The sequence below is a fragment of the Zootoca vivipara genome, chromosome 14, assembly GCF_963506605.1.
Source record: "Zootoca vivipara chromosome 14, rZooViv1.1, whole genome shotgun sequence".
In the NCBI taxonomy this organism is placed as follows: Eukaryota; Metazoa; Chordata; class Lepidosauria; order Squamata; family Lacertidae; genus Zootoca; species Zootoca vivipara.
The window spans coordinates 45,777,015-45,848,595 of record NC_083289.1 but is presented as its reverse complement, the minus strand read 5'-3'; the positions used below and the strand labels follow the sequence as shown (position 1 = coordinate 45,848,595).

The window sequence follows — 71,581 nt, the reverse complement described above, 5'->3', positions numbered from 1 at the left end:
GAATTTGTCTGAAGCCTCCTACACTTGGCCAGCTCCACCCCCAGTTTCTAAGAATACTTTGTGGTACTTTCAGCTTTTCCGTCTCTGTCTCTCCAGGAAATATTTTGGTGGCTTAATAATACACCAACATCTTTGAAGTGTGAATCTCCCATCAAAAGGTGTCTCTTCCTTGGAGGGCAAGGCCTCAAAAAATGAGAGATGAGAGATGCTGTTTCCCCTCGAGGTTACTCTTCACCCCACACCGCCTCACTCATTCCGGGATTCTCTTTCTCCTCTTTATCTGACAGCTGCGGCTTTTCCTAATGCTTTGCCCAGAGAGACAGTGTGGTGCTAGGACCTGGGAAAGGCCAGCGTTCAAATCCCCACTCCGTCATGAAGCTCACTGGGTGGCCTTGGGGACAAATCACTGCTTTTCACAGCCTAACCTACCTCACAGGGTTGTGGTGGGGATTAAATGCAGAGGGGGGAAACCATATGCAACACCTCAAGCTTCTTGGAGGAAAAGGTGAGATATAAATGCAACAAATCAAACAAAAACAACATTCTAAATCACGGTTCCTCACCCTGGTGCCCTACAGATGTTTTGACTGGGCCAGTTTTGGTTTCTCTCAGATTCCCCCCCCCATCTTAACTTTAATTCTCCACCTTTACTCACCAATTCAGCCTAATAAGCACATTTTTGCAAATCAATTTCCACTCATATAGTGCACGGTTACATGCTTATTTTACAGTGGTACCTTGGTTTATATGCCTGTTGTCTTTGTCCATGGAGTTTTATTGGCAGGGATACTGGAGTGGCTTGCCACTTCCTTCTCCAGGTAGATCACGTTTAGTCAAAACTCTCTACTATGACCTGTCCATCTTGGGTGGCCCTGCATGGCATAGCTCATAGCTTTCCTGAGTTATTCAAGCCCCTTCGTCACGACAAGGCATTGATCCATGAAGGGAAGAATTGATGCTTTTGAATTATGGTGCTGGAGGAGACTCTTGAGAGTCCCATGGACTGCAAGAAGATCAAACCTATCCATTCTTAAGGAAATCAGCCCCGAGGGCTCACTGGAAGGACGGATCGTGAAGCTGAGGCTCCAATACTTTGGCCACCTCATGAGAAGAGAAGAGTCCTTGGAAAAGACCCTGATGTTGGGAAAGATTGAGGGCACTAGGAGAAGGGGACGACAGAGGAGGAGATGGTTGGACAGTGTTCGCGAAGCTACGAACATGAGTTTGACCAAACTGCGGGAGGCAGTGCAAGACAGGAGTGTCTGGCGTGCTATGGTCCATGGGGTCACGAAGAGTCGGACACGACTAAACGACTAAAACAACAACAACACCTTGGTTTAAGTACACAATTGGTTCCGGAAGTCTGTACTTAACCTAAAGCTTACTTAACCTGAAGCGAACTTTCCCATTGAAAGTAATAGAAAGTGGATTAATCCGTTCCAGACGGGTCCGCGGAGTACTTAAACTGAAAGTACTCAAAGCGAAGTGTACTTAAACTGAGGTATGACTGTACTAATATAATATGAGCAGCTTTGTACGCATTGCTTGGCTGGAGAAGGGGACTGCAAAATTCAGAGACCCGCGAATCTTGGAGGATGGATCTCTTTTGGTTTGCTTCTTGTTTCAGAAAGTGAGACTTAGCAAAGGCTAACTGAATAAACTTTCTCCTCCCTCGCCAACTACAGCACTCATCACCCCCAGCCCCACACATCTTGCCATGTGCTTGTGTGTTATCCTGGGCACATTCTCCAGGATTTCCTCCAAGTAATCAGAGACCATGCCTGCATGCAGCCAACCTCTCCTCCGCCCTTTTCATGCCTCTTCTGATTCTGGGAGACAAGCGGGGAGGGAAGCTTGTCGCAGCAGGAGGGGGAGATACCCGTAACTCTTCACCAGCCTGACTCCTCTCTGCCTCTTGGCCTCCTTCCTCTCCTGCTTCAGAAGCTTCTGCCTCCAATTCTGGACTGCTCTCTGCCATAGACTCTGCCGGCTCACTCAGCCCTGCGACCGCTTCAGCTTCCGACTCCGACTCCTCCCAGTCTTCTCCCTCTGACCACTTGCCATTGTCTGCCGGCTCACTCAGCCCTGTGACCGCTTCAGCTTCCGACTCCGACTCCTCCCAGTCTTCTCCTTCTGACAACTTGCCATCGTCCCACCACCAATCTCTGGGCTCTGAGCCTTCTACACTTGGGGTTCTCCAGCTGGTTGCTCCCACCATTCCTCTGCATCCAATCAGTCCATGACAGAAATGTAAAGTACTACACTTGGGCAAAAAAATGAAAGGCACAAATACAGGATGGGAGACACCTGGCTTGAGAGCAGTACACGTGAAAAGGATCTAGGGGTCTTGGTAGACCACAAACTTGACATGAGTCAGCAGTGTGATGCAGCAGCTAAAAAAGGCAATGCAATTCTGGGCTGCATCAATAGGAGTATAGCATCTAGATCAAGGGAAGTAATAGTACCACTGTATTCTGCTCTGGTCAGACCTCACCTGGAGTACTGTGTCCAGTTCTGGGCACCACAGTTCAAGAAGGATACTGACAAGCTAGAATGTGTCCAGAAGAGGGCAACCAAAATGGTCAAAGGCCTGGATACAATGCCTTATGAGGAACGGCTTAGGGAGCTGGGTATGTTTAGCCTGGAGAAGAAAAGGTTAAGGGGTGATATGATAGCCATGTTCAAATATATAAAAGGATGTCATATTGAGGAGGGAGAAAGGTTGTTTTCTGCTGCTCCAGGGAAGCGGACACGGAGCAATGGATTCAAACTACAAGAAAGAAGATTCCACCTAAACATTAGGAAGAACTTCCTGACAGTAAGAGCTGTTCGGTAGTGGAATTTGCTACCAAGGAGTATGGTGGAGTCTCCTTCTTTGGAGGACTTTAAGCAGAGGCTTGACAGGCATATGTCAATAATGCTTTGATGGTATTTCCTGCTTGCCAGGGGGTTGGACTGTATGGCCCTTGTGGTCTCTTCCAACTCTACGATTCTATGATTCTATATGAGAGGTGGGCGGAGGGGATTTGAGCATTGCACCGGGCGCCACTGGAATTTGAGAAACCAAGGTCCACCTTGGCCCAATGGCCTGGGCTCAGTATAAGACAGCTTCCTATGTCCGTTCAGTGGCAGAGCATCTCTCTACAGGCAGACCTTTGCCGTGTCCAGGCACTTGTGAAGAAGGATGGAAATGACCCCCACTTTGCAGCCGGGAAGACTGAGGCGCACAGAGAACAGGTTGACCCCAGGACACGCACGGCGAGTCCATGGCAGAAGTGAGGCCAGCCCCTTCCCCAACTCCTCAGCCATCTCTGCCCATCTGCTATATATATTACAACCTCTGGAATTCACCGAAGAAGGAAGTGCGATTCTTGCTAGCCAATGAATCAGAGAAGTGAAGTTGAGTTAGTAATACTAGCCAGACAATTCATTGCAAAAGGAGAATTTGGGAGAACTGAGGTAGGGAGTTTCCACCTTTTGCTTTCTTCCCGTCTGTCAATGTGATACAACCATCCATGGTGTATTCATAAGAAAATGGATGTTTCCCCCCACTCCTATTGTTCCTTTAACAGTAAAAGAGAAATGAAATGCTGAACCAGACCCGTTTCTGGCTAAAGGGGTGTTATTTTTTTAAAAGGAAACCAATTTAGTTGAATTTTGAGATCCTCTAAGTCACTGCGACCTCAAGACGTGTGACCGTCAGCATCATGTGTCTGGGGTGGAGGGTGTTCTGACTCCCAGGCCTTTGTCTTGGGACAAGAGTGCTGCAGGCTGAGTCGTGTCAGGCCCAAAGCAAAGGCTGCTTTCTAAGTTTGGAGACAGAGCTTTCCTGTCAAGAACATGAAACGTTGTTGTTTGGGGAAGGGAAGGGCTGTGGCTCTGTGGGAGATTATCCACTTTCCCGTGTGTGTGTGTGTGTGTGTGTGTGGGTGTGTGTGTGTGGTGTGTGTGTGTGTGTGTGTGTGTGATATTTGATCTTCATTGGTTTTAAAAATACATCACAGTTATCCTTCTCCATCCAAAATATACACAACAGAAATACTGAAGTGTTGGAAATAAAGTTGTATAATAAAGTATTGAGGCTTCCCTCCACCCCAACATGGGTCCCCTGCATTTCTGTATTAACTGCATATTGAATAATACCTGGTTTATATTTATGTCACAATGCAGGAGTCATTCAAAGCCTGCCCAAGATTTCAGGCATTTACAGTGATCTTCTAGGTATTGTCTATATTTATCCCACTCTCTGTTTCCATGCTGAAAGCCCCAGGTTCAAACCCCAGTGTCTCCCAGTAGGGCTGATAGACAGCTGCCCTGGACACAGAATTGACCTGCGCCTCCATGGACAGCTGTGAGTCCAAAATGACTCCCAGGCTGCGCACCTGGTCCTTCAGGGGCACAGTTACCCCATTCAGGACCAGGGAGTCCTCCACACCTGCCTGCCTCCTGTCCCCCACAAACAGTACTTCTGTCTTGTCAGGATTCAACCTCAATCTGTTAGCCGCCATCCATCCTCCAACCGCCTACAGGCACTCACACAGGACCTTCACCGCCTTCACTGGTTCTGATTTGCAGCGCCATCTTAAGCGCCCCCGGAGCCGTGGTGCGCCGGATCCCTCCGCCGCCCTCCCGCCCCGTTCCGGCGCCCTCCCACCCCGTTTCCCAGCGCGGTGGGTGGGTGGGCGCCGCGCGCAGCACGGGTGCAATAGGCGCTGCTGCGCGGCAGGCGGGCGGGCAGGCGCAGCTGCGCGGCGGACCGGTCAGCCAGCGGGTGGGCACAACTCGCGGCACCCTCCTGGCGGGCCGGCGCCATGGTGCCCTGCGCCACCCAGCCTGCACGTAGGGCCGGCTCTGCTGATTTGAAAGAGAGGTAGAGCTGGGTATCATCTACATACAAACCATTCAGCACTGAAATGGACCCCCTCAGAAGGCGGTGGACTCTTCCTCAGTGCTAGTTACAGGTAGGTAGCCATGTTGGTCTGCCATAGTCGAAACAAAATAAAACGAAAGCTCATACCCATAACAAACTTGGTTGGTTTAAGGTGTTACTGGAAGGTGTTTTTTTTATTTTGTTTCTTCTTCCTCAGTGGATGTTTTTGGGCAGAGGTTGGATGGCCACCTGTCATTGATGTTTTCATTGAGATTCCTGCAATTCAGGGGGGTTGGACTAGATGACCCTTGGGTCCCTTCAAAACTTGACAGTTTTATGATTCTGTGTTGTCAGACCACGTCATCCCTAGCCATATGTCAAGCTGGCTGAAGCTGATAGGATTTCTAATGACATTAGGAAAGGTCGTGGGCCACCCATGAAACTCTGTGGCTTATCGTGTTGGACATTTTGGTGCAAATCTCCGCTCAGCCACAGAGTTTCGTGGGTGGCCTGGCCTATTTCACAAGGTTGTTGCAAGGATACTAATAATCATTTATTATTGATACCCTTCCCATCTGACTGGGTTTCCCCAGACACTCTGGGCAGCTCCCAACAGAATATTAAAAGCATGATAAAACATCAAAAACTTCCCTAAACAGGGCTGCCTTCGGATGTCTTCTAAAAGTCAGATAGTTGTTTATTTCCTTGACATCTGATGGGAGGGCGTTCCACAGGGTAGGCGCCACCGCCGAGAAGGCCCTCTGCCTGGTTCCTTGCAACCTCACTTCTCACAGGGAGGGAACCGCCAGAAGGCCCTTGGCGCTGGACCTCAGTGTCCGGGCAGAACAATGGGGGTGGAGATGCTCCTTCAGGTATACTGGGCCAAGGCCGTTTAGGGCTTTAAAAGTCAGCACCAACACTTTGAATTGTGCTCAGAAGCGTACTGGGAGCCAATGTAGGTCTTTCTGGACCGGTGTTATAAGACTGCAATAAGAGCCTGCTGGATCAGGTCAGTGGCCAACTGAGTCTGGCACCCTGCCCTCGCAGTGGTCAGCAAGATGCCTTTGCGAAGCCCCAAAGCAGGACTTAGCAGCCTCTTCAACTGTGATTCCTAGACATTCAGAGGCTTCTTGCCCCGGAAAGAGGATAAAATGGGAAGAGGGAGAAGGGCAGTTGGTCATGCATGTTTTCGTCTGTTGCTATTTTTTAAAAAAAACTAATACCATTTCAATGAGGTTGGGGCAGCGAGTGCTTATTCAACTTATTGCCAGTTTCCATTTTGGTGGGTGACCTCCTGTCATGAGAGGGAGAGGCGGAAACCCCTCTGTTCATGGGATTCTTCGACAAGGGAAAGTGGAAGCTCCAAGTCGGAGCAGCTTTCTCCAAAGATGAGGAAGTGACCTCAACAAGGGAAAGCCTACTTTTCCAGGAAAGTCTTGTAGCTCAGTGGTGCAGCAGATACTGAAGCTCCTGGGATCAGTCTCCAGCATCACCAGTTAAAAAGAGCAGGTAGCACAAGGCAGTGAGCATCAGGCCTGGGCAGACCCAATGCGGCCCTCCAAGTCTCCCTTTCTGGCCCTCGTGACTCTCCCCAGGCCATACCCCTCACTGGCCCTCCGCTGCTCCCTCCATAGCTGCCAAGTTTTCCCTTTTCTCGCGAGGAAGCCTATTCAGCATAAGGGGAAATCCCTGTAAAAAAGGGATAACTTGGCAGCTATGGCTCCCTCCTTGAATGTTTATGCCTAGCTGCAATGTGTCCTTGAGCTCTGATAACACCTCTTGCTTGCCTAAATGGAGCATCAGGAAAAGTGTGCGAAAAGGTCCCATTCTCGTGTTGACATACTGATGTCGGACCGTTTCCTGGACTTATTTCTGGATCATGTTTTGCAGCTCGGCTGATTCTGTGTACTTGACTTTGGGTGTCTCTGTCACTTCCCACTCTGTGGAATGAAAAGATACACCGTCATGTGATAGACAACAATCCCATGACTGCAGACACGGGGAATGAATCTCCAACTTGGAAGAGAAAGACCCAGTTTGCTTGGAGACCCTGAAGCCCTGCCACCAATCAGAAGAGACAACACTGGGATAGACAGGCCAATGGCAGCTTCCCATGCATTCTCTCCAGCTAGGCCCTATGCAGGGTAGACCCAATGAGACCAACTTAGTCATGCCTGTTAACTTCAATAGGTCTACTCTGAGTAGGGCTAACATTAGATAACAGCACTACCGTTTAGTTTCTCGACACCCCACTGTGCACAAAAGCTTCCAACCTTTCCTTGGCACGAAAATCCTTTGATCGTTTCTCTTTCTCTTTTCAGAACTTTGGCCACTTCTCTTAAATCCATATCTGAGAGCCAAATTACACAATAGTCTAAAGTGTGTGGTGGCAATTACTGTGTCCTGGTTCTTTTATTGCTTTTATTTTTATACAACAGCCCTGCTGTGCAGGTTTCTAAACTCCTCCCCACTGGCCAAAACTGCAGCCCCAACTAAAAAACAACACACACACACACACACACACACACACACACACACACACACACACACCTGCTCCTTGCAATAGGAGGGAAAATCCTAATGGCCCCACTCCCCCAACCCCAGGGAAAAAATAAGAGCAAAATACTAAGGGGCGGAGATTTAGCAGGACCAAGAAACAAAGAGTCGGAGCTAATGATTTTGGTGTCAATAAAATGTACCATATTTTTCCATGTATAGGACGATGCTTTTTGCTGGAAAAAATTAGGCAAAAATTGGGTGTTGTCTGATACATGGATAGTGAATGCAGGGGGGGGGTGCAATTAATGGCAGCAGCAAGCAGGAAATTGGCAGCGGCGATTGGGCGGGTGATTGGTGGCTGCGGAAAGGCCTGCTGGCGATTGGCTATGGCTGCGGCGATTGGGCAGGCGATTGGCGGCTACAGCAAGTGGGCGGGTAGGCTGTTGGTGGCGGGGAGCGGGCAGACAGTTGGCGGCTGTGGCGAAGTGTGTGATCGGCAGTGGCTTTGTGGCAAGTGACCGGCAGTGGCAGGCAGGCGGGTGAGCGATTGGCGGAAGTGACCTCCCCCATCACCTGAAAAAAGCTAATCAACTTAATTTCTTAATTTGGGGTTAAAAAAAATAGGGGTTGTCTTATACATGGGGGCATCTTATACACGGAAAAATATGGTAATATGCAGATTGTCTTCAAGACACTTTGAAAAGCCCTGGGTCAGAAAAAAATAGCGTCTATTGTTGATTTACGATGACAATGCAAAGTAAACAGCGGAGCTGGGTAGCAAGTGAAACCGACTGTTTTACTGGAAACCATTAAGGGTTTTTCCAGCCTTCTGGACTTTTGTGGCAAGGGAGGAGAGATAGCGCGGCCCGAAAGCCTGGCGGGGGGGGGGGGTAGGACAGCACCGCCAGGTGAGCAAATTGGGTCCAGGTTGGTTTCCACATTTTCTAAACGGGCCCAGCGATTGTCAAGATGTGACGAGGCTGGAGAAGAAGAACGAGAATTCGGGCAGAAAGCCTGCTGCGAGGAACCACATTTCTTGCAGGCCTGCTCAGGAGCTGGAAAGCTTTACACCCCAGCCAGAATGAATGGAGATTGTAGAGAGGTGCTGAAGAGAAAGGGAATTAGCAACAGACATCTATCTATCTATCTATTCAGGGTTCTTGTAAAAGCTGTCTTAATTCTACCAGTGCATTCCAGAGTGGAGAAGGGCCGTTTCCCAGGAAGAGAAAACTAAGTCAGAACAGCCTTCCCTTCCTCTGGAGTTTTGGGGGGATGTGCAACCTCAGAGGTGAAATATGTACACACACACCCCGAATGTCGAATATGTGAGGATGTTTAGGGAGGCAGGAGAGGATATATTATTTTATGATTTCCTTCCTAACTTGCGTCAGCAAGTTCTATAATTTAGCAGAGTTGTTAAGCAACCCCCCCTTTAAATTACACAGCGGTTAGCTAGTTGCAGGCTCGTCTGAGCCTCACTCTTTAGGATTCCTGCTTTCCCCTTTTTATATCCCTCCTAAAAGAATAGACACGGCCATCTGATTAAAGTTAACATAAAAGTAGTTTACTTACAATCCTCCAGTTCACAATAAGATCCCCGAAGGCTGACTTAATTTACAGAACAACATATAACTATAGTTACAGGTACCGTGTTTCCCCCTTTTTAAGGCGTAGTCATAAAATAAGCCATAGCAGCATTTCTAAGCATTTGAGAAATATAAACCGTACCCCGAAAATAAGCCATAGTGATAGGCGCTGTGCGGAAGAGAGCACTGAGCTCCCCGAGTCAGCAGCAGCAACGCCGGCCGCAGCAGTGTTTGCTGAGTCCTTTCTTGCTTTTGGGACTTGGTTACTGTGCTGGCTTGGGATGGTGTGTGTGCAATTGCTGTTGCTGCTTCGTGTTTTTCAGCTGGATTCTCTGGGTTCTAAGCACTTTCCCCCGTTTGTTTGCGAAGCAGCACTCGGCTGCAGCCCCTGCCTCTCCCAGCGGCTGCATGAATGCGAGGCTGGTCGATCCCCAGGAGGCTGTAGTTGATCGCTATCTCCTTTTCCATTTATTTTGTCTTTGAGCACCCGGCCCCGCCCCCTCTCCCCTTCGTGGAATGAAGAACGGAGTTTTAGCAGCATTTCCTCATTATAAAAAAAAGGTCAGGAACTTTTACTTTAACCTCAAAAATGGGATATTTCCTCTCTCTAAAAACAACTCTGACCTGAACACCAATAAAACGGGGGTAGATCACCTCCAGTTTATAAATCCGCAAGTAGATCGCAGTCTCCTGGAAGTTGGGCTCTATACTTTGGCTGATTGCAAGCCTTTGCATCTTTAAAAAACAAAAACCATGCGCTTCTCAGTCTTAATTTTCCTTTAATTCATCCCCCTATACCCTCCTCCAACCATTGCCTCCTTCCATTCCTTACCCCCTCCCTCTCTCCCCACTTCCCTCACTCCTGTGCGATCTCATTCAGTCATATACTTGCTTTTTCTGTTGTGTTGTCTATTTTATATTTAATATTATTACCCTTTTTGATGTTATTTTTTCCCTTGCGATAATTATTTATTTTTTATCTTTAACTAACTTTCCTTTCCATATTTTTCCATATATAACTCAACACTTTCCCATTCCTTCTTAACTCTTTGGATAGAGTGCCCCCCCCCATTATTGTTGTTAATTTTACAATTCCTGGATTTTTTATGGAACCGAACAGCTCGGGTGCTTCAGAATGTGCCTTCTGTTGCTACAGGGCTATGGGGCTTCACTATTTGACGCCCCCCCCCCCAGGTTGGGATTTTTAAAGTAGTTCTGTGGGTCCCAGGGCGCAGAATCACCCCCGATTCTTTCCTTTGTCTAAACAGACCTCTTCCCCCCTGACTTTGGAAGGCTGTGCTTCAAGGGGGATACCAGGGGTTTTTTAAGACCTGCGCCTCTTAAGGATTGTTACGGTCCATAACTTCCATTGCTTTCTACAGGGTTGGGGGTTTAAAGCACTGCCACCCCCACCCCACCCTGCAGGCGCTCGGAACTGGCAGCGCCAACAATGCGCCCAGCAGCGCGCAGAAGAGAGCACTGAGCGTCCTGAGCCAGTGGGTCCCAGTTGTACCAGCACTTTTTTTAAAAAAAGACACCCCCTGAAAATAAGCCACTGTGTGTTTTTTTGAGGGAAAAAAGTTATAAGACGGTGTCTTAAAAAAGGGGAAACACGGTAGGTAGCCGTGTTGGTCTGCCGTAGTCGAAACATGTTTCTAGGGATGCGTTCAATGCAGGAGAGGCCAAGACACTGCAAGCAGGAGCTAAGCAGGAAGACCCAAACAGTCTTTTTTGTGCATGGTGGATTTTTGATGGGTTATTTACTGGTGGTACTGGTGGATACATTGAATGCATGTGGGCACCACATTGCAAACCCCTGTTGGGCCTAGTAAACCACCTGGATTCTCCACAACAGAAGTCGAACTGCAATGCATGAAGAATTGCTTTTTTGAGTGAAACGAAAAATTCTTTGGAAAGACCCTGGGAGGGAATGTGTGAGGAGCGATTCCAGAGAAACTCCGATGCTTTCTGCCTTATTTATGCATTATGGCTTCTGTTCTCCTCTGGCCAGCGTACAAACAGGATCTGGCACCCATCATACAACTGCCTTCTTCGTCCCCCGACTTGCCAAAGGCAATGAGAGGCATTTCCTTCTACCAGAAAGGGGAAACTGTTTCAGGAACAGATTGCTGTGCAAACCTGAATGACTAAACCGCCACAGCTCAGGGGCTGGCTGGTGCCCATTGAGATGGGCAGGGCAGAAGGAGGTGGCTCTAGAACCAAGGGCAGGCCAAGCTGGGCTGAGACCAAGAAGGAGGAAGGTGACAATCAGTGAGTGGGCCAAGGCTCTACTGAGAAGTAGAGTTGCCACACCAGCAGCATCCCAGACCCTGAGATTTCAGACCCCAAACCTGAGACTCTGGGGAGGCCCCTGGTGATGTTATGGAGAAATCCCCTGGAGACGGAGGTTAATTGGGAGAAGGGAGTGTAAGAGGGCAGAACCCGCTCCGGAGGGTCTATGCTATAATTTGCAGTCAGCTCCTGCCAGGCTGAAGCATGGAAGCTGCATGCACAGTCTTCTGAATAATGCTTAAAATTAAAGGCTCCCTCGGCCACCTAGAGATTCAAGCCGTCTACCCGTCACCTGGAGGGGGCCATGCAAATCTGGAGGCCTCAGGTCAGACCTAGAGGCCTGACAGCCCTAGTGAGAAGGCAGACAGGTGGGGGCTGGCTGAGAACCAGCTGAAGCAACTCCTACTAGTTACAGTGGTACCTCGCAAGACAAATGCCTCGCGCAATGAAAAACTCGCAAGACGAAAGCGTTTTGCCATCTTTTTGTTGACTCGCAAGACGAATTTTTCTATGGCTGTGCTTCGCAAGACGAATTTTTTTGCATTTTTTGGGGGGGCTTTGATTTGTTTACATTGGAAAACCGCAATATGAAATTTTAACAATACAAATGACTCGCGGAATGAATTAATTTCGTCTTGCGAGGCACCACTGCGAGGCTAAGGCTGGGGAATCTGGTGGCCTCCAGATATTGGAAGCTTCCACCACATCAGTCCCTCCCCAGCCGATGGCCAGGGATGATGGGAGTTGTAGTCCTGTGGAGCTTTCCATCAAAATTGATAATCCAAGGTTCCCTGAACAGCAGAGGGCTTGTTTCTCTCCGAGCATACCTTCTATGGAAAAGTCACTTTGCCGAAACTGTGAGCTTTCAAATGACACATCGGTGCAAGCGAGCAATTAAGGGCCTCTCCAAATAACCGGTTTATTCCCTTATTCATTTATTTTTAAGCATAACATTTATTGGGTTTTCAAAAAAAAAAAAAAACCAGCATGCAAACAATAAAGAAGCAAGGCATGACAACTTGTGTGGGGAGCACATTATGGCAGCTGGAATAAAATGAACAAAAGGTTTGGTCCACTTCTGCAGACGTCATAATAAAACAGAGTCAGCAAGGGATGTTTTGCAAGTCAGAGCACATACCAATAAGGTAGCGTCGCCACATAGAGGCAGGTGTTGTTGGGGGCCTGTGCAGTGTGCTGTTTTTATTTATGAAGCATGCAAATGGGCGTCAAAATGGTCTTGTTATTCTAACGCCACTATGAAGGCTCCTGTGAAGCTCAGTCGAATGCTCAGCCAAGGCCATGCCCCACACTAACCCAAACCATCCAGCCCTAGAAGAGCTTGATATGTGCTAACTTGCAGAGAAGACCGGGGGGGGGCAATGGTGTTGGGGCATTGAGCACAAAAAAGCCGGTCCCCTAGGAGTTGGTGCCTTTGTTTCCATCATTAGGCAATGTTGCATCTGGCTGCAGCCAGAAGCAGAGCTAGCAGCTCCTTGTGAACCAAGTGAGGTATTTCAATTGCTTTCAATAGCCAGGAGAGCGAATCCTGGATCAGGGATTAGAGACTGCAGAAAGGTCTGTGAATATAGTCGGCCAATAAGCTGTTATTTTCCCCCTACTGTATTTATCAGAGTATTCCTCTACCACCTTGTCATAAACCTGTCAAGGTGGCGCAGAATGTCAAACATAGCTGCCAAGTTTTCCCTTTTCTCGCGAGGAAGCCTATTCAGCATAAGGGAATTTCCCTTTAAAAAAGGGGAGAACTTGGCAGCTATGATGTCAAAACACAATTCTGCCTTAAAAAAACAGAAATACAGATCGTCATTAAGGTCACTGGGTAATCAAAAATGCCAATTAAAACAGACACAAAGGCTCGTCAGCATAGAAGGGTTTCCAAGAGACGCCTGGAGGTCAAAAGTGACAATGCTTATCTGTTGCGGAGTCCTCCTCGTGTGCTCACACAAAATCCTGCAGAGCTGGGATTGTAGCCAGTCTAGCTGAGCAGATTGTTCTGATTTGTTTGTGGGGAAGGTTATACAAGGATAAAATCCTGCATTCGTCCTGGTTTCCCGACAGGATGTTTATATTGTACACTGCCCCATTAATCATTCATTCATTGCTCACTTTCCTAACCGCAAACACACCCTGTTTCTTTGTTTAAGTACAGTCATATCTCAGTTTAAGTACGCTTCGGTTTGAGTACTTTCAGTTTAAGTACTCCGCGGAACCGTTTGGAATGGATTAATCCACTTTCCATTACTTTCAATGGGAAAGTTCGCTTCAGGTTAAGTACGCTTCAGTTTAAGTACTCCGCGGACTGTCTGGAACGGATTAATCAACTTTCCATTACTTTCACGTTAAGTACACTTCAGGTTAAGTACAGACTTCCAGAACCAATTGTGTACTTAAACCGAGGTACCACTATAGATTTGTTGCAACGAGGTGTCTGGCCGCTTTAATTGCACAAACCTAAATTTTGTGATATGTGCTTGAATCCCTCCCGCAAAATGCAGACAGGCCACGTCGTTTCCAAAAAGCATACAATGCAGCAGTGTTTCCTTTGTGGCACAGAGAAGAAGGCGCGGAAATCAAGTGTGCCAGCCGCGTTGTAAGAAAGGGATTGACTCAGCAAGGGCCAGCCCTACCGTTGGGCAAAGGGAGGCAACAGCTTCAGGCAGCCAACTATTTGTGGCAGGGAGAGTTGGCGAAACCTTGGAGGACAGAGCTGTTCTGCACTTCCTAAGCTAGCCTGCTGGCTTGAGGTGTGGCTGAAGCCATCAGGGTGGAAGTAAAGCTCCGTCTGTAACAGAAAGCCCTATCTATAACTTCAAACCAGTATGGCTTCCCCCAAGGAATGCTGGGAACTGTATTTTCTAAAGGGTGCTGAGGCTTGTTAGGAAACCTCTACAGTATTCCTCTCATGGGAATAGGAGTCTCCTTACAGCTCTCAGCACTCTTAACAAACAACAGTTCCCAGAATCCTTTGGCAGAAGCCATCGCTGTTTAAAGTGGTGTGACTCTGCTTTAAATCTAGAGCGCAGATGGGGCCTTGGATTCGACAGCCAATCTGGCTGGCTTTTGTACACAGAACTGGGGATTGGAGGGGGGGGGCGACTTCTTGTCCTTTGCCTCAGGCAGCAAAATGTCTTGAGCGGCTGCTAGTCAGTGTCACCAATACTAAGGTAGATTCCTTTGCCAGATCCGGCCCATTATGCAGGCATGACTGAATCAGAGACCCAGCATTCACCTTCTTGGCCATTTTCCCGTTTGTTGCTGGCAGGATGTCTCCCCTTGGAAAGCTCAGAAGCTAGTCTGGAGGTTTATTAATCGAAGAACTGGGTCAAACTCCAGATTTATCTGGATCACTCTCTGAAAGGGGCTATGAGGTAAAATCTATCTGAAAGCATAAAAAGGAAGGAAATAATTGCCTTCTTAAAACAGCCTGAGCCCTTTCACTCTCCTCGCATCTGGGCTCGCCGTTAAAGAAATGATTTCTTGTTACAGCTGAAATAACCCGTCCCAGATTTCATTTGTCAGAGAAGTTCTTTGGGGTTATCCCCCCCCCCCCGGCGCCCCACTGCCAATGCAGAGCAACAGTGAGAGTGAAGCAACGTGATTTCAAGAGCAGGAACCGTGTCATCAATGGACCGTGGACCTTGGTGCACAGGGCCTGATCCTGCTAACGTTCAGCACTTCTAAGGCTCGCTGTGGTCGCAGCCACACAACACCTTTTGAAACACTCTTATACCATTCTAGAACTTTACGCAGTCATGGATTCCTCCAAGGAATGGCTAGCAGTGGGGAATCATTAGATTCAGGGTCAGTGCACAGTGACATTCGCACCACCCCCCTCAACAGCATGATGGTGCCACCTTAAACAGCCATAGTTCCCCCAAAAGAATTCTGGGAGCTGCAAAGTTTGCTGTCGTGGAATGGCTGGACGCAGGGAAATGGTGTTAGGAAGCAGGTGGAGAAGCAGCAAGGGAAGAAGGCTCAGAGCCCAGGGATTGGTGGTGGGACAATGATGAGTGGTCAGAGGGAGAAGACTAGGAGGAGGAGGAGGTGTCGGAAACAGAAGAGGTAACAGGGCTTAGTGAGCAGGGGGAGTCTGTGGCAGAGAGCAGTCCAGAATCAGAGGCAGAAGCTGAAGCAGGAGAGGAAGGAGGTCAAGAGGCAGAGATGAGTCTGGCGGTGAAGAGTCACGGGTGTTTCCACCTCCTGCTGCAACCATCTCCCCTACCTGCTGGTCTCCCAGAACCAGAAGAGGGCTGAAACAGGTGGAGCCAGGGTCGTCATTACCCGGGGGCGCAAGGGGTGCGGGGCACCCAGGCGCCGAATTCGGGTGTGTGTGCAAATGTATACCTACTTTATACTGGTCCCTCTCAATAGGCGGCAGTGAAAAGCAATGGAGCAAAAGTCCCCGCCCCCCTCCTCCGTCGTTCTGTTACTTCCCCCCTCCCCAAAAAAGCTCAATAAAAGTTAATTTGGAGACATCTAAATTTGTGGGTGCTGGGCGGATCTTTGCACCCCAGCGGCGCATATGCTAAAGACAGCCCTGGGTGGAGCAGAGGGGGAAAGGGGTCTCCTGGCAACTCTCAGAACCCTTAATGAACTACAGTTCCCAGGGTTCTTTGCGGTGGAACCCAAGCCTCCTGAAAGTGGTATAATGCTGCCGTTAGATGTATAGTGGAGATGGGACTTGCATGTCTCCTCTTTTTAGCACACTCAGTGTAAAAAAGTGCATTTCTAGTAAAAGAAACATAGTGCCCCTAGGTTGCACTTTTGACATAGATTCGCTTCCAGACCTGTTTATTGAACCTTTGCCCAGATCTGTTTGCACAAAGTTAGCTGGGAGGTGAGCTGGTACCTATTACATGAAGCCAATGTTGTCCTGCACTTCCCAGTGCAATCTTCCTGTCACTTTCCTTACTGCAAGAAGTCTATTGCTGCTGTCGGTTCGGAGTCGTAGTGGAATGGGTTTGCTGCACGAGATCGCCACATCAATTTGAATTGCGCAACCTGAATTTCCTGGCAATTAATTGAATTCTACCGAAAATAGCAACTGTCCGGGGAGGCCTCATAATCATACTGTCATTTCCTGTCTGACCAATTGCAGCATTCTGTTGTTGTTGGAGAAAGACAGTTGCTGACATGCCGCCTGTTCCCCTGCCCCGCCTGTGGGCACTGCCCTTGGCGCTGGGTGAAAGGTGATTGGCTTAGGATAGCCTTCGTCCAGAGGAGCCTGAGGACAATGACTTGCATCAGTCTCAGGCAGAACAACCATCAAGGCTTTGAGGGGCATGTTTCTCAGCCCCCTTCCTAAGTGCCACTTGGTAAAACTCTTGAAAACTGTAGGCATTTATATATACTTTACCTTCTTGGGCTCCCTGATTACTGCAGATGGTGACAGCAGTCACGAAATTAAAAGACGCCTGCTTCTTGGGAGAAAAGCAATGACAAACCTAGACAGCATCTTAAAAAGCAGAGACATCACCTTGCCTACAAAGGTCCGTATAGTTAAAGCTATGGTTTTCCCAGTAGTGATGTATGGAAGTGAGAGCTGGACCATAAAGAAGGCTGATCGCCGAAGAATTGATGCTTTTGAATTATGGTGCTGGAGGAGACTCTTGAGAGTCCCATGGACTGCAAAAAGATCAAACCTCTCCATTCTTAAGATAATCAGCATTGAGTGCTCATTGGAAGGACAGATCCTGAAGCTGCGTCTCCAATACTCTAGCCACATCAGAGAAGAGAAGACTCTCTGGAAAAGACCCTGATGTTGGAAAAGATGGAGGGCACAAGGAGAAGGGGACGACAGAGGACGAGATGGTTGGACAGTGTTCTCAAAGCTACCAATATGAGTCTGACCAAACTGCGGGAGGCAATGGAAGACAGGAGTGCCTGGCCTGCTCTGGTCCATGGGGTCACGAAGAGTTGGACATGACTAAATGACTAAACAACAACAACAACAACATTTTATTAATATATTTGTAGGTTTGTGTCCACCTCGCTTCCATGTTTCCTCACTGGAGGAGCCTTGCTTGATCACGCGAAGCAGATGCCTCAAAGGGAAGCCTGAAAATAGGATCTGAGCACAAAAGCACACTCCCCATTTGTGATTCCCAGTGCCTGGTACTCAGACAGAGACACACCGCCGCAGAGAGAATCAGGGTGCCGGCCCCTCAGTTCTCAATACTTTTCTCTTGTTTTGAATCATAGAGTTGGAATCTTTTTGTCCAATGTGGGGCTCGAACCCATGACCCTGAGATTGAGAGCCTCATACTGTCAGGGACTGGCCCCCAAGGTCACCCAGCGAGCTTCATGGCCAAGTGAGGACCTCCCAGGTCCTGGACCAACACTCTAACCACCACACAATGCTGCCTCTCCATTAGAATACTCCACTGTGAGAAACCCAGAGCTCCCCCAGATGACCTATTTATTCACCATTTCTCCTTCCAAAAAGCTTACACGGAGGTTAGACTACGTCAAGTTTGCATTGAGCGATTGTTCTGCTTTGTTGGCAGAGTCTGAAGTTATATGACAAAACAAGCATTCATCTTAATTTGCTAGCGGTACATGTGTACATCTTCCCATAAATCATTTGCCTGTCCCACGCCTTTCGATGCATTTCCTCATTCCTATTCTAATCACGAAAGATACATTTCTTCCTTTAAAAGTGGATTTGTAGCGATCAGAGACAGAACATTTCAATACTGTTTAATTGTGCAAACCAAATTTTCCTGTGTTCCTGTATCCCTCTGGCAAAAGGACAACAATCTGGAGAAACGCCCCCACCCACCCAATCGTCATAAAATTTTGTAGTTGCGATGGAGAGCTTTGGTGTGTGTGTGTGTGTGTGTGTGTGTGTGTGTGTGTGTGTGTGTGTTCTTTAAAAAGCTCTAGAAATCCAACAATTGCTCCTCTGAGATAAGATTACTGCCTTTGACCTTAGACCCATTTATCAAGGAATTGCATAATCTGTTCTTAGAAAATTGCTTCCTGCAGCCAAGAGTGAACATCGAATGTTGGCTATTGTAAACAGAAGTTACCTAAGAAAGCAGGAAGTAAAAAATAAATAAATAAATGTACCAATGGTTCATCACTTCTTATAAAACACGACGTTATCGATTCATTTCCTATTCTCTGGTTCAGGGGAAATTGCAATTTTGCAATTTCCTTGGGAATAACTGTACCAGAGATTCCTGCTTGTTTTGGGTTAATCCATACGTCTGCAACAGTTCCCGTTAATAGTGATGAAGCTGTCAATTTTCAAGGCCAGGGGTTCAACATGACAGCCCTCACACCAACCGGCTTTAGCCAGCTAAGTTGTACTCAGAGTAGACCCATTGAACGACCATCCGAAAGTGAGCAGAAATTGCCACAGTTTAATTCACACCAACTGGTACGAGCAGCAATTCCTATCATTCACTATCGTGCCATTGAGATGGTCTTACACCACAGATGCCAACTCAACCACTCGGATATACAGAACCAGCAATCCTACAGATGTCACATAATATCTGTTTCATGTTTATAGTAAACCAATTTTTGTGTTTGGCAGAATCTGGATCTTGCTGACTGTTGATAAGACAGGTAGACAGGTGCCTCCCCTGACATTTTTTCAGCATCTGCTAAAAACATTTTTGCTTAGGGAAGTCTACCCAAATATCTAGAATGTTGCTGGATGTTAAGCATATCATTTTGTTTTCGTATGTTTAGTTTTGTTTTTAAGGTTGTTTTTTTACCAATCATTTCATTGTTTTATTCTTTTTGGAAAAGAAGGGTTTTAATATGTTTTTAGTTTGCAGCTGCTTTTAATTCTCTTTAAAAAGTTTTAAATAGTTGTTTGTTTTTACAGAACGTTTTATTGCTTCATTCTTTTTGCAAGCATCTCTCTCTCTCTCTCTCTCTCTCTCTCTGTGTGTGTGTGTGTGTGTGTGTGTGTGTGTGTGTTTACAATCAAGTTTAATGAAAAAGAATGAAATACTATCCGGCTTCTTAAAGTCTGCAAATGTTACATAAATTATGACATTATTTTCTGCATTGTCTTTGACTTTCCTTGCACTGAAATTAATTCTGTCATTAACTGCGTTTGCGATCAGGCATAAAGCAGAGAGCCAGACAAGTAGCATGGGGTTTAGCAGAAGCCAAACTGCAGCTGAATGGAAACAGCGCCAGCTGTGATTAGGGTTGCCAGACTCAATAGTGGACAGGACTTCTGTACCTTTAATTGCCCTGCTCTCTTTTGAGTCTGGAAACCTTAAAGAGAAACCAGCAGACCCTTTGCTTGGAAATTAAACATAGGGTCTGCTGGTTTCTCTTTAAGGTTTCCAGACTCAAAAGAGAGCAGGGCAATTAAAGGCACAGAAGTCCTGTCCACTATTGAGTCTGGCAACCCTAGCTGTGATAGAGAGCGGGACTGAAATTGCTGCCTTCTAAAAAAGCCACGAAGCTCTGTCCCATGAGACTACAGGGCCCTGCGGGACTTGATCTCCTTCTGCAGGGCCTGTAAGCAGGGCAGTCTGGAGCAGGTCGGCCGCCCTGGCACTGAGGGGCGGGGATCGCTCCGGCGCCCCCGCCCTCGCAGGGCGCAGCATGGCTTTCGTGCGGCTTTGCTGCGCAGTGCCCTGCCTACCAGCCCGGCGCCCTGGCACCCCACGCCACCGGGACTCTACCTAGAGCCGGCACTGCCTGTAAGACAGAGTTATTCCACCTGGCCTTCAATTTAGCCTGCCCCACCATTCCTTTATCCCTTCCCTTTTTTATGAAGAACCCCTTCTGGGTCCCCGCATTAAAATTCTTCCCAATGGGTCCGGTAGCAAGCCAAGGCCTGAAATTTCCTTAATTTCAGTCCCAAGAGAGGCCCACGTTAGGCTAAGCTAGTTTGATCACCCATGTTGGCAGGGGTGTGTTTGCATGTGTGCAAATGTGTCTTGAACGCCATGTGCTTGGGGCAAAGCCTGTTGCCCCAAGAGAACCCATTGTTCCACCCCAGTGCCAAACAGACAGACGCTTCCTCCATTTACATACCACACCAGGAAGACTTGTCATAACCCTTTTAGAAATAGATTTTTTTTTTGTAAATGCAAACAGCTGGGGGGTTGCTAATGAGGATTCACATTCAGCAGCAGTTCTGACTAAGCAGCAGGTGGTTTTAGATTAACTGAACCGTGCAGCTCCGGGAAACCGAAAGTGCACAGCAGGGAGAGGAGATCTGGGCAGCGTTCAGACAGCACTTAATTTTCCTGACATTTCAGGACCTGATGATTCCTGTGTTTTGCACGACCCTTTTTCACGGTGACGCAAAAAAACCACTTCTGGAAACTCAGCGGAATGTCGTTGAAATTTGGCACTCCTTTCCATGCTGTTTGCTTGCAGGGAAAGAAATCCGTTTGTGATGCTGTCAATCCCGAAAAACCACAGGGAGGTTTGTGTTGCAATTTCACGTCGTGCAATTTTGGACCGGTATCCTAGCAGACGGTCCTTTCCTGCCATTTTTATTTCAGTGTGATGTGGGTGGTGTATCGATCCAAAAGCCACAGCTCCGTAATGCAACTGGTAAAGCCATATTCCCGGTTTTCATTTGGGATAGAAGAGCTAGCATTATACTCAGGAAATCTTGTGCAGTAATCCTCAGCCTCTTCCCTCCTTGCAACATGGCTTCTAGCCAGGATGGCTGTGGTCTGCCCCGATGATCGGAGGCAGCTATGCTTCTGAATACTGCTTGCTAGAAACCATGGGAGTGGAGAGAGCTCTTGTGGTCAGATCCTGCTTGCATGTTCCTCATGGGCATCTGGTTGGCCACTGTGACATCAGGATGCTGGACCAGATGGGCCACTGGCCTGATCCAGAAGGGCTACTCTTGTGTTCTGAGGACCCTAGTTTCTTTTCCCATCCGAACGGTGCAGCAACAGCTCAAATTATGTTCAAGCGTTTTGGAAGAATCCAGCTCTTCCATTTCACACGGGATCTCAGTGGTCTAGAGAAAGCTGTACACAGCACTGTGCAGATGGTTTTGTAATTACAGTATCGGAAAGACCAGGCAATGCTTCCCCCCTTATTTACTGGGATGGCTTGTGGTCAGAGGGAGGAAAACACACATTTTTTTTACGAGACGGTTCTCTGCTGCCAGCGAAGCTCTGAGAAAGATCTGAATTCTAACATTGGTGGAACAATAGGTGTGTGTGTGTGTGTGCGCGCGCGCACACACACACACGCACGCATGCAAGCACATGCAGAATTGTTCTGGAGCTTCTCTCTCTCTCTCTCTCTCTCTCACACACACACACTGCATCAAGCTTCCCGGTTTACAACAATTCAGATAATACGCATTATGTTTGGGCTGAAAGACAGGGTAAGGATGTCAGCACAGGGACAAAGAATGCTGCCGTCTCCTGAGTCAGAGCATTGGTCAGCTAGCTCAGTATTAGTCCACATTGCCTGTCCCCGGATCTTTGGAATTTCAGGCACAGAACATTTCCAGCCCGGAGAAACCAGGGATTGAACCGGGGTTTTTCTCTATGCGAGGCAGATGCTGCACCACTGAGTTACAGGGCATGCTTCAAAATCCAAGTTACATGTAGCAAGATGGGACGGAAGGTTGTATCTAATGCTAGCCCTCCTACTCAGGGAAGGCCCATTGAAATGAATGGACATGGCTAACTTATCTCCATTAATTTCAGTGTAGGATTAGCACTGGATGCAACCCAGAGTCGTCTTCTCTGTAGGGTAAATGTGAGATGGAGTTGAAGGCTTGAAATAATAATAATAATAATAATAATAATAATAATAATAATAATAATATTTATACCCTGCCCTTCCCAGTCAAGACTGGGCTCAGGGCGGCTAACAACAAAAATATCAAAACAAGCATAAAAGAAACAATTCAATTAAAATACAGATTAAATACAATGTTAAAATTCAATTTTAAAATGGGAATCTACAAGTGGAACCTCATTTAAATATCTGTAGGATAAAACCTTAGGGGAGGGTAACACCGGGGTCAGACTGAGTCAGTCCAAAGGCCAAGCGGAACAAGTGGAATTGGGGTTCCAAGACGCCAGGTTCTGACCTCCTGTGTGCCATGTGCCATGTTTCTGCTGCAAGCCGACCAGACTGAACTCTAAGGTTGGGGGGAGGGGCACCACCTAGGCTTCAATGCTTGAACATTCTGTCAGCTGATTCCCAAGAGCCAATCCCTGCCCACTAGACTAGGCCCTATAAAACCCCAACCTCATTCCTTGCTCTTCAGTTTGAGGAACTCATCTCTGGTGTGAGGGCACTGCCTAAACTCTTGCAATGCTGATGTGGCACCTCTGGTGGCCATGGTGCTGTTGGCATTTCCCACAAAGCCTTTTTTATATATATTAAAAAAAACCAAAACTTGCCAACACACATGCACCACCTGCTTGGTCACGAGTTGGTGAGGGCGATGGTATTTCACCTCCTCTCTTAAAAACTACATAGAGTTGAAGGAGGAAGTTGGAAGTGTGACTCTCTTTCCCACTTCCTCTTCCAGCTCTATGTGCTTTTCGAGGCTCAGATTAGCCCTGCAAGGTCCAGCTTTTACCCAGATCCCTTGAAAATGCAAGATGTGTGCACGGGCATGCAACCTATCTCAGTCTCTTGAAGAGACGTGACCAGACAAGGTGGTAACCACAACACTCATTCAGAAATCCAAACATGCCTGTAGGGCCGAGGAGGATGGTGACCCCTGCTTTAGGGAATTGCTGGCGTGGAGCTTACGGTAACCCCCCAGAGGCAGATTTAAGGGAGTGCAGCCGGTTCTTCTGCACTGGGTGCTGACCAAGAAGGTGCCCACAGGGGACACTTTGACAATGATGCAGAACGGAAGGCAGCAGGTTGCGGGGGCACCAAATTTTGGCACCACACAGGGCACCGCTGAAATTTGAAGGCCCAAAGTCCGCCACTGCTGACCCCTACCTGCCTGGTTTGATTTGATTTGATTTCTTTTCTTTACTTCATAAAGGTAAAGGGACCCCTGACCATTAGGTCCAGTCATGGCCGACTCTGGGGTTGCGGCACTCATCTCGCTTTACTGGCCAAGGGAGCCAGCGTACAGCTTCCAGGTCATGTGGCCAGCATGACAAAGCCGCTTCTGGCAAACCAGAGCAGCACACAGAAACACCGTTTACCTTCCCGCCGGAGTGGTACCTATTTATCTACTTGCACTTTGACATGCTTTCAAACTGCTGCCTCCAATCCACTAGGGTGGAGTTTCGACTCGAAATCCTATGTATGGCCTGGAGCTTGGCGCCAACTGAGGCCTGATGTTCTGTTGGGGAAGCATCTTTTCAGCAACAACCTCTGGGCAGCGTAAGGAGGGAGGGAGGGAGGGCATCCTGGGGTGAGGGCAGCAAAGCCAGTCACTTCCCCCCACCCCTCATCACATACACTCCCCCCCCCATCACCCCACAGCGATCTCTCGCTTCTCAGAAAGGTTTATGGCTACTTATCTCCTTGGCTTGAGGGAATCACATAACTCCATCCCCTCCTGAATTTATCCAGTGAAAAATGGGATTCCCTACCATACCCTCCAAAATTTCGCTGATGATGATGGGGATGTCCAAAGGAAAAGGGGGACATTCAGTTTCTGAGAGGTGAGAAACAGCAGAGGGATGAATGGGGAGAGCATGTGTGTTGAATTCACGGGCTTTTGGAAAGGGGACTGGCATAAACTGTCTCTGCCTACATAAGGAGGGAAGGAGGGCATCCTGGGGCGGGGGGCATCAATGCCACCAGGGGCAGGTGCTTTTAAGGTACGTGCTGGCATTTTCGATTACCGCAAGTGGGCTGAAAACCAAATCGTATGGGATGTGAGTGAATTGAGAGAGGATTAAATATTTGCTGGTGGGTATTGATGGCTAGGTACGGTGTGTGTGTGTGTGTGTGTGTGTGTGTGTGTGTACGCGCGCGCGCTCTGTCTGACAGAATGGGCTTCTCTCTCTCTTTTAACTAGCAAAAGAAAGAAAGAAAGAAAGAAAGAAAGAAAGAAAGAAAGAAAGAAAGAAAGAAAGAAAGAAAGAAAGAAAGAAAGAAAGAAAGAAAGAAAGAAAGAACAGCAGCATCATTCGCAGGAACTGCAAACTCAATTCTTGTAAATGACCTCAGTCATAACAGGATTACTAAGACCACAGGTTTGAACCAGCAAAGGAAACTCATTTTCTTTGCACAGCAGCTTTTTATGAGGGATGCGAAACTGCCATGGTTTGGCTGAGGACAGAGGTGGCCAACGGGTGGCCCACAAAGGACCACCTACATTTCTCCTTTCGTCACCTCCCCACAAGCAGGGCTGACACCCTCAAGTGGTTGCTTGTTTTCTTCCCTAGTGAGGATCCTATGACAACCGCAGGCAGAAGTTTGAGGGGCAAAGCGTTCTCCATGGCTATGCCTCTGTGCTTACAAACGCTTTCCTTCCTGAGTTCCTGCCTCCCACAGAGCCTCGGAGGACACAGGCATCTTGCCAGGGGAGCAAAACGGTGGGAGTTGTATCAGAGATGTTCCCCACGCTTAACACTAAAGATGGCACATGGTTTCAAAAGTGCAAAGGTCACAGGGTCAGCCTGGAGATCAGTCATAGAGAGGCTTTTTCAGTGTGGGCGGGGCCAGAGACAAAAGTGGGCGGAGAAAATAATGTAAATTCTACCTTTGTAGAGTAGGCTACCGGTAGTTTCTGCACATATTCACACACCGCTTTCTAGCCTTCAAAGCAAAGAAAGTGTATTCTTATTCCGATTACCACTACTATTATTTCATCTCCCACATAAAATTGTTGTTGTTTATTTTGTATATTTTGTATATTTTGTATATTGTATATTTTGTATATTGTATTATTTTGTATTTTGTATTTTGTATTTTGTATTTTGTATTTTGTATTTTGTATTTTGTATTTTGTATTTTGTATTTTGTATTTTGTATTTTGTATTTTGTATTTTGTATTTTGTATTTTGTATTTTGTATTTTGTATTTATACCACACCCATCTGGCTGGGTTACCCAGCCACTCTGGGGGCCTTCCAACACATATAAAGGCATAATATACTGTATTTTTCCATGTACAGTGGTACCTCGGGTTACAGATGGTGGGCTCTCCTTCCTTGCAGATCAGATGCCCATCTGTCGTTGATGCTTTAGCTGTGATTCCAACTCTACAATTCTATGATGCTATGGTTCTACTTAGGGACGTGGGTGGCACTATGGGTTAAACCACTGAGGACTTGCCGATCAGAAGGTCGGCGGTTCGAATCCCGTCGACGGGGTGAGCTCCCATTGCTCGGTCCCAGCTCCTGCCAGCCTAGCAGTTTGAAAGCACGTCAAAGTGCAAGTAGATAAATAGGTACCGCTACAGCGGGAAGGTAAACGGCGTTTCCGTGTGCTGCTCTGGTTCGCCAGAAGCGGCTTTGTCATGCTGGCCACATGACCTGGAAGTTGTACGCCGGCTCCCTCGGCCAATAATGCGAGATGAGCGCCACAACCCCAGAGTCGGTCATGACTGGACCTAATGGCCAGGGCTCCCTTTACCTTTATGGTTCTACTTGGGAGTCATAAGCAGGGCAGCCAGGGAAGTGAAGGGCGAATTACATTTGGCCCCATTCTGTTCTCTTCCGAACTTCCCGACGTTCTGATTTAGCTTCCCCAGCTCAGTGTGAACCAAAAAGGTTGAGGGGGGGAAGGGGAGTGTTAATCCATACCAGTGGCAATACACAGTTTTGCAATTAGGCTAATATACTGAACATGGTAGACGAGGGCACTGCGATTAAGTAGACTCCCAGGGAAGGAAGTGGCTTTTTATCACCCAGATCAGAATATTTATGAACCTATCTTCGCCTCTCATGAAGTTATTGTATCTCAGGTAAGGCGAAAAGCAAGGCTTGCTTTCCCAGCCATGATTTATAACAAGGACGGGAGGGGTTTCCGTGTCACTGGCGGAGCAGGCCTTGCCTCTGCCCGAGGAAACATCCTTACAGTTCAGGATGGGTCAGTCGCGCACGTGGAACAAAGGAAGCTGAATCAGACCATCGGACTTCAATGCCTGGCAATGTCTCTCCAAGGCAGGACATTCTCCAGCAAGTTTCAGAGGCTGAACCTGGAATCATCTGAGAAGATGCTCCACCACTGAGCGATGGTCCTCCTTCCTCTAAAATTCAAGTAAGGTTCTAGTCCTCATGGTTCCGTGTAAACAGCTAAATTTGACAAGGCCACAGAGAGCTGCTTTACTCCCAAATCAGACCATTGGATCCATCTTAGCTCAGTATTGTCAACAACACTGACCGGCAGCGTCTCTCCGGGGTTTTGAGCAGGAAATCTCTTCCAGCCCTACCTGCAGTTACCGTTGGGGATTCAAACCTGGGACCTTCTGCATGCAAGGCAGGTGCTCTCCCCCACTCACGTGGTTGCTCAGGACACCTGCTTTTTTAGGGGCACAGCAGTGACGCAATGCATAGTCGAAAGGGGGTGCAGCCTGGCAATATCACAGAGGATCTCATGCGGTCATGTGCAGACTTGAGATTTAAATTACTTACGGCTGATGATGATGATGGGTGGCTCAATCAATTTCCTTTTCTCTCTGCTTCTCATTTTTCCAATCTTAAGTCCCCGACATTTCCACATCAGTTTGCGGATTTGATGAAAATTCATCAAAGAATTCCTCCTAATATACGCTGTATCGCCCAATATACAGATCTTTTTACAAAGAGAATTTCTCTAATATAGTGCCATTTATAAAAAATAAAAAAAATCCCACTTACATATACATTAAAAAATAAAAATGAAGAAGTGTGCATGCACACGAAAGCTCATACCTATGACAAACTTAGTTGGTCTCTAAGGTGCTACTGGAAGGAATTTTATTTTTATTTATTTTTTATTTTTTATTTTGTTTTGACTATGTCAGACCAACACGGCTACCTACCTGTAACTCAAATATACATTTTTATGAATAGTCTAACCCGGTCTTATGCATCTCCATACACGTGACATGGCCAGAGAACTGCGCTGCAAAATTCAGAGGAGTGTGGATTTGAAGGATGGCTGCGTTATCGGTTTGTGCGTTGTTTTGGAAATTATATTAGGATAAAATGCTTTGTAAAATTATTCAGCCAAAATTGCACGTGTCTGCTTATTAGGAGAAAGTTGCTGGTGAATTTCCATGAGGACTAATTCTTCTAAAGTCACAAATGGATGTGGAAAGGAACAGAAATTAAGACAGGAAGAGTGAGAAAACGGAGATGGACTAAAATGGATAGATGGATCAGAGAAAAGGATTGTTTAGTCAGCGTCAGTCTCACATGGGCAGAAAACGCCTCTGAGGCTGTCACCACCCTTTTCTTTGGTTAGGAATGTATGGGGCCTGTGTCAGCCAGCAGTTTAAGCATCAGAACTCCTCCAAATGGATCCCTAGGAAGGAAAGCATCTCATTTGCCTTCCTAACTGCATTCTGACAACCGGTCGCGCCCCAGGAATGAACTTATGTGGCTGACAGGTCATTTCCGCTGATGACACTAAAAGGCTCATTTGGGCTCCTTGCCTCTTTTAATGGGAACGTTAAAGACACACCATGCCTTTGATTTAAGACTTGCCTTCCCCACCCCCACCCCGTCCGCTTTCTCCTGCATGCTAATGAGAGTCTCTCGGCCACAAATGAAAAGTTCAAAAGTTCTCTGGATCTCCGGGGGGGGGGGAGTGCCCTTAAGGCCTATATTTCACCTGAATTTTCCAAACGAGAATTTCATAGAATCACAGAATCGTCGAGTTGGGAGGGACCCCGAGGGTCATCCAGTCCAACCCCCTGCAATGCAGGAATCTCAGCTGAAGCATCCATGACAGATGGCTCTCCAATTTCTGCTTTAAAACCTGCAAGGAAAGAGAGTCCACAACGTCCAAAGGAACCGACAGAGCAGGTGGACTCACTCCACCAGAATGGGCTTCACTGCTGAAGAAATTCTAGGTTTTCACCAAACCTCTTAAGGGGGTTCTCAAGCCCAAGCTTAACCATGACTTGGTACTGGGCACAAAGTCATAGAATCGTAGAGTTGGAAGAGACCACAAGGGCCATCCAGTCCAACCCCCTGCCGAGCAGGAAACACCATCAAAGCATTCTTGACATATGCCCGTCAAGCCTCTGCTTAAAGACCTCCAAAGAAGGAGACTCCACCACACCACAGTCCTCAGAGGATAAATCGGACTCCCCACAGGTTGAGGATTTTGAGGAGCTGGCAGAGACAGAGGCGGAGCTAGCTGCTCTGGCACCCAGAGCGGAACACAAACTGAGCACCTGGGGGTGGGGGTAGCCACCCCGGGGGCGGGGCTAGTCACCCACAGAGGGTGTGATGAGCCACCCATGTGGGCAGGGTGAGCGTCCCAGGGGAGCACCTCCTGCAGTGAGCAGCGAGTGTCCCAGGGGGCGACACCCATGGCAAGCATCCCAGAGGGGTGGGGCAGCGATGTCACCCCCCCTCAGGGATGACACCCAGGGCAGACTGCACCTACTGCACCCCCTTCCTCTGCCAGTGGGCAGAGTCCTCTGGAAGCTGTGCTTAAAATCCCCTTCAGGAGCCCTCTGGCTGGCAGGAGACCTGACAAAGAATGCTTGGAGTTGTGGAGCCACCACCACCCAGACACTGAGAACGGCAGCGCTAAAAGCTCTGGGCTGAAGAGCAATGAGATGGCGTGCATCGACAAACCCAGTTTGTGAGTAAAGGGTCTCCTCCTCAACCTTGGATCTGTAGCTATGGTTAGAATACAACTCCCAACATCCCTAGCTAGCAGCTCAGGGATGATGGGAGTTGTAGTCCGACCATAGCTACAGGTGCAAAGTTGAGAGTCCTACATTGCAGGGGGTGGGACTGGATGACCCTTGGGGTCCCTTCCAACAGGCCTGGAAGGCTAGAGTTCATAAATTCTCCTTCAGGAGCTATCTAGCTGCTGGAAACATCAAACGTAATCCAAACCCCACTGAGACACGGGTAGATACGGATTAATCGATTAATAACCAATGAATAGATAAATGAGTAACAACGCTGCTCTTTAGCCCATCTTTGCGAACCCAGAATGTTTGTGCAGGAAGGAACAGGATGCACACATTAGCGATCTCCGACCGGACTCTACCGGGTATCTGGCTCCCGGGTAACTCATTGAGCCGAATTCCTAGGAAATGTTGCATAATAGAAAGTTGAAGGGCATTCGTTGTCTCCAAACCTCATTATAGTTGGCTGGTGCGGGGCAGTGGAGGAGATCATAATGTTTATTTTGTTCAAAGGCTGGCCGTGGTCCCAGTGGGGCTTATGGAAGAAAAGGGAAAAAACCTCCTGGTATTTCATTTTATGCTTTTGCTATTGGAACACGGGAAGCAGTTTCATATGGAGCTAAACCATTGGTCCATCGAGATGAGTATTGTTTTTACTAAACACCAAGTGGATCAGGTTATGGGTCTTTCCTAGCTCTACCTGGTGATGCCCGGGCTCGAACCTGGGGCATTCTGGATGCAAAGCAGATGCTCTACTGCTGAACTACACCCCTTCTCTGCTGTGATGGGAGTTTCGTTTCTCCCATCGTTTCAGAAGATGCAGATTTGACAGACGCGCCTTTAAATGCAAGCTGAATTGAATTTCTCTTCTTGCAGCCCTCTTCTTCCAAAACAAGCAGCGGAGGGAAACTTTAGCAGAATTTTAGACACATTGGAAAAGGAAGTTTCAGGTTTGTATGGTACACTGGGCTCGCTCAGCGGAGACAGGAATTCTGACTGTAGCACCTGGACCTGCCAGCAAGGAAACTGAAATTGGTGATGGTTTGGAGGAACATCAAGACAGTGGTAGGTCTGAACTCGCAAAGTTCCCATCAGATTCGGTAGCTAAACAATTAAATGGCATCTACCAAGACTGCAAATTGAACTCAGAGTCCTCCTTTCACACCAATACGAATGCTCATTTCGCATTTGTGATCTAGGCTTCAGATCCAAGGCTACTGATGGATACTGCCGATAATGTAATCTGCTTGCTACCTTCCAAGGAATTGATCTTGGGTGTGCGGGGGGGGAACCGGGGACCCTGTACCCCCCTTTTGCTGTTCCCCAATTAACTCCTTGACCTTGAACTATTGCTACGCAGGAAGCTAGCTGCCGGCATTGCCTCTTGGGCCAGACCAAGTTAAAAGCCAGTGACTTATGAGGCTGGCAAGCCAACAGACTCTTAGGAACTGGGCTGCGGAAAGCAAAATGACCCAAAGGCTACAATGAGCTCGCCAATTCCGGTGCTCTCAGTTGTGTGTGGAACAAAGTGCAGGAAGCCAACATATTTGCTTATTTGTTACTTTTTACAAGCCGGCTGCCCTCCAAAGACATTTGGAGCAGCAAACAGGGCCTTCTTGCTACCTGCACGACGACCCTGCGAGGTAGGTAAGGCTGAGAGGAGGCAACGGGCCCCTGGTCACGCAGAGGAGGCATACAGGGCACCCCCACCCCGGTCTCTCCATCCTTTATCCAAGCAAGCAAGCAAGGGACATTAGCACAGTTCAAGCACACCATTCCAGCCAAGATGAAGCATGCAAGGAAAATTCAGTGGTGTGTCCTGCTGTGAATCCTGGGGGGGCAAGCAGAGAGTTTCAGAGGGCAGCATTTGATACACACACACACACACACACACACACACACACACACACACACACACACATCTCAGGCTCCGCACTCCTGGATAAGGTGGTACGACCGCCTACTCTCCCTCCCACAGGCTGTTAATTCATTGCTGGGAAGTTAATCTGCTCTGTGGTTTCAGCTGCCCTTATTCTTTAAATGCACAGCTGGCGATGGCGCAGTTCCCTGCATTTTGCAGCCCATCCTGGGATCCACCAAGGTGAAGGGCAGGTTAAAAATGCTCTTGGTAAAATAAATGTGCATATGTCCACGTTAATGGGCCGAGAAACACAAGCAGCTGCCTAATACCGAACCAGGGCATTGGTCCATCCAGTCCAGGATGGCTTGCACTGACTGGCAGCTCTCTCTGCCTGGAGATGCCCGGGATTCGATCCCAGGACCTTTTGCGTGCAAAGCACGTGTTGTTCCCAGCTGTGTAGGTGGGCAGTGCAGCAGAGCTCACTGGTTCTGAAACTGACAGCCTGTCTCCATCAGGTAGATGAGGGAAGATTCAACCATACCTCCTCCTGAACCCTACCTGTACATAAATTTCCATTTGGTTTGTCCTTGTGCTTTAAAAAAACAAAACAAAAACACTTTGTTGTGCTGCTATTTTCTTCTTTTTTATTTTGCATTTGTTGCATTTTGTTGATCAGCCAGCTTCTCTTAGCCACTCCGAGCATCTCCGTAAGGAGAGGGAAACGTGGATTTTGGATTTCGTTATAAAATGAAAATAATTATAGAGAGGTTTGCAAGGCTGCACACACAGAGACAAGCACTGATGCCATGGATCCGGTAGACACCTTCTAGGTAGGGGCACTGTGGGCCTGGAATGTGTGCAGGTTCTAGACTGCAGGCTCCTCCCGATGTTTCTTGCTCTGTGCAACCTGCGGCCTTCCAGGAGGTCTTGGACTCCAACTCCCATGAACCCTTGCCAGCGGTCCGGGATGATGACAGTAGAGCAGGTCCCTCGCCCCTGGTGCAGTGGAAGGATGGCCAGCCCCTTTCCCTTGTCCTCTGCAACTTGAACTGGCAAATATCTGTTCCCAGTGGCCTCTGCCCTGAGCCACGCCCTCCGTGTTTCCTTGGAAAGCCGTCTAAGCTTGCAATCCTGACCCCACTTACCTGAGAGTAACATCCCACTGAATGCAACAGCACTTCTGCGTAGATGTGGTCAGGCTTGCACGGTAAGCTAGTAAAAGTCACTGCCTCCAGTGGCAGTGAGTTCCGCAGGTGGATAGTGTGAACGTGTCCTTCCTGGGGGAAGGGGCAGTAGCTCAGAGGTTAGAGAATCTGCTTAGCCTGCGGAAAGACGCAGGTTCAATCCCCAAGTAGTGAGTGGGAAAGATTTCCTGATTAAAAGCCTGGAGAGCTGCTGCGAGTCAGTGTGGACAATACTGGGCTAGGTGGACCCAACAGTCTGTTTTGCAGTGTCCTTATTCATTTTTGCCTTTTACACAGAGCCATGAGGACTAGAGTCTTCACTTTGATTTTAGGGGAAGGACCATAGCGCAGTGACAGAGCATCTATCTGCTTTCCAGGCAGAAGGTTCCCCCAGTGGCATCCCCACATAGGGCTGGGGGGAGACTCCTGCCTTAAGTCCTGGAGAGCTGCTGCCAGTCAGTGCGGCCGGCTCCACACTGGGTGAAGCAATGGTCTGACTTCCTTTGTTCCTCTGTGACATCAGCCATGGGGGGGGGGGCTACCCTTCTTCCCCTGCATCTTTTCCAGCTGTGTGTTGTGCAGTGACTATTCACAATATTCCGAGCGCAGCCACAGCACGGATTTATATAACAGCACGGCGATAGTGGCAAGTTTTATTATTTGCCACCCCTTCCTTAAAGATTCCTAATATGGCCTTCGCCTGTTACAGGACTTGAGTCAACAATTCCCTTTCCTGGCCAATGACCACCAGGTCAGACGCCCAGCAATGTACATACCGAGTTAGGCAAGTTTGGGTTTCGTTTCTTCCTTCTCCTCCGTTCACAGAGTTTAGAAAGGGGGATGGAGCGGAAAACCAAGCCTTTTGGGGCAGATTGCAGCCAGCTTGGAGTTTCAAAACACCCACTTCTCGGATGGGTGAAAACTCAGGTGCAGTCATGAAGGGGTGGCAGAAGTCGTGGAAGGAATATTGGGGGTGGATCTGGGAAAGGGTGGGAGTAGGATGAATAAGTAAAGAATATCTTTAATGGACTGATATGCACGGTTTGATTTGGGAATGATAAAAGGAATTCCCTGAAATGCCTAGAGGATTTGGCCACAGCAGTAGGGGGGATGAGATTAATCAATCAGAGAGAAGGAAGGAGGATAGATTAATTAAAAATTGGAATATATACATTCCTGGTAAAAAACAATAAGTTAAGGGAAGTAATAAAAGATAGAAGAATTGAAATGGAGTTGAATTAAGTTTGGGAATTGGAAATATAAAAATAAATATATAGATATATAAATATGAGTGCTATGTCCAAAGTAGAAAAGTTAATTTTGAGTATTAAAAAGGGTTAAATTATTACTGTGGAAATTGCCTAATTGATAATTAATAAGGAACCCTGAGTGGGGGGAGTCGGGGAAGTTCAAATTGTTATGAAAATGATATGAATTAAGAAATTTTTTGTTTAGTATTGTTTTTTTTCCCTTATTCTCTTTCTTTCTTTTTTCATTTTTGGCCTTGTCTAGGTCTTTTTTTGCTTGTTTTTTGTCTTTTTGTTTTATCGCTCTATATATGAATGTAATTTGATTATGATGTATTCTCATCCATGATGTTAATGGAAAATGAATAAAAATTATTTTAAAAAAAGAAAAAGAAAACTCAGGAGGTTAGGGAAGCTCTTAATGTTTGATGCTTTGTTGCTTTTTTATTATTAATAATATTTTGTTGGGAGCCGCCCAGAGTGGCTGGGGAAACCCAGCCAGATAAGACGGGGTATAAACAAATCATCATCATCATCTTCCAATGCGGCTTAGGACCCACGTACCTAAGGGACCGCCTCTCCCGGTATGCCCCGCAGAGGACATTAAGGTCCACAAATAATAACATACTGGAGATCCCGAGTCACAAGGTGGTTCTCAATACTAGCCCCGACCTGGTGGAACGCTCTCTCTCAGGAGACTAGGGCCCAGCGGGAGTTGTCATCTTTTCGTAGGGGCTGCAATACAGAGCTGTTCCGCTTGGCCTTTGGACTGACTCAGTCTGACCCCGGTGTTACCCTCCCCTGAGGTTTTATCCTACAGATATTTAAATGAGGTTGCCCTTGTAGATTTCTAATTTTAAAATTGAATTTTAACATTGTATTTATCTGCATTTTAATTGAATTGTTTCTTTTATGCTTGTTTTGATATTCTTTTTGTTAGCCGCCCTGAGCCCGGTTTTGAATGGGAAGGGCGGGGTATAAATAAAGTTGTTGTTGTTGTTGTTGTTGTTGTTGTTGTTGTTGTTGTTGTTGTTGTTGTTGTTGTTGTTACAAACAGCCCTAAGGGGAAATCTCTCTCTCTCTCTCTCTAAAGTGGGTATATAGCAGGGGTGACCAACTCCCAAGAGACTGTGATCTACTCACAGTTAAAAACTGGGAGTGATCTACCCCCTTTTGGGGGGTTCAGGTCAAAGCTGTTGAGTTTTTTTAAGGAAGGGAAGCCCTGTTTTTTTGGGTTTAAGTCAAACTTGTCGAGCTTCTTTTAGGAGGGAGGAAGGCCCATTTTTGTTTAGGGCTTCAGGTCATAGTTGTTCAGCTTTTTTTAGGGAGGAGGGAAATTTTGGGTGAGCTTTTTCTGGGGTGCCAGTGATCTAGCAGTGATCTACCACAGACATCCAGTGATCTACCGGTAGATCATGATCTACCTGTTGGACATGCCTGGTATATAGGGAACAAAAACTTATATAGGGAAAATAGGGAACAATTCTTAATCTCTTGTTGGAAGCCGCCCAGAGTGGCTAGGGAAACCCAGCCAGATGGGTGGGGTATAAATAACAAATTTATTAGTATTAGTATTAGAACAACAGCTCCAAATGAACCTAGGAATCTGCCTTGCACTGACTCGACTGATGCCACAATCCTCATGCAAATGTTTTCTGCATGCTACCTTTTTGCCCAGAGGGACCCCAACCTTTGCCCTCTGGAACTGTATGTTCAGCGCAAAACCGCATGCATGGAGTTTATCCCCCTGCCAAGTTCCTCGCTCTCTTCCCAAAACTAAGCATGCCCAGCCAGCCGCAGCAGAGGCAATGCACCCTGAGACAGATGGGACCACTGGAAGCTGTTTTGCCCCAAGCCAGGTGGTTCATCCATCTAACTCAGCTGGCAGCTTTTTCCTACCCCTTGGGCTTCTGGTCCTTTGAACTGGAGAGGAGAGGAGCCAAGAGCCTTCTGCAAGCGAAGCAGGTGTCCTGCCACTGAGCTAAGAGCCTTCCCCCCTTCCAAGCTTCCCACAGGGTCATTCCAGCGCTGATACCGCAATTCTACAACTGGAGGTGTCAGGAATTGGACCTGGGAATCCTCTGCATTCTGGGCTCTTATTGTATGTTAGAGGTGGGGAACCTTTCGCCCGCCAGATGTTGCTGAACTACAACTCCCATTAGCCCCAACGAGCCCAGCCAATGGCAAGGCAGGATGGGAGCTGTAGTTCAGAGACATCCCATGGGCCAAACGTTTGCCCCACATCTGCTTTAGGTGCTCGTATCACTGAACTTTGCCTCTTTGAATCAGCCTTCTCCACCAAAACGTGGTTGGACGACACCTCGCATCATCCCTGAGCCTCCGTCACAGCGCTGCTGACTGATGGGAGCTGGAACCCAAAATACCTAGCAGACACACCGGGTCAGGAAAAGCCTCTCTAAATATTTTGCATCTCCAGGTCTTCACCGGAGGGGAGGGGATGGTGTCAAGACACTCCTTAAGATCTGCGTCAAAATAACATCACCTGCAAACCCACATCCTGCCAGCTTGAGACTGTTGCGGAAACTAACTACATATAAAGGACCCTTGGGTTGTTTTGTTATGCGTTCTACCATTCGCACATCCCCAAATGGGAATTTATTAGCGTTCCACGTTTGTTTGTTTTTTGCAAACCGTGGGAAGGAAGACCTGGAAGCACACTGCATGTTTGGAAAAGCTGTTACATCTATCTGTGCCTGGGGCTTCTGGGGACATTTTAGAGGTCTTCTCCACATGGTGGAGGTAGCCCTGAGAAGCTGCCCCCGGGAGCCATTGCGTTTGTCCTTCGGACTGTGGCCAACCTGCTCTCTGCTTGTTATTTGCCATAGATGATCAGGACAGAAGACTTCCAGCTGTCCACCAAACATACCCTTCCAAAACATGGAGAGAGCAGGCAATGGAATGTCAACATGGCTCTGTACTGCAGTGTCGGCCAAGGAGCTTCCCTTTAGAGCAGAGTTTCCCAACCTTGGGTCTCCAGCTGTTTTTGGACTACAACTCCCAGTGGTCCTGCTAGCTAGGGATGATGGGAGTTGTAACAGCTGGAGACTTAAGTTTGGGGAGCTCTGCTTTAGACCATGGGTTGTTAAGAGAACTACATGGGGGCCACCATAGCTTTCAGAGCACCGTCTCCTTTATGGGACCGCTCTGACCAGCAAGCAATGTCCTGCAAGGAGTTCCATTCTTTGCGGAAGCGAGATACTCCTAGTACATTCCACCTGAAGTGCAGATAGGGCAAGCACCTAGCAGCGATGCTGTAGAAGTGGTTTGACTTCACCCCCAGAGGTGCACTTCATTGTCTCTCGAGACAGATGGATGCCAACAAGAAGAAGCTTTCAAGCATTGGGCTGCGGGTTGGACTAGATCAGGGATTTTCGGAGTCAGGGCCCACTTTTGACCCAAACATGCATTTGGGGACCCATTTCTTAATCTTTTCCCATCTATTCCCATTGTTGTAGTGCTCCTGCTTCACTGTTGATCCTGTTAAACCACATGGGACCTACTAATGGATCCCAGCCCACGAATTGAAGACTGGTAGGCTAGATTACCTGGGAGGTCCCTTCTCCCTCTGGGATTTTTGTTATTCCATGAGCAGGGCCTTATTTCCAGGGTCCTGGACAAGATCCCAGTTGGCTAGGTCTAATTTCAACTTTCAGAAAAGACCTTCGGCAGCTCTCTAACACCCCTATGCATGCAGAGTCAGTGGACCTTATTATAGAATCATAGATAATGGATGAGTTAGAAGGGAACCCCTAAAGGGTCATCTAGTCCAAACCCCCAGGCAACACAGGAATCTTTTGCCCAGCATGGGTCTCGAAAACACAACCCAGAGATTAAGAGGCTCATGCTCTACCGACTTGAGCTACATCCCAGGCGCTGTTCTTTTTAGAGGTCAATGAATTATGCTGCTTTAACGTGCAACTCTCAAGTAAGTGACGATATTATTATCTCCAGGAAGCATTGCTCTGTGCCCAAAGAAGAGTCACAAATGAAGCCAGAAGCAGATAATGAAGCCCTAGAGTACCCCCCATCCCCAGATGTTGCTGAACTACAACTCCCAACATTCCCAGCCCCTGGCCATACTGGTTAGGGCTGAAGGAAACTAGCTCGGCGACAATGGGAGAGCCAAAAGTTCCCCAAATCCTGCCCAAATCTGTGGCCTTGCAAAAACTAAATATCCAAAGCCCACAAAGAGACTAGAGTTCTGGTGGTTGTTTTTTGCAAAAACTTTTAGAATAAGGTTTATTACCCCATTTAAAAAAATAGGTATAAAATAACAGCACGTTCTGCCCAGCAGAACACATTATTGTCAAGACTTTCGTGTAGCCTTGCTTTGTGCAAACAGTTTTTCAGTTATGAGTTATGTAAACATTAAAAGTCAAGTGTTCCAAGTTCCACCCCTCCTCCTCCTCCACATACAGTACAACTGCTACAAAAATAGATATGTTCATGACTGACACATTTCCAAAAATCCCGACATCTGCCAGCATTGCTGCAATCTGCACATCCCAACAGTCATGGCGCCAAAGGAGTCTCCGCGCAACTCCAAGCTTTCCATCACAACCGCCTCTTCGCCCTGAACAGGGCTCTCTGCGAGCGAGCGGATCGCTTCCACTCGGCCCTCAAGGTCATAGCTGCACGCTATTTTAAAAGCGGCAACAGACAAGAGTGACCTCTGGGGCCTCGATTTCCTCTCCCGTCTTCACCTTCTCCCAGCCGCGGTGGCCGATTTAATGCAAGCCCCTTACAACTTGAAAGGGAACGATTCTAGGTAATCCTTTAAGACCGGGTTGAGGGGGACGCGGCCCAAGTTCTCTCTGCCGTAAGTCGCCACGATGTTTTTCCGACAGAGTTCCTGCAGGGACCGCATGCGCTCCTTGCGCAGCGGGGCGACCAAGACTTTCCGCGGGGAGCTGACATAATGCTCCAGCAGCTGGAAGAGGCAGTTAAACACCTCTTTGCTGCCGTCCAAGCTGAAGCGGCCGGCCTGGAAGACCACGCGGATGCTAGTGGGTCCCGTGGCAGTCTTAACGCTAATGGTGAAGAAGCAGTTCTTTTGCCGACTGTCCCGGATGAGGAAGGTCCCCACCGGCTCGCCTTTGAGCTTCTCATGGGCCGCGTTGACCGACAACGGTCCCCAATAAAAACCGCACTCATCCAGCAAGGCGCTGGTGTGAATGATGGTGCTGAAGTCCGCCTGCGAGCGAAAGGTGTGGAAGTGGGTGTCCCGGGGCGCTGGCACGGCGCTGGCACAGCCGAGAGCGTGGGGGACCCGGGCTTGCAGGGCGTCCCGCAGCGGGGGCTCAAGTCGACACCTCAGGCCTGTCGCGATCCCATTCTCAGGCGTCACGCTGCTATGTGCTACCATCCTACAGACTTGGCCCGCCGGTGTGGTCTTCCATAGCCTCCGGGGCCTGGGAAGCGCTACTGCGACGGGGCTCTCCTGCGATGCAAAAGAAATAAGCCACAAATCAGGAGAAGTCTACCAGGAAGGAACAGCCTCTCGAGAAAAACCACAAAGCTTTGGCTGGTCTGCACTAAGTAAAGACAACACTCCCGTTGGGGAGCGAGCTCATTCATGTCCTCCTCTCTCTCTCTCTCTCTTTTTCCTTTTCAAACAAGAGAGAGAATCAGCCTAAATAACGTTTACACATGCTCGCAAGTGGTTTCCTCCTCTCACCGCAAAATGCATCAGAGGCCCACTGATGGGAATCGCCGGTTCAGAAGCCCGCCTTTCCCATCAGTTGATTAAACCCGATAGCGCTGTTACTTACACAGCGCTAGAATTTATCTCCGAGGCTGCTCTCCGTCCAGGAACAAACTCACCCCACACACACACAAAAAAGGTGTCACTTCCGAGTAAATTATTTCACCCCTCCTGCCCCACCATAGTCGGAAGATGATGCACTCCACGCTCTCCCTTTTTTTCAGACCCCCCCTTTGGTTTTGCTCTGAATGTTTATGAAGAGAAGGAGGAGGAGTTTTCAGAGAATCATAGATATATATATCTATGTATGCCGCTTTCTGAATGAATAAATGCAGGGCTCTAGAAGAAGAGGCTGTGGCTTACTGGGGCAGCTGTATGCTGCAGTGGGAAGGGGAGTTGCAATCATATAATTGTTGGAAGGGCCCTCCAGGGTCATCTAGTCCAACCTCCTGCAGCGCAGGAATCAATGTGGAGTTGTGCAAGAGAAATGTCCCTGCGGATCATTCCCCATCCTTTTTGCTCTTGCAGCAGCCTTTGCTGGCCTGGGACTCCCCCACCACCAATGTTTCTGGAGCGCACACCTACCACCCGCACTGCTGTTCTGGCTGAGGCCGGCGGGAGTCGATAGCCCAAAACATCTGGAAGCCCCCCCCCCAGGTCAGCAAAGGGTGCTCCGCTTCTGTGTTTCGAAGCATGGAAACTCAGAAGAGAGTGGGATTTCTCCAGTTTGGGGTCAAATCCCCCAGAGCAGACACAGCTTGCCAATATGAATAGATTCCTTTGTGCAAACCAAAAATAATAATAATTAATGTGCAGTTTGCCCGCTTGCCAAATCACTGAGTAATCCTAGATCGCCCTCTTGGAGAAGTGCTTCCCCTCCCTCCTGCTTTGCAGCCCCCGCCCCCCTATCTCATGGGATCTTAAGGCTATAATCTCCCCATGCACACACACAAATCAACCTCCGTGAACTTGTAAAGCATTTCCCACTTGCTCTTTAAGACTCTCTCTCTCTCTCTCTCTCTCTCTCTTTTTAAAAGAAGAATCGCTTGCACTTTAAGTGGTCCAGTTTAAATGGCTTCCTATTATTGATATATCTTCAGCATCCACCAGTGGGGAGGGAGGCAAAGCCTTCCCCGGGGCGAAACTGCTTGGAACTGCCAGGGATGAGTTCCTAGCCCCCAGCATCCACTAGGGTCGATACATCTCCTTCACCTGCTTCGACCTTCCTGGCAAGCATAGATTTTAGGATTTATTCCCCCCGGCCCGGTCAGTTTATAGATCTCGGTTGGCACGTCACCAAGAATGCACAATGCATTCTCAGAAATCGAGCCTCCCAGGTACGCCTGGAGGTCTGCAGCCGGTCAGATTCTGAGCCGTTCGCAACCTGGCGCAGACTCTTTAATTGCTTCCAAGTTGCGGGGAAGCAACAGCTGGCATCTGTAAAGTCTCCATAAAGTGTAGGATTCGGATCTCGCTGCAAGACCGGTGTCAGCAAATACCATTGCCAGGCAGTGATGAATAATATTAGGAGTCATGAAAATTTTACGGGACCTCACAAACGGGAAATGACTGATCTGAAAGAGCAGCTCAGGAGGGAACAAGGCGCTGAGGTGGCTGCTGGTTGCAACGACCACCGTAGGCTCAAATAGGATGGAGAGCAGGAGAATAATTGGGGGGGCCTTATCTCAAACCTCTCCACCTCACTTTTCGGCACCCAACATGCTATCACAAGCAAAGCGATCTGGACCATGTGGTATGATGCTACCACGAAGGTCTCCCGTCCATGCCCTCCAGTTTTGCAACGTTCTTTGTTATCCAAAGAGCCCTGTGCAACTCCAAAGCTTGTTTCCCTTAACCTGCCCACAAAGGAGCCCTGTGTCACTCAAAAACTTGCTACTTTGCTCCTGGAAATGGCCTGTGTGGTTTTATTTTATTATATAGTATTGTAATAAATCTGTAAAAGGCCTTGCCTTTGAAAGAGGGCACAAGGAATATATGGGGCAAGGTGAAAACGGACAGATTACACTGCAGTAGGTGGTTCTTACACATGTCAGGTACATCACTATAACCCAAATACTAATCCGTTTCTGGACAGGTTTTGAAGACAGAATTTTACTGCCATTTAGTTCATCTACGTACCGAGGATGAGGTGAAGCCTGTTCTTCCAGAATTTTAAGGGCTTTTGGGAGGGAGGGGGGGGAAGGATAAAAGGAGCGAGCTATATCTACCGACACCTCATTAAATCCGCAATAAGTGCAAGACTTCTACAGAAGTTTGGCATAAACTTCCTAAACAAGGAAATCTTAAGACAAAGGGGCAAAGGAAAGGGGAAAGCAGTTGGGGAAGAGCATTGTTTTCGTAAAAAGAATTGAAGGCGCCCTCCCCAAAAGACCTCTCTCGCCCTCGCTCCTTTCCCCACCAACCTCCGTTGGGGAGGAATGGCGGGCCGCTTGCGTTTCAAAGCCGTCACCCTAATGCAAGCAAACGCGAGAGAGACGACCGAGAGAGAGAGAGAGACGTTCTTATTTCACTTTCAAGGTGGCGGCTTTTGAAGCTGTGCTCCAGATCTCCGCGGCTGCTCCGCTCCACATTTGCTAAAGGTCGCTGCGATCTGTTTCGGGTTGGGTTTTTGTGTGTGTGTGTTTTCGTAAGTGCGCCTGGTTTTTTTTTTTTTTCCTCAGCTGCAATCCTGCGCTTTGGAGAGGGGGGCGCGTTTCCTTCCAAGCAAAGCAGCTCTGCTTTTTATTTTATTTTATTCTATTTGTCCCCGCTCCCTAAAATACCCCGGCACCTAACTTTGCCCTCCCCACACCAGAATGGCTCCAGCGGGGCCAGAATCCTGCCAGATCCTGCTCTACCTCCCCCGCCCGCCCCCCAGAGGGCGGGGGAGAGAAGCGGCATCTCTCTACCTGGCGCAACCCGGAGTGTCCGCCTTACCTCGGGGACGCGCCGCTGCTTCTTAACCAGAGGGGAGCGGCACTCCTGAGAAGGGTGGCCGTCGTCGCCCCCGCCGCTGCAGTCGCTGCTGTCGCCTTCCAGCGCCCGGCCGTGGCACCGCCTCCGCTCTGAGCTGCTGCTGCTGCTGCTGCTTCCCTGGCGGGGCTCGGCAGCTGCATCATCCGCTCGGGCCGCCGCGAAGCCACGTCGATGGGCGCTGCGCAGGACCGAGGCTGCTGCTGCTGCCGCTGTTCCTATCGAGGCCGCGGCGCGTCTGTCCTCATCGCCGCAGCTGATGGCTTTTTAACCCGCCCCCGTTCCCTCCCTCCGTGTGGGACCCGCCCTCCCTCCCGCGGTTGCTGCGAAAACACGTGCCTCTCTCTTCGCCGAACACTTTCGCTTTCCATCCTGGCCACATCAAAGGCGCCTCTGGAGGGGAGGGACCTGGAACTTGCGCGGGCGCCCTCTGCACCCCTTCGCTTGCTTCCAGCCCACGTTTACCTGCAAGCTGAAAGTGCCGGATTTACCTATAAGATAAACAAGGGGTAGCTTAGGGCCCCACTTTCTTGGGGCCCCCCAAAAAAAAATTAAAGGGGGGGGAGAACTGGATGTACCTTTCCAAAATATAAGATAAAAAACAAATAAAATTAAACCTGCATGCAGCAACAGTGGCAAATGGCTTTAGATACCTATTAGGTCCATAAATTGCCATGTATATATAGCATATATTCAACAAAAAAACCCAGCAGCAATTGGTTGTTGACAAAGGACATATAAAGGGCCCATTACCTTCAGTAGCTTAGGGCCTCATCAAACCTAAATCCGGCCCTGCCTGCAACCCCAGGGGTGCCGTGCCAACCTAAATGAAATTGCGGGGAGGGGCAGGTAAGCCCAAGAGGTGCGCACTTACTCGGGAGTAATCCCCCGTTGCATGCACTCGGCGGGACATGCCTCGCTCGTGTTGATTTGCCGTGTTGCGCTGCTGGGTGTTTGTTTGTTTGTTTGTTTGTTTAGTAGGGAGCTCCGAGCTGCAACTGCGACTGGCCGAAGTGGGACTTGCTCCCGAGTAAAACCTACTCCGGGTTTGGGCTCCCCCGGGATATACAGTGGAACCTCGGTTTATGAACACCTCGGTTTATGAATTTTCGGTTTATGAACGCTGCGGACCCATCTGGAACGGATTAATTCATTTTCCATTACTTTCAATGGGAAAGTTTGCTTCAGTTTATGAACGCTTCAGTTTATGAACAGACTTCCGGAACCAATTACACCCATGCTTCAGTTTATGAACGCTTCAGTTTAAGTACTCCGCGGACCCGTCTGGAACGGATTAATCCACTTTCCATTACTTTCAATGGGAAAGTTCGCTTCAGTTTATGAACGCTTCAGTTTATGAACAGACTTCTGGAACCAATTGTGTTCATAAACAGAGGTACCACTGTAAATAGAGGGTGTTTTCAGCGCCGCCAGGCGCCGGTGCGCATCTTTCTGGGGTTGTGCAGCATAAGAACAGGTTGAGAGGGGCTCTGAGCAGGTGCAGAGTGCGTTCCTTGCATTCAGAGAGCCGCAGCCGCTCCTCTCAGGGAAGCTTGCGCCGGGGAAGTGTCAGAGAAATGCACTGAAAAGTGCAGGATAACTGAATGGTGGCCAAGGTGCATGATAGCTCAGTTGGTTAGAAGGCAGTGCAGGTAATGTCTAGGTTGCAGGTTTGGTCCCCAGTTGCATATTTGGGCTGGACTGAGATGATCCTCAGGGTCCCTTCCAACTTATGATTCTATGAATGCCCAAAAAAGAGCAAGCACCATCTGACCTCCACGTAAGCAAATCAGGATGAATGTTCAATAAATAAATTTAATTCAATCTAATATTTAAAAAATGTTATGGAAAGAGATTCTTTTTAATTTCTATAAAAGGAGGGTCTTGTGCGGAAGGCAGCTTTCTGTTTTAATCTGGAGGTTCTCCTGGTTAGGGAAGGACTTCTCTGCCGCTTTCAAGGAGCAAGAGGAAATGTACTTTGCACATGCATAGAGGTCCTTTCAACTGTTCATTTAAAATACACGTGTGCAGTGCCGGATTTACGTATAAGCTAAACAAGCTATAGCTTAGGGCCCCACTCTCTTGGGGGCCCCCCAAAAATTATGAGTCTTTGTAAATTGTTTTTCTAATAACTTTTGTTATTGCCAAATGCCAATGTGTTTGCATTATTAAGTTTGTTATGAATAAAAAATCATTTTAAGTTAGAACTTAATTGTATTTCACTATTAATATACTTCTTAATTGTATTTCAGTTCAACAATTACTTTGATAAAATACATATGTAGTTATGTGATAGCTTTAGATACCTATTAGGTCCATAAATTACCATATAGCATATATTCAACACAAAAAAACAGTGACAATTTGTTGTTGACAAAGTACAGCTGGACATATAAAGGGCCCCATTACCTTCAGTAGCTTAGGGCCTCATCATGTGTGTGTGTGTGTGTGTGTGTGTGTGTGTGTGTTGTCCTTGAAGAGAAAACTACTCCAGGATGGTTTCTAGAAAAGCACAAGCCAATTTGTTCATAATAAAAGATCACCAGACTAGCAATTAATAATATAAATGGCCTGAAGATTACTAGCACCTGGCAAAACCAGCCTCTGATGTGCAAGACAATGAGGGGAGTCTGTTGTCTTCATGGCCTTATAAGAACATCAGGGGAACCCAGCCAGAACAGGCCTGCAGCGGACCATCCATTCTGCGCTCCCAGTGGCCAACCAGACACCCCAATGGAAAGACCCAAAGTAGGGTGTGAGTGCAACAACCCTCTCTTGGGCTGGGATTCAGAAGTAGGCCACCCAGGATCCTCAAGGTAGCCCTCATGAGGACTAGTAGCAATTTATATATTTTTCTCATAGCGTTTTTGTTAAGTCTCCACCAATATTTCAAAGCATTTCTCATATACAGTACAATTTTTTTTAAGCATACAATTTTCTTGACTTCCCACCCACCTTTCCTGATATTTTTGCTCCTTTTTATCAGCTGTTTTATACGTTTTACATAAAAGGTGAAAGGTATACCTTTTACATAAAAGGTAAAGGACCCCTGGACGGTTAAGCACAGTCGAGTTTGACTTTGGGGTGCGGCACTCATCTCCGCTTCTGGCTCGATGAGGCTCTGTGACAAGTGCCAAAGCGCATGGAAACACCATTTACCTTCCCGCTGCAGCAGTACCTATTTATCTACTTGCACTGGCGTGCTTTCAAACTGCTAGGTTGGCAGGAGCTGGGATAGATAAACAGGAGCTCGCTCCGTGGTGGGGATTCGAACCGCCGACCTTCTGATCAGCAAGCCCAAGAGGCTCAGTGGTTTCGACAACAGCATGCATTTTTATTATCTAAACCCCACTAATGTTAAATCTTTCAGTAATCAACTGCTTATATTTCAAATCCTGCCTGCGACTTCATATGTTGGTGATAATTGGATAGGTAATCCATCTGCATTCTTCATTAAACACTTTGTCATTATGCCCTCTTAATTTGGCAGTTAATTTTGCCATTTCAGCATATTCCATCCGTTTCATAAGCTATTCCTCCTTAGTTGGTAATCCTTTCTGTTTCCACTCGACCAGTAGCCATTTATAGACCTTGTGGTGGACATCCAGCTGTCTCGAGAGACAATGGAGTGCGCCTTCATGGGTGAAGCCAAACGGCTATGTTAGCAGCACTGAAGTGACCTCCCTGGGGCGCAAGCCTGGGCAGTGTGTCTGGAGCTTCTAGGGTGCCCCAAGGACAAGGCCCCCCCTCTCGGCCTCACGGATGGCAAGCAGCGTCAAAGGAAAGCAGAGCAATGCATTTGGGCCCAGCTGGGGTGCAGGAGTTGGCAGAAGAAGGTGTACAAGACTGTCTTAAGCACACCCCGGAAATTTAGGTTGGTGCCATTAACATGGATTTTTACATGTTCCATTTTCCTAGTGCAACAAATCGGCGTTATGAACGGAATTGAGCTTCTTGCTGTTAGGATAGTGACAAGGAAAAGTGTAATATGAATGGATATTTCACGGGATGATGCTCGTTCCCTGCAAACAAGTTGGATTCAGTGCTCTAGAGTCTCACTTCCATGTATAAGTTTTGTGAAGGGTGAATGCGCAAGAAACAGGTTGTGTGATGGAGCCCTTGTTTCTACCCAGCAGGGCCCTTTTTCTTTTGTTCTCAATGGACTGCAGGTGCTTCCATGGGCTTTGGACCAATGAGCAGCTATTAACAAAGACATCTGAGAATGGAGCCTCTGCACCCAGAGGCAGTCTACCTCTGAACACCAGGTGTTGAGGGCAAGCCACAGGGAAGGTAATGTTGCCTTGACATCCCGTTTGCTGGCTTCCTATCTGGCTGGCTGTGTTTGGAAATCGGCCTGCTGCATTGGATCCAGAAAAGCAATTATTAACCGCCACTAAAAAAAGGTTGGGGGGGGGGGACTTTATGCTTAGTGGAAATGGGGGGGGGTCTAATTCTACCACTCAAGCATCACTTTCTGTTCTTTAGAACTTAGGACCCTATAAATCAAAGACAGATCTAAGAAGCCAGACAGAAGCAAGGGAAAAGAAAGAGAAACCAGGTCCATTTATGCTCAGAAGTGCAGGTTCTTGGAAAGCTTTGAGCCATTCAAAACTGTCATATCAACCCTGCTGACAAATGTCGTGATATGTCTGTTTTTAATTTATTTCCTCTTTCTATTCATGCAGGAGTGCCAGTTGGCCTCGCAACTGTGGGTGCCCGGGGCTGTGGGTGCCAGGCAGCGTGCATGGCCCTGGTGTCGCAATTTGTGGGTGCCCGGCTCCTTCATGGGGAATTTTGTGGGTGCTTGGGCACCCAGGGCCCCAGGGAGCCGGCACCTATGTATTCATGCATTCTTATTTTTCCTTGGCAGTGAAAGAGGTTTGGGGGGGGGCAAGGGCACTGTTGTTTGTCTTCATTTGACTGCAGTGAGAGTTGTTTGTGTGTGTGAGGGGGGGAGAGATTGTTGGGTCAAGTTAGCCCTATTGATTTGTATGTTTTCGGTGGGTCCCTGTTGTTGTCCTGTCGGGCTACGAATGCAATAAAAAGGAGCCACACCGGGGTAAAGGAATCTTCTTTTATATGTCCCTGTATCATAGAATGAGAGAATCATAGAATCATAGAGTTGGAAGAGACCACAAGGGCCATCCAGTCCAACCCCCTGCCAAGCAGGAAACACCACCAAAGCATTCTTGACATATGCCTGTCAAGCCTCTGCTTAAAGACCTCCAAAGAAGGAGACTCCACCACACTTCTCGGCAGCAAATTCCACTGTCGAACAGCTCTTACTGTCAGGAAGTTCTTCCTAATGTTTAGGTGGAATCTTCTTTCTTGTAGTTTGAATCCATTGCTCCGTGTCCACTTCTCTGGAGCAGCAGAAAACAACCTTTCACGCTCCTCTATATGGCATCCTTTTATATATTTGAACATGGCTATCGTATCACCCCTTAACCTTCTCTTCTCCAGGCTAAACATACCCAGCTCCCTAAGCCGTTCCTCATAAGGCACCATTTCCAGGCATTTGACCATTTTGGTTGCCCTCTTCTGGACACGTTCCAGCTTGTCAGTATCCTTCTTGAACTGTGGTGCCCAGAACTGGACACAGTACTCCAGGTGAGGTCTGACCAGAGCAGAATACAGTGGTACTATTACTTCCCTAGATCTATACTCCTATTGATGCAGCCCAGAATTGCATTGGCTTTTTTAGCTGCTGCATCACATTGCTGACTCATGTCAAGTTTGTGGTCTACCAAGACTCCTATCAGTTTCAGTCTGTTGGTTAGCTTATTTAGCAAGGCTGTTTGCCATATGATTTGGTACCAGTGATGTGTCTGTCTGGGTGGGAGAATGTTTGTAGTATTCTTAGTTACAGGTAGGTAGCCATGTTGGTCTGCCGTAGTCAAAACAAAATAAAAAGATTCCTTCCAGTAGCACCTTAGAGACCAACTAAGTTTGCCATTGGTATGAGCTTTCGCGTGCATGCACACCTGGTATCTGAAGAAGTGTGCATGCACACGAAAGCTCATACCAATGACAAACTTAGTTGGGCTCTAAGGTGCTACTGGAAGGATTTTTTTATTTTGTATTATTCTTACAGTAAAGGGACCCCTGACCATTAGGTCCAGTCGTGACCGACTCTGGGGTTGTGTGCTCATCTCGCATTATTGGCCGAGGTAGCCGGCGTACAGCTTCCAGGTCATGTGGCCAGCATGACAAAGCTGCTTCTGGCGAACGCCGTTTACCTTCCTGCTGTAGCGGTCCCTATTTATCTACTTGCACTTTGACGTGCTTTCGAACTGCTAGGTTGGCAGGAGCTGGGAACGAGCAACGGGAGCTCACCCCGTCACAGGGATTCGAACCACCGACCTTCTGATCAGCAAGCCCTAGGCTCTGTGGTTTATAACCCACAGTGCCACCTGAGCTTAGTCCTGCTGAAAAAGCAACACTTTCTAGGGCAGCAGGTGGCCTGACGGCATGACCTGTGTGCTCAGCCACTTATCAAAGGCAGAAAAGGGGTTTTTCACTTTTTTAGCAGCCTAAGCATATCGGCTTCTGATTGTTTTTTAGTAGCAAGTTCCTGGTCCGTAAGGATGTCCAGATAGGTTTGTAAATCTGTGAGCTTTGTTTGGAGAAGGAAAATCAGGAGCAAGGGGGAGGGGTTAGGAACATGGTGTTCATTGGCCGGGTGGTGAAGCCTGAATGCCCCACATAGTTCTCCTGCGTGACAAGTTATGCAATGAAAACCTAATATCTAAATCAGGATGCCAGTCCCTCTAATAGCCAACTCAGAAAGCGAGTGCCGGCCGCTGGTGGTGCGAACACTGAGCTGCTGGGAAACAAAACCCAAACCGTGGAGTTGGTAATGAAACAAAGGGCAAAAAGGAGAAGGGGAGGATTCACTGCAGCTTTGTGTTGCAGTTCGCACTTTCTGTTACTGCCGCAGGCCACAGAATTTGACTTCTCTGCGTGCAGAAGGAGGGTTGCCTCCCAGGGCTTAGAGAAAAAGAGGGTCTGCCGCAGCAATGTGGCTCCAATGAAACAAAGCACATGGGAATTATTTCCCATAGCACGGCCTGTATGTAACTGGTATACAGTGGAACCTCGGTTTATGAACACCTCGATTTATGAATTTTCGGTTTACGAACGCCGCAGACCCATCTGGAACAGATTAATTCACTTTCCATTACTTTCAATGGGAAAGTTCACTTCAGTTTATGAATGCTTCAGTTTATGAACAGACTTCTGGAACCAATTACACCCATGCTTCGGGTTAAGTACGCTTCAGGTTGAGTACTCCACGGACCCGTCTGGAACGGATTAATCCACTTTCCGTTACTTTCAATGGGAAAGTTCGCTTCAGTTTATGAACACTTCAGTTTAAGTACTCCGTGGACCGTCTGGAACAGATTAATCCACTTTCCATTACTTGCAATGGGAAAGTTCGTTTCAGTTTATGAATGCTTCAGTTTATGAACAGACTTCTGGAACCAATTGTGTTCATAAACCGAGGTACCACTGTATATGGTCCAGAAGAGCACTTTCCATTTCTGGAAGCCTAACCACTTGCCAGCTCCTTTGAACAGTTTTATCTGACCATCAGATGCCTTGCTGGGAAAAGCTTATCGGGGAACGGCAAGCTGCGTCGCAGATCCTGTTAAGAGAGTACGCATTGGTGAGAACATCTAGGTAATCATAAAATGCTCAGAAGTAAAGACAGACACCGTGTCCGTTGAGATCAGGTGTGCCAAGCCTAAACTGAGACTGAAAGCATTTCTGCTAAGAGAGTTTAGATGAGAGGAAATGTGCTTCAGCAGATGAGAAGTGAGGCTATTCATTCCCAGTGTGTTGAATCCTAGAAGAAAGAGAAAATGAGAGAAAGGCACTGAGTGGGGAACCTCAAGCTCAGTATCATAAAATTGTAGAGTTGGACGAGATCCCAAGAGTCCTCTAGCCCAACCCCCTGCAATGCAGGAATCTCAAGTAAAGCATCCCTGACAGGTGGCCTTCCAACCTCTGTTTAATTATCTGTTTTAGGATTTTTCCTGGCATCAGCGTCAAGTTGACTGGTCAACGGTTACCTGGGTCTTCTCCCCCCCCCCCTTTTGAAAACAACATTTGATCACTTTTAGTCTGCAGGCACCTCACCTGTTCTCCAAGAATTCTCAAAGATTAGGGACAGAAGGTCTGAGATTACATCTACAAGCTCTTTTAGCTTGGATGCAGCTCGTCAGGCCCTGGAGATCTAAATTCATTTAAAGCAGCTAGGTGTCCTTCCCCCCCCCCCACACACACCATTTTTCCTTATCTTGGGCTGCACCTCCCTCCTTGCATCATTTATTCTGGTATCACCAGGTTGAGCACTGCTTTGGGGTGAAGACAAAGGCAAAGTGGGTGTCCTCTGTCACTCAGTAGCATTTATCCATCTTCTCCATGCACAGGACCTGCCACTTGCTTGTTCTTCCTCTTGCTTCAAACACAGCCGAAGAAACCTTAAACTTTTATTATTACAGTCATACCTCGGTTTAAGTACGCTTCGGTTTGAGTGCTTTCAGTTTAAGTACTCCGCAGACCCGTCTGGAACGGATTACTCCACTTTCCGTTACTTTCAGTGGGAAAGTTCGCTTCAGGTTAAGTACGCTTCAGGTTAAGTATGGACTTCCAGAACCAATTACACTCATACTTCGGGTTAAGTACGCTTCAGGTTGAGTACTCCACGGACCCATCTGGAACGGATTAGTCCACTTTCCATTACTTTCAATGGGAAAGTTCACTTCAGGTTAAGTACGCTTCAGGTTAAGTACAGACTTCCGGAACCAATTGTGTACTTAAACCGAGGTACCACTGTACGTCTAACCTCTCTTGCAAGTCTGAGCTCATTCAGAGCTTTACCCCTCCTGACCTTCTCCCTGCGACTGCTGGCTACTTGTGTCTACTCCTCCTTTGTGATTTCCCCTTTCCTTCCATTTCTTATACATGCCCTTCTTAACTCTCAGCTCATCTGCAAGCTCCTTATGCAGCCACACCAGTTTCCTTAGATGCCTCCTGCTTTTCTTTCTTGCTGGTATTGTCTGCATTTGGGCCTTCAATAGTCCACCTTCAAGAAACGCTCATCCATCTTGGACCCCCCCTTCTTTTTGGGTGTTTCTGACCATGAGCTCCTCAAGCTTTTTGAAACCAGCCTCCTTAAAGTCCAGAGTACACGCCCGACTGCACTCACCTTTCCCTTGCCTCTGCGTCATGAAACCCAAGTAGTGTGGTACTAAATTCAGAAGTGATGGGTCCCTTCTAAGATTATGCCACTTCTAAGATTATACAGTGCTGTTATAATTATACAGTTATGCAATAATAATAATTATGGGTACTTGACTCATGCACATCTTCATGTCTTGCCTTTCAGCTAGATCTCTCTCTCTCTCTCTCTCTCTCTCTCTCTCTCTCTCTCTCTCTCTCTCTCTCACACACACACACACACACACACACACACACACACAGAGAGAGAGAGAGAGAGAGAGAGAGAGAGAGAGAGAGAGAGAGAGAGAGAGAGAGCTTTATTGCGGTCCATATACCCAAAATGGGACCCAGGTGGCACTGTGGGTTAAACCACTGAGCCTAGGGCTTGCTGATCAGAAGGTCGGTGGTTCGAATCCCCACGACGGGGTGAGCTCCCGTTGCTTGGTCCCAGCTCCTGCCAACCTAGCAGTTCGAAAGCATGTCAAAGTGCAAGTAGATAAATAGGTACCGCTACAGCGGGAAGGTTAACGGTGTTTCCATGTGCTGCTCTGGTTTGCCAGAAGCGGCTTTGTCATGCTGGCCACATGACCTGGAAGCTATACGCTGGCTCCCTCGGCCAATAATGCGAGATGAGCGCGCAACCCCAGAATCGGTCACGACTGGACCTAATGGTCAGGGGTCCCTTTACCTTTACCTTTATACCCAAAATACACAGTACAGCAATTCATTCATTCATTCATTCATTCATTCATTCAATAGTATATATCAACAGTTATTAAGGTGCAAGAGGGGCCTTACTAGCTGAGCATAAGCCTAGGGTTGCCCCATTTCAAAAAGTAAAAACCAGGACACCCCCAAAAGTTGTTTTTTTTTAGACAAAACCCAAAATTGTTGAGCTTTCCCCCCAAAAAATGCAAAAAAACCCATGATTTTTCTGCCTAAGATCCAAGACAAGGCGCCGCCTTTTGGAAATCCCCCCCCCCCCGGATGTCAATTCTGCCCTTAAAATCCCAGTGATGTCCGGAAAAATCTGGATGTATGGCCGCCCTACTTTAGCCTGTACATATTGATTTCTGATTCTTACTGCCTCCGAGAGGAATTTTGCTGCAGCCAGTATCAACCTAATCCTCAAGAAGAACATGGTCAAATGACTTGGAGCGTTTCAACATCTTTCGGAGTGATTTGTGCCTTCTGTGAAACTTCATGGTCCATAGCAGAACTTGCATGCCATTCTCTTGAAACTTGAAGCATTTTGTGTTTTAAAGTGTTCTGTCAGACTCCTTTCAAGTTTTGCACAAAGATACAACAACTTGAGCTCTCAGAGGATCTCCTAAGTACCATGGCTTTCACAATTGCCAAAGCCATGTTAAAAACCAGGTCATGGGACATAGAGCATCAGGAACTGATTTTAGCTGCGAGAAAAACATGTTCCCCTCTTTATTTTCAACTCGCTTGGGCACAGGAATCTAATCCCAATTATCTACAATTTCTGTTTAACCTGCAAGAAATAAGGGCTTTCTCGCTGGCTTAACGCTAATTCCTCTAACTTCCTCTGGGGTAGGTTCGCGGGGACGGTAGAAGGAGATAGGATCTGCCCATGTGATGCCCACCTAGTGGAAACTCTAGCTCACATGGTCCTTAAATGCAAAATGTATGATGATATCCGCCAGCAATACCTGGATCAACTATGTATCCCAAAATGGAAACCGGAGATAGAGGTTACACGCTTCCTATTACAGGGGAGAGACCAGGAGCTGACCAAGAGATAAGTTCCTCTATCTTTTGCCGCCGAAGTACATTACAGGACCCTGCCCTTGTTGGAGACCCACAGAGGTGAGATAGATTGCCGGCCCCCTCTTCCTTTAGGGCAAGTGACTGTACTGATGATATGGCGACGATGATATGATACTGGTGATATGGAGAGGAGGGAGAAAGGTTGTTTTCTGCTGCTCCAGAGAAGTGGACACGGAGCAATGGATTCAAACTACAAAAAAGAAGATTCCACCTAAACATTAGGAAGAACTTCCTGACTTGCCTCTAATCACGCTGATCGTCAGCAGAAAGGGTAGGGAGACAGTGGCCAAAAGGCTCCCCTTTCATGCTCTTGGATGCTGGAGGCAGAGACGCTGATACAAAAATGATAATGGGACTTTGAGCCCCCACACCTCTGGACCGCTACACCACTGTTCTCCAGGCCGCAACCCTCTCCCCGGGCCACACCCCTCACCATCCTTGCTTCCCATCCTCTCCAAGTGGATTTTCCTGGCTGGAATGGTTCCTTGAGCTCTGATAATGACCCTTGCTTGCCTGAATAGAGGGCAGGAAGCAGGTTCTTGAGTAGAAACTAGCCTGCTATCCAATTTACATTCTTGGTTACTCCATCCACCTTTGTCCCTGACGCCACCCACCTCTTTTGTGTGGCCCTCGGAAGGTCCCCCGGAAGGGTCTGTGGCCCTCGAGCTGGAAAAGTAGACAGAGCACTGGGCAACGGGCGTTCAGAAATGCGTGGCATCGTTGCACCGGTGGAAGAGGAAACGCTGTCTTGATAGGAAAACCAGCAAGCAGCGATTGGGAGGGAGGCAAGGCAAAATCAGGTGTGTTGATAAAGGAGTGGGACTTTTCAAAGCTTATGGCAACAAGATAAGATACTGGGCAAGGCACAGGCAATAGCTGAGCTGGAACAGTTACAAGGAACATGTCTAAATCTCAGGAAAGAGAGGGGAAAACCTTGGGGCATAGGCACGATCCCGGCATCTGAGTCATGGGGTCGGAGCTCTTTCCAGGTACAATCGAGTTTCACCCTCTTAGGTATTTTTGCATCGGACTCCCACGAGTGTTTTGCGACACTTGATGAGTCAATCAACTTATCAGAATCAGCTTGACCGGAATGGATGGCTTGATTAATCTGATCTATCGCTTATCTGGCTGGAGAAGGGCCCAGGGCTCAGAGCCCAAGCTCAGCATGCAGAAGGTCCCAGCCAGCAGGTGAGAGGCTCAAAGCTCTCTTAATCCATGTTTGTCTTGTTTTGTAAGCTAAAGGCTTGAATCCCGGCTGCAAATCTCCAGTGGGGGGCTGGCTTGGAGGGGAGGCAAGGGGTGCCCTTTCCTCCCTGGTGGATTTACATTTCCAGAAGCCCCCCCCCAGGTGTTTTTAGTCCCATGACTAATGATGGAAGAATCTCTCGATTTTTGCTCTCTCAGTTTCTCATGTTCCCAGCCTTAAATTCACTTCTCCACATGTTGCAGAAATCTACCATATTAGAATCATAGAGTTGGAAGAGACCACAAGGGCCATCCAGTCCAATCCCCTGCCAAGCAGGAAACACCATCAAAGCATTCCTGACATATGCCTGTCAAGCCTCTGCTTAAAGACCTCCAAAGGAGGAGACTCCACCACACTCCTTGGTAGCAAATTCCACTGCCGAACAGCTCTTACTGTCCGGAAGTTCTTCCTAATGTTTAGGTGGAATCTTCTTTCTTGTAGTTTGAATCCATTGCTCCGTGTCCGCTTCTCTGGAGCAGCAGAAAACAATCTTTCTCCCTCCTCTATATGACTGATGAGCACCCTTTGGGTTCGGTCAGTAAGCCAGTTACAAATCCACTGAATGGTAGCATTGTCTAGCCCGCATTTTACCAGCTTCTTTACAAGAATATCATGGGGCACCTTGTCAAAGGCCTTGCTGAAATCAAGATAGGCTACACAGGGACTGGAAGTGACCTCTGGCACCATATAACACCGGTCCTGAAGGATCTACATTGGCTTCCAGTACGTTTCCGAGCACAAGTCAAAGTGTTGGTGCTGACCTTTAAAGCCCTAAACGGCCTTGGCCCAGTAGACCTTGAAGGAGCGTCTCCACCCCCATTGTTCAGCCCGGACACTGAGGTCCAGCTCCAAGGACCTTCTGGCAGTTCCCTCCCTGCGAGAAGTGAGGTTACAGGGAACCAGTAGAGGGCCTTCTCGGTAATAATAATAATGATAATCTATTAATAAATAATAATTTATTATTTATTATTTATACCCCGCCCATCTGGCTGGGTTTCCCCAACCACTCTGGGGAAATATTAAAATACAATAGTAGCGTCTGCCCTGTAGAACGCCTTCTTGTCAGATGTCAAGGAGATAAAGAACTATTTGACTTTCAGAAGACAGCTGAAGGCAGCGCTCAGTTGGGAAGTGTTGAATATTTTACTGTGGTTTTGTATGGTAATTTGTTGGAAGCGGCCCAGAGTGGGTGGGGTACAAATAGTAAAATTGCTGCTGCTGCTGCTGCTGCTGTTATATGAATAGGCAATCACATCTGTAGAGAAGAACAAATTCATACCATCCTTACTCCAGGCAAGTAAGAGAGGCCTGGGCTTGCCTACACATTAGGTCTTCAAGCCTAAGATTCCCCACTGCTGGTTTAAAAAGAAAGATCTCCAAGGAGGCTTTGAAATTGCCCACCAGCAGCTTGCATCCGTATACCAAACTGAGCATAGAATCGTAGAGTTGGAAGAGACCACGAGGGCCATCCAGTCCAACCCCCTGCCAAGCAGGAAACACCACCAAAGCATTCTTGACATATGCCTGTCAAGCCTCCCCTTAAAGACCTCCAAAGAAGGAGACTCCACCACACTCCTTGGTGGCAAATTCCACTGCCGAACAGCTTTTACTGTCAGGAAGTTCTTCCTAATGTTTAGGTGGAATCTTCTTTCTTGTAGTTTGAATCCATTGCTCCGTGTCCGCTTCTCTGGAGCAGCAGAAAACAACCTTTCTCCCTCCTCTATATGACATCCTTTTATATATTTGAACATGGCTATCATATCACCCCTTAACCTTCTCTTCTCCAGGCTAAACATACCCAGCTCCCTAAGCCATTCCTCATAAGGCATCGTTTCCAGGCCTTTGACCATTTTCGTTGCCCTCTTCTGGACACGTTCCAGCTTGTCAGTATCCTTCTTGAACTGTGGTGCGCAGAACTGGATACAGTACTCCAGGTGAAGTCTGACCAGAGCAGAATACAGTGGTACTATTACATCCCTTGATCTAGAAGCTATACTCCTATTGATGCAGTCCAGAATTGCATTGGCTTTTTAGGCTGCTGCATCACACTGCTGACTCATGTCAAGTTTGTGGTCTACCAAGACTCCTCGATCCTTTTCACATGTACTGCTCTCAAGCCAGGTGTCACCCATCCTGTATTTGTGCCTTTCATTTTTTTTTGCCCAAGTGTTTACATTTCTCCTTGTTAAAATTTATCTTGCTTGCTTTGGCCCAGTTGTCTAATCTGTTAAGGTAATTTTGAAGTGTGATCCTGTCCTCTGGGGTATTAACCACCCCTCCCAATTTGGTATCATCTGCAAACTTGTTCAGGATGCCCTCAAGCCCATCATCCAAGTCATTGATAAAGATGTTTAATAAGACTGGGCCCAAGACAGAACCCTGTGGCACCCCACTAGTCACTACTCTCCAGGATGAGGAGGAGCCATTGATGAGCACCCTTTGGGTTCGGTCAGTAAGCCAGTTACAAATCCACTGAATGGTAGCATTGTCTAGCCCACATTTTACCAGCTTCTTTACAAGAATATCATGGGGCACCTTGTCAAAGGCCTTGCTGAAATCAAGACAGGCTACATCCACAGCGTTCCCTTCATCTACCAGGCTTGTAATTCTGTCAAAAAATGAGATCAGATTAGTCTGACATGACTTATTTTTCAGAAACCCATGCTGACTTTTAGTGATCACAGAGTTTCTTTCTAGGTGCTCACAGACCGTTTGCGGACAGGTCACCTGCTGGCAGCCTTAGGGGCGGAGCAAGCAGGGGCCGGGGGCGGTACGCCCCGGGCACCGCCCTGGAGGGGGTTTCACTCGGGGCCGCGCCCCCGTCCCGTGATCGGTGCCTCCAAAGCCACGCGCCTCGCTCCAGCTACAAACTCCAGGTAAAAGGCCCGCTCAGCGCGGCACAACCGCCGCACTAAGCAGGCTTTTTACCTGGAGTTTGTAGCTGGAGCGAGGCGCGCGGCTTTGGAGGCGCGGGGAAGCGGCGATACCCCGCCACATAACGACGCATGCATAGCGCCGCCGCGCCCGCCCGGGTGCATGACAATTTGCCGCCCCGGGTGTCGCAGGGCCTCGCTACGCCCCTGGGCAGCTTTCCACACTATGGCGGGGCGCACTGCATTTATATATGTCAACTGCTTTCTAAACACCTGTCTCTGCAGGTATGCCAATAAATTGGAGTCCCCTCTTTTTTTCTCCTTCTCATGAAAAAAGCCATGAATGGTACGCTTTGACCTTGAAACTATGAAACTAGAGGTGATGAAGAATAAACCGAATCAGGGCCTTGTCCTGGATTTCTAAAAACCGGGTTGCTACTGGAATTTGTTTTATTATTATCAACTTAAAACTTTCTAAAAATTATTCCTTTACCTGGCCGGAGCTCTTGGAATCTTTTCATTTGGTTTTCTGCAGGTATGCTGGCATGTGCAAACATCGTGCAGATCTACACCCTCGTCTGCCCTCCATCTTGAGGATGGGTAACTTGGCCACTACAGTGGGGCCGGTTTCCTGACCTTGCACAAAGCGCCTCGGCATGCCGAGCCCTCTGCCCCCCCCCTACCATATGTCCTTTCCTAATAATGCGCCCTGTGCTCAGCAGAAGGTTCAGATCTGTTTACAGCTCTCACCTTGCAATTCCCAGAAAGCATGTGCTCTCATGTCACCAGTTCAATCTCTGCAAAAGTTTCACTTTTGCTTTCCGTCTGAGCTCCCCAGAGGACAAGCGGCTGGCAGCAGCTGTTCATTCCCTCCAACTGCAGCAAGAGGTGAAAGGGGAAAGCAGCAAGTCCATAGCTTCAGCTTTCAGCTCTCCCTCTCCTTTAACTGTTTCCCTCCTGGCTTTTTATTAAGAACTCAACTCAACTTTAAGAAGTGATGCCTGGTTTGGCTGCTTTTCCTCTTCCCTCCCCATCCCTTTTTTCCTTTCATGTTGTGTCTTTTAGATTGTATTCCTGAAGGCAGAGTCTCGTCTTGGTTTTTAACTGATCTTACGTAAGTGTCTCTGGGGGGTGCTTTTTGGCTAAAGAGCTCACATTTGTGTGTTTTGGTGCTTCAAATAAATAAACACCCCTCATTCAAAGAGCTGGGTGCTAAGATTCACACTATATGCCTGAGAATGGCACTTTAGACCAGGGGTCAGCAACCTCTTTCAGCCGTGGGCCGGTCCACTGTCCTTCAGATCATGTGGTGGGCCGGACGGACTATATTTTGAGGGGGAAATGAATGAATTCCTATACCCCACAAATAACCCAGAGATGCATTTAAAATAAAAGTCCACATTCCACTCATGTAAAAACACCAGGCAGGCCCCACAAATAACCCAGAGATGCATTTTAAATAAAAGGACACGTTCTACTCATGTAAAAACACGCTGATTCCCGGACCGTCCGCGGGCCGGGTTGAGAAGGCAATTGGGCTGCATCCGGCCCCCGGGCCTTAGGTTGCCTACCCCTGCTTTAGACCCTCCCTGCCACCAGCAGAATTTGAAAGATGCCCTTATAAATGGGAGAACACCCAGGATTTTAGCATAGCTTGCTCTTGTCGTTATCTTTTCTTATTGGATCCCATTTGCTGCTCTTGAGAAGCGCAGGAGTACACCCCTTTCTTTTTGGGGAGTTGACCTCAGATGCCCTCCGTTGCCCTTGAAGTTTCCAAGTAAGATGGTTTGTTTACAATGCAAACAACTGAGCAGCAGGTAACTCATCCGTTCTGAGGAATCTGGGTCGCTCTCTTTCCAACAAGTGCTTCCTTTCTAAGAACAACGTGTTGCGTTGACTAAAAGATGGCAATCCACCCCTCCCCCAACACCCTCCCACCTTTGCACCCAACATAGTAGCATAATTTATTTGGGCTGTCAATAGAGTTTTGTAAGGACCTATTGGCTAGCGCCAGCAACATCACAGGTGAACAGCAGCACTCCTCTCCGTAGGCCTGCTCCCTCTTGATGACCGTTTTTTGTGCAAGGAGAAGCTGTTGGGGGAAGGGATATCCTCAGCTTCTGTCCTGGAGATCAATGGCCCCTGAAACAAACCAGAAATCCAGATGCAGGCCAGATGCCTGTTTCTTGAGCATCCGTTCTGATTTGTTCAAATGCAAATGGGTGCTTTTCTGAAGAACTGTTTCCCAAGAGGCGCCTCTGGTAAAAAGAGACTGCAGGAAACCACCTTCCCCCTCTCCCAGTATAAAGAATGGGCATGCCTGGAATGCAAAAGTCCTTTATCAACTGCTGTGCATGATACCAGTTCCAGATAGCTGTCACCATCTTGAATTCTAAGGAAAGCTCTTTTTGGGTGGAAACAGCTTATCAAAAAGCCCAGGGAGATGCGGAGTGATAGATCATTTGAGAAGGAAAGGGGAGGGTGTTGGTTCTTGTGGTCCTTCCTGGAAGAAGGTTTCTCTGGTTGCAGGTCTGGGCACTTCTGCTGGGAAGGAAGGAAGGAAGGCCCCGTTGAACCCTGGCAGGACTCCATTCCAAGCAATTGTGCATCAGCTCTTCCATCTTCAAAGAGGGCTTGTTCAAGGCAGCCCTGGCAGATATTCCCAGAGAAGCGGACACGGAGCAATGGATTCAAACTTCAAGAAAGAAGATTCCACCTAAACATTAGGAAGAACTTCCTGACAGTAGATAAGCAGGGATATATGGTCATAGCTGCCAAGTACCCCGTTTTCCCTGGGAAACCCCCGTTTTTTCTTACCTTTTCCCGGCGGTCCCCCGTATCACTTCGTCTCCCGTTATTCTCCCTTATATATTTTTTCTGATTTGCCCATCTATGGGCACCGAAAATGGCCGCCGGCGGCTTCGAAAGTCGCTCTACGCATGTCCTGAAGTGCGTATACGCGACTTCCGGTGTCGGCGGTGGCCATTTTTGGTGCCCATAGATGGGCAGAGCAACACTGGAAGTTGCGTCTACGCAATGGATGTCATATAGAGGAGGGAGAAAGGTTGTTTTCTGCTGCTCCAGAGAAGCGGACACAGAGCAATGGATTCAAGCTACAAGAAAGAAGATTCCACCTAAACATTAGGAAGAACTTCCTGACAGTAAGAGCTGTTCGGCAGTGGAATTTGCTACCAAGGAGTGTGGTGGAGTCTCCTTCTTTGGAGGTCTTTAAGCAGAGGCTTGACAGCCAACTGTCAGGAATGCTTTGATGGTGTTTCCTGCTTGCCAGGGGGTTGGACTGGATGGCCCTTGTGGTCTCTTCCAACTCTATGATTCTATGATTCTATATGCACCTGATTCCCGGTGCAAAACAGGCAGCTGAGCTCTCAGCCCTTCTAGGTTAAGACAGGAAGCATTTCAACAGGTCGTCTCTTCCAGGCATTGATGCAACTTGCATTCTGAAAAATCTAAGGCCATAACAGCCCAGCAGGATCAAGCCCGGTCCAGCATCCTGTTTTCGCAGCGACCAAAAAGATGTCCCAATGGGAAACCCACAAGCAAAATCTGAGTGCAACAGCAATGTCCCCACTTGCAATTTCCACCAGCTGGTATTTAGAGCATGCTGCCTTGGTCAGGGGAGGGAGATCACAGCCATTGTGGCTGGTGGCCCCTTTCCTCCATGAATGAATGTTATCCTCTTTTAAAGCCATCCAAGTTGGCGGCAAACTTCGGCGGCTGTTTGGAGCGAATCGGACAACGCTGGGTTTCGGGGTGACAGCTAGAACCCTCGGTTTTAATATCAATTGTTTCGTTTGTGGGATGCTGCAAAAGTGGGGTTTCCGCTGCAAGACCATTGCCAAACTTTGGACACTCTTGGGTTTGGGGGCATCAACTATGAACCCCGAGTTTGAGGTATCAGTTGCTCGGTTTGTGGGGTGCTGAAAAACACGGGGTTTTCGCTGCAAGGTGCTGAAAAACTATCCCTAATGTGAGATGTGCCTTTTCGCAGCGGCCACACACTGGGTCAATAACTTAATCAAGCAACCCACTGCAACCTCGAAGTCTCATTCCCAGTCAGCTACCAGCAGCTCAGCCACTATTAGCCTATAATATATGCGGAATTAGGATTTCGTGTCCCAGCATGCAACGCTGCACACCTCTATGCTGAACTGCATTTGCCAACGTAGTGTAGGGGTTAGAGTGTTGGGCTGCAGCCTGGGAGACCTGGGTTCAAATCCCCACTCAACCATGAAGCTCACTGGGTGACGTTGGACTAGTCACTCATTCTCAGCCTAACCTACCTCGCAGGGTTGCTGTGGGAAGAGAGAACCATCTACACCTCCTTGAGTTCATATTCTGCTCTGGTTAGACCTCACCTGGAGTACTGTATCCAGTTCTGGGCACCACAGTTCAAGAAGGATACTGACAAGCTGGAACGTGTCCAGAAGAGGGCAACCAAAATGGTCAAAGGCCTGGAAACGATGCCTTATGAGGAACGGCTTAGGGAGCTGTGTATGTTTAGCCTGGAGAAGAGAAGGTTAAGGGGTGATATGATAGCCATGTTCAAATATATAAAAGGATGTCATATGGAGGAGGGAGAAATATTGTTTTCTGCTGCTCCAGAGAAGCAGACACAGAGCAATGGATTCAAACTTCAAGAAAGAAGATTCCACCTAAACATTAGGAAGAACTTCCTGACAGTAAGAGCTGTTCGGCAGTGGAATTTGCTACCAAGGAGTGTGGTGGAGTCTCCTTCTTTGGAGGCCTTTAAGCAGAGGCTTAACAGGCATATGTCAAGAATGCTTTGATGGTGTTTCCTGCTTGGCAGGGGGTTGGACTGGATGGCCCTTGTGGTCTCTTCCAACTCTATGATTCTATGAGTTTCTGGAATCAATAGGTGAAATATAAATAACGATCATGATTATTATTATTACTACTACTAATAATAATGATACAGCCCATTTGCTGAATTTGAAGAAATCTGTTGGGCGCTCCCCACAATCACTTTTTGTTTCAACCGTCCAGAAACCAGCACCTGTTGAATTTTTGCCTGCTCTGCAGATGTTAGCAACACAGAGCCTCTGCCCGCAGATAGGCGCCTGAAGATATGGGACAGATTGTTCCAATGCAGCAGACCTGATCGCGGTGCAGGTTTTCTGGCCGCTGATTGGTGGCGGCGGTTGTGTGCTCTTTCCTCCGACGTATTGCCTCCTTTTTCTCGAGGAAGGTCTGCTTAATATCTCTACTTCCAGTGACTCTTGCCGTCAAAGCTGTTTCCTGAACTTGGTTTCTGATCCTCTTGAAAGATTGAAACTGTGGTTTCTGACTTTTTCTGAAAAAGTTGATTTCGGGGAAATTGAAGCACACACATATGAAACTGTAAAATATCAGCTCTGCTCATGGACTGCCGAGAGGGGTCCCTAATTCCTCCCAACTCCCAATTTCTCAGTAGAGACAGAGACGGGAACAGCTTGTTCATATTCTGTTGATGAACAGTTGCTTAGGGAGCCAGCTAAGTAGCTCAAAGGAAAGTCTAGGTCTCTTTTGGGTATCCCCTGAGATAACATCATAACACTCATTTAAATCACTCTTACATCACTTTTAACAGTCATGAATTCCCCCCAATGAATGCTGGGAATGATAGTTTGTTGGTATACCATTGTAATAAATAAAATAAGACTGCAAAGCGATGGCGGCCAATATCCATTGGGGCTGATAGAGTTCAGCAGTGTTAGAAACTGAGATATACAAGGTAGGCACCAAACGGGTCCTTAAACCAGGGTTAAAGGTAAAGGGACCCCTGACCATTAGGTCCAGTCGTGACCGACTCTGGGGTTGCAGCGCTCCTCTCGCTTTATTGGTCGAGGGAGCCGGCATACAGCTTCCAGGTCATGTGGCCAGCATGACAAAGCCGCTTCTGGCGAAGCAGAGCAGCGCACGGAAACACCGTTTACCTTCCCATCGGAGCGGTACCTATTTATCTACTTGCACTTTGGCGTGCTTTCAAACTGCTAGGTCCGCAGGAGCTAGGAGCGAGCAATGGGAGCTCACCCCGTCGTGGGGATTCGAACCGCCGACCCTCTGATCAGCAAGCCCTAGGCTCTGTGGTTTAACCCACAGCGCCACCCATGTCCCATACCAAACCAGGGTTACAGTCGCCAAAACGGAATGCCTGGTTGCCATTTTGGGGCCAGATGGCTCAAAAATTGTATTTTCCAATACGGCTTTTGGGTTCCCGATATTCGTTATGATTGCGCAGATTAAATATCATGGATAGAATTCTACAGGATGTGTTGCTAGCGGGTGAAAACAGTCCAGGTTCAAGGATCCCCAGGCGGTGGAGACGTCAGGTGCCATCCTGGTGATATAAATTAATAAGTTCCCTTAAAGGGAGATCAGCCTCATAAGGAGGACTGAAATCCTCTAAGGAGCAGGTAGACCTAGGCTCCTTTTGGTCGGGATAAAATGACAAAGACCAAAACCCAGGGCTTGTAAAGCAAAGTGTGATCTTTATTAAAAAAAGAAAACAGAGGTCTGTTATAACAGAGGTTCCCCCCCCAAAAAAAAAAAGCAGAGATGGCAAGAGGAACCTTGAACAAAAGAACATTTTCCCTTATATATCTTTGGCTGTGCATGTAAGTGGATGCAGCTGAAAAAAAGGTGGGAAGGGGAGATTAACAATTTCAGTAAACAGAATACTTGTGAGCTCTATCTGTGAATCTTCTGGAAATGGCACCCTGATTATTCTGGAGATAGCTAGATTACAGCGATGTCCCTGAATTTGATAATATGTAAATGGAAGTATTGTTGGTAAGCAGTTGGGTGTGAGGAGGCATTAACATGAAATCCTGTCTATCCTGTTTACTATGTAACTTGTTGCTCACTGGAAGGACAGATCGTGAAGCTGAGGCTCCAATACTTGGGCCACCTCATGAGAAGAGAAGACTCCCTGGAAAAGACCCTGATGTTGGGAAAGATGGAGGGCACAAGGAGAAGAGGACGACAGAGGACGAGATGGTTGGACAGTGTTCTCGAAGCTACGAACATGAGTCTGACCAAACTGCGGGAGGCAGTGCAAGACAGGTGTGCCTGGCATGCTATGGTTCATGGGGTCACGAAGAGTGGGACACGACTAAACAACAACAATGTAACTTGTTAATTTAACAAAGTTCTTTGTTTGCCTTTTCCTGGGTAGCCTGGCCATTCCTTTGAGATGGAAATCACTTTAATTCTTGAGACAATGAGAAAGTTCCTTTGCCCCCCCCCCCATCTCTCCTTGCAGAGAAACATTTGGTCGTTTTGGGAGAATCAAAATGGTTTTCAGGCCTGTCTTCCTGTACTGTTTGCTTGGTACATTTATGAACATTTATTAGTATATATATATATGACCTCGAAATTCTTACAACACTGGCACCTGGGCATCTTCACTGGGTCGCAAGTGGCCCATAGCTAGGTGCAAAATGCACCTGGCGAATTTCAAACGCTGCCCATGAAATAAAGAAGGTAGGCATGTGGCGGCTGCCTGAGAGCAAACCGAGGTGCATAGAGCATTGCCCCTTTGCTGTAATAGACCAGCCTCCACTGCCATCAAGCCCTTTGCAAATTATAGCTCAGAAATGTTTTGGGGGAGTGGGGGCAGACTGAACGTCCACTGAACACACAACCATAGGGTTGCCATATTTCAAAAAGTGACAATCCGGACACTAAAGTTGTTGCGCTTTCTCCCACCCACCCACCCCAAGTTGTTTTTGAGCTACCGGTATTTTTTTAGGAAATTCGCCAAAAAAATTCAACACTTCCGACTTGGGTTGCCATACACCCAGGTTTCCCCAGATATTTTAACCAGTTTCTGGAAATTCCACCCGGACGCTGTTTCTGGTGGATGAATTCCAGATACGTCCGGGAAATTCTGGGTGTATGGCAGCCCTACACAACCATAGTTTGGCCAGTTTCAGAATTCTCTGCCCGGGCGGACGCAAAGCCCACGCTGCCCTAAACTGACACAGATTCTACAGGAAGAGCTCGATACTAACATGACTCAAATTGAAGTTCTTAATCTCAGGGTCGTGGGTTCGAGCACCACATTGGGCAAAAGATTCCTGCATTGCAGGGGGTTCAACTTGATGGCCCATACGGTCCCTTCCAGCTCTACAGTTCTATTATTCTACTCTTGTGTGTGTGTTGTGCCCCAATGTTGCACCACATACAAATGCGGGGAGGACTGGCTCGGCATTTGCAAATCACCTTTGCCACACATTTTTGTCCCAGCTGAGTGACAGCCCGTGCAGTCATCCTGGCAGACATATGCAAAGCAAGCACGCTGAGCGATGCGGCAGAGATTTCCTCCCGTGGCTTTGCCCTCTCCCCGCCCCCCAGCTTGGGAAACAGGCAAGCAGCCCATCTGAATCGATTTGCTTATTTCTGGGGCTTGTCTTCTGAGGAAGTGCCGCTTTTATCTGCAATGCTTTGCAAAAGTTCCCATAATAGATACTTTGGTATTACTCAGCTTCCAAAGAAACACACACACACACACACACACACACACACACACACGTGGTTTTGTAAGAAGTGCCAGGCAAAGGAGGCCTGCTCACCTCTTGCCATCTGCTGGACGAAAGTCTCATATGCCAGCAGTTCACTTTTTCTAAAAAGGATGTGTGTGTGTGAAATGCTAGTTCAAGGGAAGGGAACTGTATTATAAATAGAGTTAACATTCTCTGAGTTTCCCAGGAAGAGGAGTTGGTTGTCCATTCAACTTCCAAAATGTTCCAAAACCAAGGTGCAGCTTCCGATTGGTGCGGCCGCCCCGGAAACAATAGCCCCCAACCACATCGGGTGTTCGGCTTCCGAAAAACGTCTCCCAAAACCGGAATACTTACTTCTGGCTTTACGGCGTTCGGGAGCTGAAATGTTCAAGTACCAAGACGTTTGAGAACCAAGGTTCCACTGTCTGGAATAACTTGATTTTTAAGAGGGTTGAGGTTGTTTGTTTTTGCTTTTTGTTTATTGTAAAACCAGAATTGTAAATAAAATTATAATTTATTTATTATAAATAAAAATTATTATTATACATATGAGAAACCTCTGGCTTCTCATCATGGAATGCATCCCTTTTGTGCAAAGGCAGGCACCCCCAAACTCGGCCCTCCAGATGTTTTGGGACTACAACTCCCATCATCCCTAGCTAACAAGACCAGTCGCCAGGGATGATGGGAATTGTAGTCCCAAAACATCTGGAAGGCCGAGTTTGGGGGTGCTTGTGCAAAGGTAAGAGGCACGTTTGTTGCTTTGCCTCTTCTGCCTCTGGCGCAGTCCACCCCTGGCATGTGCCCAAGTTAACCATTCCCACCCTCCAAACCGAAGGACGGGGCAGCGGTGGTGATGAATGGTGGCAGTGAAGGTTGTTCGCGAAATATTCCATGTCCTCCACCCTCGCTTTTCTGCTGCCAATGAAAACAGAGCGAGGCCTGGAGAGCTCAAGACAAAGTCCTGCAGTTGCCAAAAGGTGGCTTTTATTTTTGCACAGTTACCTTTTTGCAAAGATGCAAAAATCCATTGGGGAGGGGGCCAAAATGAAAAACAACCCAGGCTGTGACATTTGGAAGGGGAAGGGAGCTCTGCAAAATTCTGCACTGTTTGAAAAAATTGTCCAAAGTGCCTTGTTAAATTAAGGTCTGAAAAAGAGAAAGAGGAGAGATGGGGGGGGGAGAGACTCGGGAGTGGGCTTCATGCTAATAAATCCATTTTTAAGTGTTTTAACGTAATTATATTTCAGGCAGGGATGTGAACTCATTAAAGTTGCCTGTAATATACTGTGAGTACAGTGTGTATCCTCCAGAGGTTAAATGAGCATTTAATCTTAATTACAACTTCCAATGAAGGGTAAAATTAGAGAGGTCCTGTAGCCAGCTTAGCTCTGTGCAACGTGGAAAAGCAGGCTAGGATTTTGAGACGTGGAGCATGGGCTATTTGAACTGGGTTTAGGATTGCCCTCTAAAATTGTTTTCAAACACAAACCACCTGTTATCATTTTTTAAAGAATAAAAACAACCCACCAGAATGTGTTGTCTGTGAGTCCCTGAATGTTCAAATCTCTGTCCTAAGTCTTAAAAAATGTATTTAAAATGTAAATGTAGCAGTTTAAATTATGTCGCAGCATTTGACTAATTTCATTAGTAGCTTCAAGAGCAATGTGAAACTTAAAATTAATGAAGAAGCAGTTTAAGCATGATAATAGTTTGTTTCGGCAACCAATTTTCTATATCTGAATTAAGGAGTAGACGGGAAGTCATGTGTTTTGTATTTGGTTTTGAAATGATTGTATTAAGTATGGTGCGGGTGCAAAGGGTGTAATTTTTGTTTTTTGTTTTTTGTCTTTTTGTTTTTGTAATAATAATAATAATAATAATAATTTATTATTATTAATAATAATACTAAACAACCTCTGTCCTAGCCTCTGGGTTGTCTCACTGCTGGGATCTTCAGAAATCGTAGAATCGTATTTACACTTCCCACTGAAGTTCACTCTTCTCCAAACTTTGTGATTTATTTCTCCAGCAAGATAAAAATGCACACACAGTCGTACCTTGGTGCTCGAACAGAATGCGTTCCGTTCGACTTCCGGAACCGTTCGAAAACCAAGACGCAGCTTCCGATTGGCTGCAGGAGCCTCCTGCAGCCAATCGGAAGCTGCACTGGACGTTCAACTTCCGAAAACCGTTCGAAAATACTCGCTATGAGTTCCAAGGCGTTCGGCAACCAAGGTACAGTACAACTGTATATGGGAAAGTGCGAAATAATTGCGCCTGTGGTTGAAAACAAGACGCATTACGTTCAGGGAAATTGCATGTGAAAATGTGCATAGGTCGGGCAAAACTGCATGGAAAAACATGTGCATTGAGGAGAAATGAGCATCAAGCAACTGGCAAATTTTCCTGGGGACACTTTATTTAAATAAAAAATAATGATTAGATAATGATTAGATAATAACAATTGTGTCTCCACTTTCAATTCATAGTCTTTTTCACGGTTTGTTGACATTCGGTATAAATTCTGTTTACATTCGGTCATACATTGGGGAGGAAAAAGAGGGGGGTGGATATTGATTTACAGAAGATTGAGGGCACAAGGAGAAGGGGACAACAGAGGGCGAGACGGTTGGACAGTATTCTCGAAGCTACGAACATGAGTTTGACCAAACTGCGGGAGGTAGTGGAAGACAGGAGTGCCTGGTGTGCTCTGGTCCATGGGGTCACGAAGAGTCGGACACGACTAAACGACTAATCAACAACAAAGAATTTTTGGGTTAGAAAGGTACATACAGCGTCTCTGCTTTCAGTTCATTGAGTTCTTTCTGTAGATCATTCATGCTCAATGTGAGACACTAATGTTAGAGACAGCATAAAGTTGGGGGAGAACAGAGGTGGGGAGAGAGAGAGAGGGCAGGGAAGGAGGCAAATAAGAGCTTCATTAAAGTACCTAGGGTTGCATTGCAAGGCCATTAAAATGAAATGTTGTGCTTGGGCGCCGCCTCTCTTCAATGCCATGAATTGCAATGGAAAAGGGAAAGAAAACAGAACCATGTTTAATGCAAGGGAAGAAACAGGCCTCAAAACGTTTCGCAACACATTAGTGTGCCGGCTGCAGTGTGTAGTTGTGTCGTGCGAACGCTCCCCACGCTCCTCCCAGGGCTGGAAAGGGGTTAGTTTAACCTCCGCTCAGTTTACAAACACAATTGGTTCCGGAAGTCTGTACTTAACCTGAAGCGTACTTAACCTGAAGCAAACTTTGCCATTGAAAGTAATGGAAAGGGGATTAATCTGTTCCAGACGGGCCCGCGGAGTACTTAAACTGAAAGTACTCAGACCGAGGCGTACTTAAACCGAGGTATGACTGTACTGGCTGGATTACTGCATCGCTTCATGTCTAAAAAGTATGTCACCAGTGTGAAAACTTTGGAAAGCTCTGTCTTAAAAGCTCCCTGGTTCATTTAGAGATGATTAGAACCTGTGGCCCTCCATATATTGTTGGACTCCGATTCCCATAACCGCTTCTCATTGCTCATGCTGGCTGGGGCTGAAGGAATCTGGAGTCCCAAGAACATCTGCACGGCCACAGATTCCTAGCCCGGCGACTTAGCTTTGCAGTTTTCTAGGGCCTCTCGAGCCTGAATTTTTAGTGCCCGCAAAATGTGCCGAGGCAGCACGGCCCTGCTGAGCTAGAAACTGTTAGATGGATTCAGAGGGTAGCCTGCTGATCTTTGCATGTGAATTAGGAATTAATTGCTCCCCAAAAGGGGGTCCCGGCCTCGTAGGGAGGACTGGACCCCAGGAAGGAGCTCGGGAGTTTGAGGCTCCTCTCCAGTCTCCAGACAGAGACCACACCAGGATTCAAGAAAGCAAAGTCTGATCTTTTGTTTAAAAGGACAGGAGATTGTTGCAACAAGGTTCCCGCTCAGAGTAAGAGAAGGAGGTTGGGAACAAAAGGTGTTTGGGTGGTTTTCCTTTCCTGCGGTTGTTGACTAACAGTTCTGTTTACAGTCATACCTCGGTTTAAGTACGCTTCAGTTTGAGTACTTTCAGTTTAAGTACTCCGCGGTCCCGTCTGGAATGGATTAATCCTCTTTCCATTACTTTCAATGGGAAAGTTCACTTCAGTTTAAGTACGCTTCAGTTTAAGTACTCCACGGACCATCTGGAACGGATTAATCCATTTTCCATTACTTTCAATGGGAAAGTTCACTTCAGTTTAAGTACGCTTCAGTTTAAGTACTCCACAGACCATCTGGAACAGATTACTGGTAATCCACTTTCCATTACTTTCTTCTTTTTTCATAATATATTTATTGGAAGGTTTTTTTCATACAAAATAGAAAAGAAAACAATTTTACATAGCCAATACAATTAAAAAAGCGACAATACAAAAAAGAAAAGAAAAAGAAGAAAAACTCAATAAAAAAAAGAAAAAACAAGAAAAACCTTTCCTAGAGGAAAGAAAAAATTAAACAATCTATTTTATAATTCATAATTATAACCAATTCCGACTTCCCCGTCCCTTCCTTTCTGAGTCCCTTATTTTCCCCAAAATATACAGCTTCCAATTTATTTTAAAAATACAACTTTTTTCATTCATTTTCCAATATACAACAATCCCATTTTTTCCCTTTATCAAAAACATATAAATCTTGTTTATCTATTATGATTTCCCATTGGCCTCTAATTCTCCCTCAAAAATGATTCACAAAATTATCAAATCTCATTTTATTCCCTTCATTTGCTTCTAGATCCAACCCCCCCCCCCCCGGTTCCGGTTTTCCCAAATGCTTCAACTACCGGTAGTTCCTTAGAATTACCTATTTCAAACCAATTCGATCCGTCCAAATATTAAACAAAAATCTTTTTTTTATCCAATCCCAACTCTGACCCACTCTAACCCAATGGGAAAGTTCGCTTCAGGTTAAGTACAGACTTCCGGAACCAATTGTGTACTTAAACCGAGGTACCACTGTATTCTTTAATTTTCAAGAAGAACCTGGGGGGTTCCTCTTGGGCGATCAATATGCAGATCGCATGGTCGGAGATATGCAGACTACATAGCCGGGGTCTTGTTATCAGTGTATGGTGTTAAGCCTGTTTTGAATGATTGTCGGTCGGTGTTGGAGTGAAGTTCCTTCCGCATACCTTTATTACAGTAATTCAAAATTGCCTTTACATTGTAATTTTGTGTGTATTTACAGAGTTATTTCTAGACTCGGTAGATGGCACTGGGGTGGTGGTGGCATTTTGACAGTTGACAGTTCATGAGGAGCAAAGGCAATGATATTCACAATCGTGGTGCAGCAAATAAAACAAGATTTTAAGATTTTAAGCTAAAGGCAATAGAAAAGTAATACAAAGTTATCTGTTACGTTTTTATACATGCATCAATACAAGTAAAAGGACACATTCTCGGAGAAAGGAGCAGAGATACATTCAGATACACTTTGGGGGGGGCACAAGCAGAAAGATACAATTTTAAAGATACAAAAAAGGATACCAAAAAATACATTCTTTTACGCATTTTATTTCAAAGGCACAAGTCTTTCTCGGAGCAGCAGCCTTCGGTAGCACACACATGGAGAATGTGGGGAATGTGGATATAGGCAAGATACAGTTGTGATTCCCCTCTCTGATCCTGATTTCTCTTAAGACACATGAAGGGCATTATACAAATTTCATAGAATCCTAGAAGAGACAGAAGGGACCCAATGGTCATCTAGTCCAACCCCCTGCAATGCAGGAAAAAATAATAAATTTAATAAATATAAATAAAATAGAGCATGTCCAGGAAGAGCTGGCAATATCCCCTTCCTCAAACCCTGGAGAGCCTCTGCCAGTCAGTGTTGACAATACTGGCCTAGGTGGACCAATGGTGTGACTCAGTATAAGGCAGCTTATGG

General features: G+C 47.3%; 1 protein-coding gene across 1 annotated transcript; it reads right to left on the bottom strand.

Moving 5' to 3' along the window:
• Positions 1-33,970: 33,970 nt before the first annotated feature.
• On the bottom strand, positions 33,971-42,225 carry SOCS1 (suppressor of cytokine signaling 1). Its single transcript, XM_035132183.2, has 2 exons — positions 41,965-42,225; positions 33,971-38,763 (listed from the first exon to the last, which is right to left on the bottom strand). Exon 2 carries the CDS (start codon positions 38,686-38,688, stop codon positions 38,065-38,067), a length of 624 nt encoding a protein of 207 aa, XP_034988074.2. The 5' UTR covers positions 38,689-38,763; positions 41,965-42,225; the 3' UTR covers positions 33,971-38,064.
• Positions 42,226-71,581: the final 29,356 nt, after the last annotated feature.

Coding starts and splice junctions, on each gene's coding strand:
- SOCS1 (XM_035132183.2), bottom strand. CDS start 38,688: ATGGTAGCACATAGCAGCGTGACGCCTGAGAATGGGATCGCGACAGGC.